This window comes from Alexandromys fortis, unplaced genomic scaffold, assembly GCF_014885135.2.
Source record: "Alexandromys fortis isolate MF-2015 unplaced genomic scaffold, M_Fortis_MF-2015_v1.1 scaffold_218, whole genome shotgun sequence".
NCBI classification, from domain to species: domain Eukaryota; kingdom Metazoa; phylum Chordata; class Mammalia; order Rodentia; family Cricetidae; genus Alexandromys; species Alexandromys fortis.
The window spans coordinates 739,518-808,723 of NW_026068112.1; the positions used below are offsets into that span (position 1 = coordinate 739,518).

General features: G+C 50.8%; 3 protein-coding genes and 1 non-coding gene across 6 annotated transcripts in view; 2 read left to right on the forward strand and 2 right to left on the reverse strand.

Annotated features, from left to right (window-relative positions):
• The first annotated feature begins 5,832 nt into the window (after positions 1-5,832).
• Positions 5,833-5,939, forward strand: LOC126490049 (U6 spliceosomal RNA). The gene has a single exon (XR_007589094.1). It is a non-coding gene; the product is annotated as a U6 spliceosomal RNA (small nuclear RNA).
• A 4,163-nt stretch (positions 5,940-10,102) lies between these two features.
• Positions 10,103-21,458, forward strand: Adamtsl4 (ADAMTS like 4). Of its 2 annotated transcripts, XM_050124579.1 has the most exons (20): positions 10,103-10,214; positions 10,341-10,480; positions 11,576-11,815; positions 12,449-12,546; positions 12,914-12,971; positions 13,248-13,591; positions 13,736-14,366; positions 14,773-14,875; positions 15,555-15,691; positions 16,103-16,307; positions 16,544-16,716; positions 16,851-16,959; positions 17,059-17,241; positions 17,414-17,543; positions 17,810-18,014; positions 18,253-18,429; positions 19,659-19,862; positions 19,960-20,139; positions 20,369-20,513; positions 20,650-21,458. In XM_050124579.1, exons 5-20 carry the CDS (start codon positions 12,930-12,932, stop codon positions 20,784-20,786), a joined length of 3,105 nt encoding a protein of 1,034 aa, XP_049980536.1. In that variant the 5' UTR covers positions 10,103-10,214; positions 10,341-10,480; positions 11,576-11,815; positions 12,449-12,546; positions 12,914-12,929; the 3' UTR covers positions 20,787-21,458. The 2 variants fall into 2 exon arrangements, with proteins under 2 accessions (XP_049980536.1, XP_049980537.1); XM_050124580.1 differs by lacking the exon at positions 11,576-11,815.
• Positions 21,459-31,550: 10,092 nt separating this feature from the next.
• On the reverse strand, positions 31,551-35,780 carry Mcl1 (MCL1 apoptosis regulator, BCL2 family member). Of its 2 annotated transcripts, XM_050124581.1 has the most exons (3): positions 35,061-35,772; positions 34,546-34,793; positions 31,551-33,872 (listed from the first exon to the last, which is right to left on the reverse strand). In XM_050124581.1, the coding sequence occupies exons 1-3, from the start codon at positions 35,683-35,685 to the stop codon at positions 33,756-33,758; spliced, it is 990 nt and encodes a 329-aa protein (XP_049980538.1). In that variant the 5' UTR covers positions 35,686-35,772; the 3' UTR covers positions 31,551-33,755. The 2 variants fall into 2 exon arrangements, with proteins under 2 accessions (XP_049980538.1, XP_049980539.1); XM_050124582.1 differs by lacking the exon at positions 34,546-34,793 and having other exon boundaries at positions 35,061-35,780.
• A 27,202-nt stretch (positions 35,781-62,982) lies between these two features.
• The window catches only part of Ensa (endosulfine alpha), an 8,589-nt gene continuing 2,365 nt past the window's right edge, over positions 62,983-69,206 (reverse strand). The window contains exons 2-4 of the mRNA XM_050124661.1: positions 68,554-68,679; positions 66,305-66,471; positions 62,983-63,691 (exon numbers count right to left, since the gene is read on the reverse strand). Of these exons, the coding sequence (XP_049980618.1) occupies positions 63,676-63,691; positions 66,305-66,471; positions 68,554-68,679 (309 nt within the window). The 3' untranslated portion in view covers positions 62,983-63,675. The remainder of the gene's footprint in view (positions 63,692-66,304; positions 66,472-68,553; positions 68,680-69,206) is intronic.

Genomic DNA, 69,206 nt, shown 5'->3' on the forward strand with positions numbered 1-69,206 from the left:
CTGATCTGGGGATTGGTCACAGCTCAGCTGTGGTCAGTAGTTAACTGCAGTTCCAGACACAAGGAGAAACAACAGCTTTCTCTGTATTCTCAACACGCTTGGAGGCCACGGCCTGATTCCCCACCTCTAGGCAAGTATCCACCTTCCTTCTGTGCTCCCGCCTCTCTCTCAGAGCATCTGCCTGCCTCAGTCCAGGGCCACCTCAGATTCCAGGCTGGGATCCTCAGGGCACAAGAAAGCTGCTAAGTTGAGAAGGAACCACAGAGCTCAGCCCTGGCGCCCCCTTGGTCGAGGTCTTAGCTCGATGCTCCTAATCCTGGCACTTAAGAGGCAGAGGCAGGAGGAGTTTAAGGTCGGGCTGGTCTATAAAGTGACACTTTTCAGAGGGAAGCAAGCAAGCAAGCAAGCAAGAAAGAAAGAAAGAAGAGGGGTGTCAGCCAGGTAACCTACACAATTTCCAGAGTCCCTTGTACGGAGGCTGTCATGGTCACCCACCCTGAAATCATGAATGTACTGTCAGCAGTAAAGCTAACAGGGTCCTACCGGACTCGGCATCCTCAGCCAAGAACCACAGGCCTCGAGACAGATAACTTTAAGAGGCCCATCAGCTGAAAATAGTTCCTTTCTTCCAGCATCATTAACAATAACACCGAGCTATTTCTGCGTGTGACCTCAGCTTTCACACACGACGACCTATGAATAGATTAGCTGGGCTGTTGTTAGTTCAGACTTCACAGAGGGGGCAGAGGGGGAAACTGCAGCTCAGCGCGCTCAAGGCCTCACGCCTCTCAGAAGGCAAAGCCGCCTCTCCTGCGCGTTCCCTGAGTCTCCAGCCCCACTCCCACCTGCAACAGCAGCCAGATAACCACATGGGCGGCTACTTTGTTCCTTAAGACCCTAGGAACAGGCTTCATGATGGCTTATGCCAGGGGGAGGGAGGCCCTAGCTACTCGTTCTCCTCCCTCATGATAGCTACCATTTGGTCAAATGTGTAAAACGGGGGCTGGAGGGAGGGCTCAGCAGTCGAGAGCACTTATTCCCCTTGCAGAGGACCTGGGTTCAGTTTCCAACACCCATGTGGTGGACAACTGCGGTTCCAGGAGATTTTTCTTCTGAACTACCTGGGCACCAGGTACATACCCATGTGGACAAAACACTCATACACACACTAAATACGTACATACATTTTCAAAAATCTGTAAAATGGTTGTCATGACAATACCAAAAACCATCGTCTTAAAAAGCTTTCATTCAATCAGCAGAGAACATTCTAGAAGCCTAATCCAGAAGCTCCAGTTAGTGGCCTTGTTTCCCAAGCAGAGACGTACAGAGATTTATAGACGTCCAAACACACTTGACATAATTGTCATAGTACCGATGACGGCATGACCCTCGTGCCTGTCCAGGTCATGCCTGATCAGTTCGTCCAATCCCATAGGTATGTGCTTCCTGTTCTGAGAACCCGGAACAACAAGCAGGCACAGTCCCCGTGGGGACCCCTGGGCCTGTCTGGGAGACTCGAGTAGATGAGAATATAGCGATCAATGAGGAAGGATTGTGGTTTTGGAGATTCGGACTAAGTTTGGAATTCACAGAGCGGTTAGTTGTCCAGGAGTTCAGAGTGCCCAGCCACACCTTAGTCCTCGTCTTACCCAATGGGTCATGTCCTGTTTCTTCATTGTCTCAATACCCAAGAAGCAGCTCACCCGTGGTGGCGCGTGACAACAGTCAGAAAGTGCTGGAATGTAGCCAGAGTTGTTTAGGCGGTGCCTGCCACGGCTTGCTCGTGGATTCATCCCACAGCACCGCAAGGCATGGTGGGTAGGACCCAGAGCGCACGTGGTAGAGGGTCCCCCTTCCGGGCACCTGGGATGAGAAAGGAGGGGGCAGCTCCCTCAGGAACAGTGTGGGAGTGAGCTGAGCCAAGTTTAAAGGTCAGAAGGGCATCATCAATGAGAGAGGGCAGTGTGGGACAATGTGACAGGACCAGGAAACCATGGTTAAGATCAGCCAGGCGTGTACCAGCTTTGAATGGAAGATTGCCTGTGGAAGAACAGCGGTGAGCAAACCATGGGGCTGAGAGAGAAAAACACAAAGGCCAGTCCTTTGGGAAACAGTTGCCAGGACCACACACCAGACACGGAAAGTTTCAGTTCCTTCCTGGGCTCTGCCTGTGCACACTGGTGTTAGTGTTGGCATTTCCTTTAAGGATAACATCTCACGGGATAACTCATTTTTGTTGTTGTTGTTGTTTGTTTGTTTGTTTTTTCAGTTTAGGGTTTTTCTGTAGCTTTTGGAGCCTGTCCTGGAACTCACTCTGTAGACCAGGCTGGCCTTGAACTCACAGAGATCCACCTGCCTCTGCTTCCCAAGTGCTGGGATTAAAGGTGTGCGCCACCACTGTCTGGTTTAAGGTAACTCAGTTTAACACCGAACCAGACTTAATCTCACTACATAGCCCAGGCAGGTTGGGACTATCAATCCTCCCACCTCAGTGATTCGACTACAGATACTCTGGGCAAAAAAGAAGTTTTGAGTAAATTTATCAGAATTTCTCAAAAAGTTTTCTTGTACACAAGAAATATAGGTAACAGTACTGACAAAAGGCCCCCACCTGTAATCCCAGCGTGGGGGAGGCAGAGGCAAGGGCATCAGGGGTTAAGGGTCATTCTTGTCTGCACAGCAAATCTGAGGCCTAGGACAAACATACACACAAATTACACATACACACAGATTATACATACACACAGATTACACACACACATAAACACATACACACAGATTATACATACACACAGATTACATATACATGCATAAACACATACACACAGATTACACATATACACATAAACACATACACACAGATTACACATACACACAGCACACAGATTACACATACACGTAGATTACATATACACAGATTACACATATACACATAAACACATACACACATAAATACATATACACAGATTACACATACACATATATTACACATACATACACAGAGATTACACATACATACAGATTATAGTACCTGACTAGAAAATCAAGGACGGGGGCTGGAGAGGTGGCTCAGGGCTTACCAGCACCAGCTGCTCTTCCAGAGGACCCAGGTGTGATTCCCAGCATCCACGTGGCAGCTCTCTGTAACCTCAGACCTGGAGGTGAGGAGGGTGAGGAGGTGGGGGTGGGTGGGAGAGGGTGGACAGGTGGAGGGTGGGGAGATGGAGGTGGGGAGGTGGGGGAGATGGGTCTGTTGCCTGTCTCTGCGCTCCTCTAACTTCCACAGGCCCCAGGCATGCACATAGTGCACAGAGAACATACATGCAGTCAAAACACCCACACACATAAAATAAAAACAAGTAAACCTTAAGAAAAAGAAGACCAAGGAGGAGGAAGATTAGGGTGGCAAACTGGTTCCCTTTGTAGTCGGACTTTATTGGTCTTTTCTTCCTTTTCCTTTCTCCTGAGCAGGGTCTTAAGTTTTCCAGGGTGTTCTCAGATGATGAGGTGCCTCAGAGGTGTGGGGAGAGCAGGCCATCACAGTTGGCTTTAGGACTTGGTGTTTGCATATCTAATTAGACTAACAGTCCCCACCGTACCGGGCTACATGGACAGTGGGACATAATGTGGACAGAACCTCACAACCGCCCAGGCAGAGTAAATGCTACAGACGTGTCTGTCACTAAAATCATTGTTTCGGTGCTGGGGGTCAAACCCAGGGCTTTGATGGGCACCCCCTAAACTCCACCACTCCGCTTGACCACTGAGACAACCCGAGGGTATGCTGCTTTTATCACTAAGATTTATTTTATTTTATAGATGAGTGTTTGCCTGTATGTATGCAAGCTCACCGCATGTGTGCCTGGTGTCCATGCCCAAGGCCAGAAGAGGATGTGTGGGAGCTCCTGTGACCGGAGTTGCCCACAGTTGTGACCACCATGTGGGGCTGACCCTGGGTCCTCGGTAAGAGTAGCCAGTGCTCTTAACTGTTGGGCCATCTCTGAAACTCATTACTAAATCAGTGCGCTCTGGATTTTTTTTAATGATCCTTCTTGCCAGGTGGTGGTAGCGCACGCCTTTAATCCCAGTACTCGGGAGGCAGAGGCAGGTGGATCTCTGTGAGTTCGAGACCAGCCTGGTCTACAAGAGCTAGTTCCAGGACAGGCTCCAAAACCACAGAGAAACCCTGTCTCGAAAAACCAAAAAAATAAAATAAAATAAAAAAAATTATCTTTCTCAACCAGGCACTGGTGATGCACGCCTTTAATTCCAGCACTCAGGAGGCAGAGGCAGGCAAATCTCTGAGTTCAAGACCAACCTGATCTGTAGAATGAGTTCCAGGACAGTCAGGACTATGCACAAAGAAATAAAGAAATCCTGTCTCGGGCTGGAGAGATGGCTCAGAGGTTAAGAGCATTGCCTGCTCTTCCAAAGGTCCTGAGTTCAATTCCCAGCAACCACATGGTGGCTCACAACCATCTGAAATGAGATCTGATGCCCTCTTCTGGCTGCAGGCAGACACACAGACAGAATATTGTATACATAATACATAAATAAATATTTAAAAAAAAAGAAATCCTGTCTCGAAAAACAAAAAAAGTCTTTCTTTATTCTTGAAAATTTCATACATATATACAATAAAATAGGATCATATTCTCCTCCCATATCCTCCCTCCAGGTCCTTCCATGTGCCTGCAACATGCTCCCCTCCCACCCAACTAATTTCTTCTTCACATTGATTTTCCTTTTCTTTCTTTTTGTTTTGTTTTTCGAGACAGAATTTCTCTGTGTAACAGCCCCGGCTGTCCTGAAACTCTCCCTGTAAACCAGGCTGGCCTCGAACTCACAGAGATCCGCCTGCCTCTGCCTCCGGAGTGCTGGGATTAAAGACGTGCGCCACCACTGCCCAGCTGATTTATTTTCTTTTTAATTAGGTGTCTAATGTGTGTTTGTGTGCACATGTGGGGCTGTGCACGTGTGAGTACATGTGCCCACAGAATCCCAAACGGGGTGCTGGATTCCTTAAGGGTACAGGAGATTGTGAGCTGCCTGATGTGGGTGTAGGTGATTAAACCCACGCCCTCTGCAAGAACAGTACGTACTTTGGGGGGGGGGTAGAGGGTGAGACAGGATTTCTCTGTGTAGCCCTGACTGTCTTGGAACTCACTCTGTAGAACAGGCTGGTCTCAAACTCAGAGATCTGCCTGCCTCTACCTCCCAAGTGCTGGGACTAAAGGCGTAGGCCACCACACCTGCCTTTTCTTTTATTTATATATAACCCTGCACATTATACCTCTATAAGCGATGGGATCTGGAAAGCACACACACACCATGCCAGAAATTTGGATGGCACACCATACTTCCTGACTGCTGGCCACGACACGCCAGGAGACAGCGCTTCCCTGTACTGCTTGTCCTCCTCCTGCTACACACTTCCTGAGCCCTGCACGGAGAGGCGGCTGGCTGAATAAAGACGACCCACGAAGAGCCGCACACTCACTCAGTCTCCTGTTCTCAGCACGTTGGACAACTGCCCTGTGCAGAAACAAGGTTCTCCAGCGAAGACTGAGATCAACCCAAGTGTGTGTCAACACACAGCTCCAAAGGGCAGTTTGTCAGCGCGGCCACTGAGCACAACAGGGGCAGGCCCCACGCCCGGACCTGTGGCCACCAGGATTCTGTTGTTTACCTACAACTGCACCTGTAGGCAGGGCTGTCCGGTGTGCTGGACTGTAGCATGCAGGGCGTGCAGCACTGGGCCCACTGATGCTTCTGTCCTAGAAGCCTGCACAACACCTTCTGAAATCTAGTCAGCAAAGAGAGGATTTTGCGCTAGCTTCAGCAGCACATATACTGCCGAATATCGGAACAATGCAGAGATTAGCATGGCCCCGTGTATGAATGACACACAAACTCATGAAGCGTTCCATATTTTTGAAGAATCTATCTATCTATAATATATCTATATTATAGATATATATATAATATAGGTATATGTCTATAATATTATATATCGTGAAGCATTCCATGTTTTTTAAAAGATTTATTTATTTATTATGTATACAACATTCTTTCCATGCCTGCCTGCGGGCCAGAAGAGGGCACCAGATCTCATTACAGATGGTTGTGAGACACCATGCGGTTGCTAGGAACTGAACTCAGGACCTCTGGAAGAGCAGTCAGTCAGTGCTCTTAACCTCTGAGCCATCTCTCCAGTCCAGCATTTCATATTTTTGAAGAATATATCTATATCTATCTATCAGAAGACATTCTGTTTTGAGCACAAAGTCTGATCAGTGAGCTTTTGCTGTCTGTTTGGGCCTTATGGTATGAGACAGCCTCGGCTAGGCTGGCTATATTATGTATTCGGATCCTCCTGACTCTGACGCCAAGTGCTGGAATTACAAACGCTCAGTACCACGCCCTGCTCAGTCAGCACTCTTTGTCTTCTATGTGCCCCTTCCCAAGAGGGGCTTTGAGTGAACATCTGCTTCTTGCACAATTTTCTTAGCTCGCTCTCTAAAGGCAGGGCCTCACTGTAACCCAGGCTGGCCTGGGACTCACTCTGTAGCCTAGCCTGGCCTTGGAGCAATCCTCCCAAATATTGGGATAGCAGGCATGAACACTAGGCCCAGGCCTTTTCTGTTTTCTTTTTGGTTTTTTTGAGACAGGGTTTCTTTGTGTAACAGCCCTGGCTGTCCTGGAACTCACTTTGTAAACCTGGCTGACCTTAAACTTACAGAGACCCACCTGTTTCTGCCTCCTGGGATTAAAGACACCAGGGCCTGGTTTAGTCCCAGCCCTTATATAATTTTACACACACACACACACACACACACACACACACACACACACACAAAGACAGAAAGAAACAAAAAAAAAAAGGAAAAAACCCCACTTTTTTATGCTCCAGAGAGGACCCACAAAATAGCTGAGGCGTCAGAAAGTGCCCCAGGCCACCGACCCAGGGAGGTGACAGCTGCGAGCTCTTTGGTGCACAGCCATCTCTTAATGGGAAGGACTATTTGTGTCCTTCAGCTCCCCGCAGTTACAAATGTCAACAGCAATGGGCCTTCCCTCTAGCCGCTCCGCAGGGCTGGAAAGCCTGCCCACCCGTCCTGCAGTTGGTGTCCTCAGAGGTGAGGGGCTTTGGGCAGCCAGGGTCAGCGCTGAAAACCCCGCCCCGAAGAGGCAGACTGCCTTTGATCCCCCGCCCGCCCGCCCCTGCGGTCCCCAGCACCGGCAAAGGGGCTTTCCCCCTCCGAGAAACCAGCTCTATAAATACACCTCTGGGTTAGGACTGTGTGTCCACAGCTGTCCTTAGAGAAGCCACACCTCCAGACAGGGGCGCTGGCTCAGGGTCTTCACCGACCCAGGATCTGAGCCCCCTTAAGGAGGGGCCCCAGGGAGGCCTCTGTCATGTTTAGTGACACCTTTGTGTGCACAGGTTTGTCCTTGTTTTTGGTGGGGTTCTTTATGCTGGTTTCTTTTTTGGTTTTTCTTTTTTGTTTTTGGGTATTGTTTTGTTTCAGTTTTGGTTTTTTGAGACAGGGTTTCTCTGTGTCGCCCTGACTGTCCTGGAACTCACTGTAGACCAGGCTGGCCTCAAACTCACAGAGATCCACCTGCTTTTACATCTAAAGTGCTGGAATTAAAGGCGTGTGCCAGCTAACAAAAACAAGTCTTTAAAAAATAAAGTAAAACAAAGGTGTGTGCCACAATAGGCAGCTATTTTTAAGTTATGTTTATATGCGTGTGGGGGAGGGTATTTGCACATGAGTGCCGTGCCTGCAGAAGGAGTGGTCAGATCCCATGGAGCTGGATTACAGGGCCCAAGACTTGAGAGCTAGAAACAAAACTTCGGCTTTCTCCAAGAGCAATGTGTGTTGTTAACCATGAGCCAGTCTCCAGCTCCCTGACCGATTCAAATGGAATTATTCCTTTCTTTCCTCTTCCCTGCTTTACTCCCCGCTCCTGCTCCCTTCCCCCTTTTAAAGCCAAGCTTTCTTCCATCTTCTTTTGATAAATATTTTTTTTAAGTTTTTCGAGACAGGGTTTCTCTGTAATGATAAATATTTTTTGTGTGTAAGTGTTTTGCCTGTACATATGTATCATGCACAGACCTGGAGCCCAGGGGGGTCAGAAGAGGGCACTGGAGCTCTTGGAACTGGAGAACAGTTGGAAGTCACCATGAGGGTGCTGGGAATGGAACCACGGTCCTTGCAAGCACTCCTGGGCCTCCACCTCTGGGGTGGCCCTGAGTTCACAATCCTCCGGCAGGCCTCAGCCTCTTTAATGCTAGGATCACACGTATTACCACCAACCTCATATTTCCTGTAACCCTACAAGCCATGGACACAGAACATGAAAAACAAAGGGTTTAAGCCGTGCTTGTCCTGAAAGAATGTAGGGATTTCCTGAGAAAACAAAATATGCATGTTAAATTTCAAATAAGGCTAAAATTCTGGCTTATCCCAATACTGTAATCCCAGACTCAGGAGGCTGAAGCCAGAGGCATTCATGGTGAGTTTCCATCAGCCTGCCCTGTGTTCGCAGGGGCCTGTCTCAACAACAAACAATAGTATTCTGCTTTTTCCAGGGCTGGCATGGATGCCGGGCTATCGGCATGTGAAGCTCAGCCCAGGACTGTTTTATGTGCACAGCCATCACCTTTGAGACGGCTCCTGCTCCCACAGAGCCCCATGTTAAGTCCGAAGAGGGCAATGCTCACGGGCAGGGCCTATTCTAACTTGACTCAGCACGTTGAGGGTGGAGACTAACTCCTGTGCCCTCAGCAAAAGCTATCCAAGAAATATTAGGCAGGACATCAAGGGCTTTGTGGTTCTGTGGACTCACAGGACAATGCTGCCAGTGCTTCTACAGTGTTTGACATGTTGGTTGTGAGCCTTCAATGGCTGAGCCATCTCTTTGACCTTATGTGGGTGTTGTTTATTGTTGTTGAGATTGGGATGGTCTCACTCTGTAGCCCGGTCTGCCCTAGAACTTGATGGCTTTCCCAGGCTGGTCTTGCACTTGCAGTGGTCCTCCTGCCTCAGCCACCCAAGTGTTGAGATTAGAAATATACACAACCATGCACTATGTGTTTTCGTCTTTCAAAAAATTTACAAGGTTGGGGCTGGAGAGATGGCTCAGTGGTTAAGAGCATTGCCTGCTCTTCCCAAGGTCCTGAGTTCAATTCCCGGCAACCACATGGTGGCTCACAACCATCTGTAATGAGGTCTGATGCCCTCTTCTGGCCTGCAGACATACACACAGATAGGATATTGTATACATAATAAATAAATATTTAAAAAAATTTACAAGGTTGGACAGGTATGGTGGTGCACGACTTTAATCCAGACACAAGGCAGGTGGATCTGTGTGAGTTGGGGGTCAGCCTGGTCTACACAGCGAGGTCCAGGCCGGCCAGGACTTCATAATAGGACCCTGCCTCGAAAATAAACAGCCAAATAAATATTTACAAAAAGACAAACAATATAAATAGAACAAAAAGCACAGAAAGTAAAAGCCTTTTTCATTCCTTCTTCACTCGGCACCCTTTCTGCGTCATTCTTCCACATGGACAGACATTTCCTGCCTCCCATTCTACAGACGACACTGCGGCATCGAAGCTGAAGTGCTCGTGAAAGACCACAGAGCTGGCAAGCGCTCAAGCTGAAATTCAAATCCAAATTTGTCTGACTCATAATTCAACGTGCATTCCTTCCGCTAAGCTCCGGGGTGTAAAATTTTATGGATGAAGAAACCGAGGCTCACAGACGTCCTCGGCCATCAGAGCCACACGGTTCACTGCCCAGCATGGGAAAAGTGGAAGGGATGGCATGGGCTGCATGGAGGAGAGGGCCTCGGCTTGGGTGGATCTGAGCTTGCGCAGGGCTACTGGGTCCAGTTTGTGAATCCCCCAGCGGTCCGCGACTTGCCCGTGTTCTTCGGGTACAAGGTCCACCAGAAGCTGCTGTGCCAGGGTCGGTGGGGACCCAAGCCCCGGGGTGGGCGCGGCAGCGGTGCCCGCTGCGTGGCTGCACAGCTCGTAGCCGTCGGGTGCGCCCGGGGTGGGTGATTGCGGCCGGCGCGTGGCGGGCGGGGCGCGGGCGGCGCGGGGCGGAGCCTGCCGCGGGCGACGCTGTCCCCAGGCTCCCAGCCGCGGTGGCCGCCGTGGAGGGCAGCTGGAGAGAGCGGGCGCAGAGAAGGTAGAGGCTCCCCGACCCCCGCCCGGGCTCTCCTGGTCACAGAACAGCGGACCCTGGGGCGAATTCCTGGGGAGGGGGTCTGGTCCCATCATCCGGGCGAGGACTTGAGCCAAGATTCCTATTAAGTCACACAGTGAAATTGGAAAACATACGGGACCTCCCTGCAAGCCGGCGCCGCCCGCTTCCTCCCCGAGGGGCTTCGAGAGGATGCGACCCGACGCCTGCACTCCGGGAACGCAGGGCTAGGGTGTCCGGGAGGGATGCGGGTGAGTGCCCTTCGCACAGCTCAGCCTGTTGGGAGAGGCTGAGGAAAAAGAAAGACACCTGTTGGGATGGAATTCTGACGGGACAGCAACTCTTCTCTGCCAGTCCAGTACTTACTGGCGCTTCTTTCCCCCAGCAATGGCTCACTTGCCCAAGGTGAGCCCGAGGGTGAGAAGGGGTTAGCTCCGTGCAGGTCACTTTCCTTGACGTCAATTGCCCAATGTGGGGCGTGACCAGGAGCAGCCCAGGTTGGTCCTTACCAGGGTCCACCTTGACTTCAAGGTACCCGCGTCCAACTTCTGCCTTCCTCACCCTGGGCGTGAAAAAGGGACAACAAGCATACATTTGTGCCGGGAGGGGGGAGTCTGCTTCTGCTCCCCTATGCAGGGGAGGGTGGGGTGGACTTTTCCAGAGAGGGAGCCAGGCCTGGCCCTGGCCCCAGGAGTTCTCGTCACCCCCCACCCCTCACTTCTCCAGAGAGCTGCCAAAGCCAGCTCAGGACAGGATTATGTGTACTGGGTAGACCACGGAGAGGCTGCAGGGACAGACAGACCTGGGGGAGCAGAGAGGAGCAGAGGGAGGTGGAGAGGGGACCAGCATCGGAGAAGAGACAGGTTGTGTGCATCACCCCTTCTCCTTCCTTCCAGCCTCACAGGGCGGGCAGGTAGAGGGTTAGTGGGTGGGTTGAACATCAGTGGCTGGCCCAGCAAGGGGAAGGAGAGGGTTCAGCCACTCTGTTCCCTTCTGCAAATTCCCAAGTCCTGGGGTCCTGGGGAGGGGGAGCAGGACCTAACTTTGCTTTCCCTGTCTTTCGCCTGCCCTGAGCTGGCCTGCCTTGGCCCACAATCCTTGGATTCCCCTGGTGCTGCCGTTCAGATCCAACAGAAACAGTGTTTTTCCTGGAAAGCAGAACTGAGATGGGATGAGGGGCGTGGGTGAGAAGGAAGGGGCTTGGAGGGCAGGGGGTAGGGAGAGACAGGCCTGGAGGACAGGGTACCCAGTGTTCAAGGCTAGACTTCAGGCTGGACTTCCTTGATACCAGGAGAAGCTGCTGACTGGGAAGTCTGAGCAGCTATGACTGCATCTTCCCCTTCTAGGTGCCCAGCCATTTTGGCTGCGAATTGGAAGACAAAATAAAAAGAAGAAAACTAGCTGTCCATGAACTAAGTCGCCCTGAGCCAGTGCCTCGTGGGTGCTGGCACCCACAGGAAGCTTAAGTCACCACCATTCGCCCACTTAGCTTACCCCTTGGACAAGAAAGGGCCTGTGGTAGCCCAGATGCCCTGGCCGTCTATAAGGAGCTTTAGCTAAGAGGGGAAGAAAGAGGCCGGAGGCAGGTAGGAAAGGAATGCCCTTGTGATTTCTTTCCTTCCTTCCTTCCTTCCTTCCTTTCTTTCTTTCTTTCTTTCTTCCTTCCTTCCTTCCTTCCTTCCTTCCTTCCTTCCTTTCTTCGTTTCTTTCTTTCTTTAATTTGGTTTGGTTTTAGGGAAGGAGGTTTTTTGTTTGTTTTGAGATGGGGGGGGGTCTCACATCACCCAGGCTGGCCTTGAACTCCTGATCCTCCTGTTCCCTATCCCAAAGGATGGGATTAAGGCTTTTGCCCCCACACCTGGTGCCAAGGGCCCTCTGGCTGACGGCTCATAGGGGCGCCTGGCATAGCCTGCCTCCTAGGTCCTAGAGCTCTGGAGAAAGAATGTCCCGGTCCAGCTGCCTACGCACTGTCCCTCCTCAGGGCTTCTGGAGGAGCTAAGCCATCTTGGGCCATAGGGAGGGACTCAATTGAACTGGAAGGCTGAGGTCAGCCCCCCACCCTGGCCTCAGCAGATGACAAAGAGTGTTCCTTGTTGCTCCCACCCTTAGGTAGTAAAGGGGTGGACCAATCTTCCCTCTGCCCCGCTGGTGCTGTGCTGAGACAGCCCTTCAGTATCCCGGCTATCTAGAGGGTAACCAGTGTGCTGCTTCCTCCTTAGAACACCCTCTGTGCCCAGATGCCAGAGTAGCTACCCTGTCCCCTGCTCCCCAGCCCAGGGGCAGTCAAGGGAAGAGCAATGGAGACCTGATCGGGCAGGTAAGAGCAAGGGCTGTCAGTGCAGAGACCACTCTGTCTCTAATAGTAAGGGAAGGGGCTGGGTAGTTGCGGCAGACGCCTTAAACTCAGGAGGCAGAGGCAGGTGGAGCTCTGTGAGTTCAAGACCAGCCTGGTCCACAGAGCTAGTTCCAGGACAACCAGGGCAACACAGGAAAACCCTGTCTTGAAAGACCAAAAAAAGAAAAGAAAAAGAGAAGGTAGGGATTGTTAGAAGGGGTCTGGTCAGTGACAAGGGACTTCTGCTTCCTGAGAAGTTTGCAACCAGGATGTGGGGAGCCTGGGTGGGGGTGGGTAATGTCGTAACACTCCTGGCTCCCTCTGACGGCCCCCACCCCTTGACGTGCAGGCTCTGGCTATGTGTGATGCTGCTTCTGCCTCTTCTTCAGCTCTGCCAAGATCAGGAGGTGAGCCCTGGCCAAGGGAGCCGCTGCTACTCTGCCCAGAGTCCCCCTACTATGCCCTGGCCTCCCCTTTACGGAGGCTTCACTTTCTCCCTGGGAGACTTCAGCCCCTCATCCAGGCTTGTCCCAGCCAGTGTCCCTGCCAACTCCCTCCCTTTTGGTTAGAGAACCCAAAGGCTGGAGTCTGCCCCTCCCAACACATGTGACCTTGGACAACTAACAACCCTTGACCCTTGACACTAACTGACCGCAGTTGTGTGTCCTCCCACCCCCATGCAGCTGTTTGGACCTTCTCTTCCAACACCATCAGAGGAGGACCAGGTTCCTGAGGGCCTCTGGGGACATTGGGGCCGGTGGGCCCCCTGCTCCCAGCCCTGTGGGGTGGGGGTGCAGCGCAGAAGCCGAACATGTGAACTGCACCCTGGCCTATCACTTCCTCCCCGACCCCCAAGACATCCAGAAGCCCTCCGGCCCCGGGGTCGGGATCAGGGCTCCAGACCCCAGACTTCCCGGGATCCCCAGTCCCTGTACAGACCACCACCTCGGGGAAGGGGTGGCCCTCTTCAAGGTCCTGCTTCTCAACTGGGGAGAGAGAAGACCCAAGAGACTCAAGGGGCCCAGAGGTGAGGCCCTGAGGGCCCAGCAGCGCAGGGAGAGGTGGAGGAACGAAAAGGGGCAAGGGGGCTTCGCCTCTACAGGCTGATCTTTCAGGATATGAACTGGGGAGACGGGCTAGGAGATGATTCGAGTCTGCACCATCCTCTCAGGTCCCGGGTTCGAGACCCTATCAAGCCAGGGATGTTTGGTTATGGGAGAGTGCCCTTTGCCTTGCCGCTGCACCGGAGCCGCAGGCACCCCCGCAGACCCAGACTGGAGCAACCTAAGAACTCTACAGGGGAAGGGTCCCTTCCATCCCAGCCTCTAAGCACAGAAGCAGCCCCTGTAGACCGCAGCCCTCAAACGCAGCTACCCGAACTGCATGCCCATCCCGGCTCCCCCCAAGCTGAAACTCCAAAGCCTGGAAGTACTCAGATAGAGGTGCCCCCCAGAAGCGGTTCTGCTCCCTCTGACACGGGGATCCCTTCACCCACATCCTTCGTTGGAGACAGTAGGTCTTTCCAGGGATCCCCTGGGCCACGGATGCCATCTTCCCAGGGTTGGAACAGTCCCCAGGGAGCAGAGCCACGCCCTCATCCTTTCCCTTCTGTCCCCCGGAGTCGGAGTCGAGGCCAACAGAGCAGGGGGCCCTGGAGACCTCGAGGGAGTCCTCCCAGGTCCCCAGAAGGCTGGCTGCCTCTGACAAGAGACTCCAGCCCCCGCTGGAGCCTTTTTACTTCCGGTAGCCCTGTTCCAAAATGCCCTGGGGAAAGCGAGCAGCTGAGAGCCTGCAGTCAAGAGGTGAGATCTTCTCTGGGTCCCCTACCCCAGGCTCTCATGTCCCCTGACCCGAGTCCCCAACCCAAGTCCTCAGCTTGTGGGCTTAGACCTCAGGGTGGTGTTTTTTTTTTTGTGTGTGTGTGTGTTTTTTTTTTTTTTTTTTGGTTTTTCGAGACAGGGTTTCTCTGTAGCTTTGGAGCCTGTCCTGGCACTAGCTCTGTAGACCAGGCTGGCCTAGAACTCACAGAGATCCGCCTGCCTCTGCCTCCCAAGTGCTGGGATTAAAGGCATGGGCCACGTTCTAACTTTAGGGCAGGAACCTTGGTGTTCTGGGGAGCTGACCCACCAGTATCCAGTCCCTAGTCCAGCCCTAGCTTGCACCCCAGGTTTCCTCCCCGGTTCTGATGCTGTGTATCTGCCTCCTCAGCTTTGCCCCCCTGAGCAGCCAGACCCCAGAGCCCTGCAGTGTGCCGCCTTTGACTCCCAGGAATTCATGGGCCAGCTGTACCAGTGGGAGCCCTTCACTGAAGGTGCAGTTTCTAGTCCCCTGGCAGGGCTGGCTCTTCTCTGCCTCCTGTGTCTTAATTCTCAGGTCTCAGCAGAGACAGCCCTGACCTGAGAAGGGCCGAGCGTTCAGAAAGTGACGGGCGGATGGCCGGGACATGGTGGGCTGGGATGCCTCTTGGTTGTGATCCGGGAGGGGTGTGAATGTGACCGGGTCACTGGGGCCAGCAGAGACATCTTTGTGCTGTTATAGCGGGCGCTCCCAGGTTACTGTCCACTGGTCAGCTTGTCACCAAGACAAACCCATGGTAGGATGGCTCAGTGGGTAAAGACGCTTCAGCCTGATGGTCGGAGTGTGGTCTCCAGACCCATCACGGAAGGAGGGGACCCACTCCTGCAAGCCGTCCTCTGACTCCCACATGAGCACCCCACTCCAGACACACTCCAAACAGCAACAACAAAACCCCCTTTTTGATGGCCAGGTGCAGAACTTCCCCTGTTTTAGGAGAATGAGGTAGGATAATTAGTAAAATTCATAAGCTTGACACCACATAGCACAACAAAAACAAAAAACAAACAACAAAACCCTAAGCATAGGAAACTGCACCTTCCCTTCCTCCACAGCAACTTCAGGAGGACTAGCGGGACTCTGGGGGTGCTCCCTCCGTTAGGGACCCCCGCTAACTATCATGTCTTACCCCTCAGTTCAGGGTTCCCAGCGCTGTGAACTGAACTGTCGCCCCCGTGGCTTCCGCTTCTATGTCCGTCACACCGAAAAGGTTCAGGATGGGACCCTGTGTCAGCCTGGATCCCTAGATATTTGTGTTGCGGGTCGCTGCCTGGTGAGGGAGGGCAGGGTGTTGGTGAGGGAGGGCAGGGTGTTGGTGAGGGAGGGCAGGGTGTTGGTGAGGGAGGGCAGGGTGTTGGTGAGGGAGGGCAGGATGTTGGTTTCCACACTAGCATGCATGCATGCGCACGTGCACGCGCGCACACACACACACACACACACACTCCTTTAATTTATTATTACAACAGTGGAAACACCAGACTGGGGTGGCCAAAAGGAGGTTCTTGTGGTCCAGCAAGGGGTGTGTTGTAGGCAGGATCCCACCGGACTTGGCTAGGCTTCTCTGCAGTTGGTTGGGGATGGAGGAGCAGGTCAGGGGGTGAGCTGGGGGCCCTGTGTGGAGTAGGGCCGGGTGTGAGGTGTGCCTGGCTTTTGTGTGGCCCCTGCCTCACCTCACTTTTCCCAGAGCCCCGGCTGTGATGGGATCCTTGGCTCTGGCAGGCGTCCAGATGGTTGCGGAGTCTGCGGAGGTGATGGCTCTACCTGCCGGCTCGTTTCGGGAAACCTTACTGACCGAGGGGGCCCCTTGGGCTATCAGAAGATCCTGTGGATCCCTGCGGGAGCCACCCATCTTCAGATTTCTCAGTTCCGACCCAGTTCCAATTACCTCGGTGAGAAACTCAGTCCTAAGTCCCAGTCCACCCTGTTTCTTTGATCTGCCTCCCCTCTTCAACACAGCAAAAGGCCAAACAGGAAGAGGTTGGTGGCCTTCCCCCAAGCCTGGTGGAGTGTGTGAGGGAGGTGGATGACTGAGGTCCCGAGGTCCTAGGGTTCTGGGCAGGTGGCATGCACCAAGGCTCGGGAAGGTATGCCACTGTCACTGAGAGTTCAGGGTTCTGTCTTTCAGCACTTCGAGGGCCTGGGGGCCGCTCCATTATCAACGGAAACTGGGCTGTGGATCCTCCAGGGTCCTATTCGGCCGTCGGGACTGTCTTCCAGTACAACCGTCCTCCTCGGGAGGAAGGCAAGGGGGAGAGTCTGTCAGCCGAAGGCCCCACCACCCAGCCGGTGGACGTCTATGTAAGCCTGAGGCGGGAGGTGCTAGACTGCTGGAGAGGGAGGCCCCTAAGGGTAGAGCCCTGGGAGTCCCTTAGGGAGAAATCTGGTGTAGTCCCCTCTTGTCACCCCAAACATTTGCTATTTTCTCTCCTCAGATGATCTTTCAAGAGGACAACCCAGGTGTTTCTTATCAGTACGTCATCGCCTCCCCTCCTGCCCTGGAGAGCCCCTCCACCAAGCCTCCAGCCCTTCAACTTCAGCCTGGTAAAACTAGGATCCTCAGACCCCACAAAAGGGGTGCGGCTGTGATGGGTGCCCGGGTTGCAGAGAAGCATCTGATTGGGCTCCTGGACTCCCCTGCAGAGATGCTGAGGGGAGAGCCCCTACTTGCTCCAGCTCCCCGCCCAGTTCGGACACCAGGCACCCTCCAGCGTCAGGTGCGGATTCCCCAAGTGCCTGCCCTGACTCACGCCAGGACATCTCTGGGGTCCACCGGATACTGGAAGCAAGTGGGGCATTCCGAATGTTCAGCATCCTGTGGCAAAGGTGAGCCTGCATGCCTGTCTTGCTGGCGCATCAGCCCAAATCCGTATTCTGTGTATCTATATAGATTCCATCTCCTGGACCCGTGGGTCTGTACTGGACCCTGTGTCAGGAACCTCACTGGAACTGGGCTCTGAGTTCCTGCCTCCCCTGGCTGCCCTCTTATTCCCTTCAGGTGTTTGGCGCCCCATTTTCCTCTGCATTTCCCGTGAGTCAGGAGAGGAGTTGGATGAACAGAGCTGTGCCACGGGCGCCAGACCCCCAGCTTCCCCTGAACCCTGCCATGGACCCCCGTGTCCCCCATAGTGAGTATGGTCCACAGGGAAGGTTAGTCCACAACCTTCTTACCTGGACTCTAGCAATTTCCTAGCTCCTGGCTGCACGGAGACGTTAGATTAGAAAGGTTGGCATCCCTTAGTCTGTGGAAACCCTGGCAGCTTCCTTCCCGGCTAGGAATGCAGCCTCCAGCTGTGAAATGTGCACTTCTCCCCTGAGGGTCCCAGCCGGGCATCCCCACACAATCCCCACACATCTCTGCCCATCTTTCTCTCTGCCCCACCCACGTTCACAGCTGGGAGGCTGGGGAATGGACGTCCTGCAGCCGGTCCTGCGGCCCTGGCACCCAGCACCGCCAGCTGCTCTGCAGACAAGAATTTGGAGGCGGTGGCTCCTCTGTGCCTCCAGAGCGTTGTGGGCATCTCCCCCGGCCCAACATCACCCAGCCTTGTCAGCTGCACCTCTGCGGCCACTGGGAGATTAGCTCTCCCTGGAGCCAGGTGAGCGGGTGGCAGGTGCGAAGAGCCCTGGAGAAGACAGGGCAGTGGTTTTCCCACCGTTTTCTCTGTCATCAGAAATTACAAACAAGACCTACATGGAACCCCAGCATTAGGGAGATGCACGGGGATGGGCAGCCTGGAGCCCTGTGCTCGGCTCCCGCGGTCTGTAAAGCCCTGGTTCTGTAGGACGGCCGGAGGATGATGGGTAATGCCGGGTCTCTGCTTTCTCGTCCTTCAGTGCTCAGTACGTTGTGGCCGTGGTCAGAGAAGCCGGCAAGTCCGGTGCGTGGGAAGCAACGGCGACGAAGTGAGCAAGCAAGAGTGTGCTTCCGGGCCTCCCCCACCGCCCAGCAGAGAGGCCTGCGACATGGGACCCTGTACCACAGCCTGGTTTCACAGCGACTGGAGTTCCAAGGTGGGGCCCACAAGCCAGGCTTCCCTGGTGACCATGTCTCAAGCCACCCTGTCACAACCTGTCCAAATCAGCTTGATAAACTTTTATTTCTCTTGGCCTAGGACCTCAGAGCTAAGTGGGGAGCTTGCATTCCCAACTGTCATTTTAGGGCCTGGAGGCCTATGTGAAAGGCCAGCCTGGGCCACGTAGTAAGTTCCAGGCTACATGACCTAGAGCAGAACCTGTCTTAAAAACAATAGCAGGCTGGGCGAGGCAGTGCACACCTTTAACCCCCGTTAAGGCAGGTGGACTTCTGTGAATCTGTGGCCAGCCTGGTCTACATACTGAGTTTTAGGCCAGCCAGGGCTACAAAATGAGACCCTGTCTCAAAAACATCATCACCACCACCACCACCACCACCACCACCACCACCACCACCACCAACAACAACAACAACAACAACAACAACAACAAAACAACCAAATAAACAAAAATGAAAGAAACAAGAAAAAATGGGCTGGAGAGAGGGCTCAGTACTTAAGCCCCCTCCCTGCTCTGCTGGAGGACCTAGGATCAGTTTTAGGCACCCACAGCAAGTGGCTCACAACCGAGGCTAACTCCAGCGCCAATAGATCTGGCGCCCTCTTCTGGCCTCTGTGGGCATATGCGGCATAACAAAATTGGTGAGGTGGCTGGGTAGAGGAAGAGCACTCACTGGGCAAGCTTGACAACTGGGTGAGGTCCCTGGGCCCTACAGTGGAGGGAAAGAGCCAGCCCCTGTGAACTCACCACACACCGGCTGGGTGTTGGCGCAGGCCGGGGAGGCAGAGGCAGGAGGATCTCTGTGAGTTCAAGGACAGCCAGGACTACCACATAAGAGACCCTGATTATTAAGATAATAATAAATAATAATTACATAATATAGTAATAAAGTTTTATTTAAAAATGAGATGGGATGCAGTTAAATTGGTAGTATGCTTGTCTTAGCTTGTGCGAGGCCCCACTTTTGATCCTAGTATCACATGAACCCGGTGTAATGGCACACACCTGTAATCCCAGCACCCAGGAGGTAGAGACAAGAGGATAAGAAATTCAAGGTCATCTCAGCTTCACACCAGGGTCGAGGCCAGTCTGGAAACCTAGCTGTCTGCCTCCTCTTACAGGCTGGTACCCCAGGGCACTCCTGAACCCTCCCCTCCTGTCCAGTCACCAGCAGCCTCCCTTCACACGGCCGCTCTCACTCTCTACAGTGCTCAGCCGAGTGCGGGACAGGAATCCAGAGGCGCTCTGTGGTCTGCCTTAGGAGTGGGGAGACCCTCCAGGGGGACCAGGAAGCAGTAGCAGGAAGCGCTGAGCAGGGCTGCCCTCTCAGAAGCCGCCCTCCTGACATGCGTGCCTGCAGCTTAGGGCCCTGTGAGAGGACATGGCGCTGGTACACAGGGCCCTGGAGTGAGGTCAGCAGAGGGCCGGGAGATGGGGGGCAGGAGGGAAGCCAGTCCTGATGGGTCCCACACCTGGAACTGGAGTGATCTCTCTTCCCCGCTTACACAGTGTTCCTCGGAGTGTGGATCTGGCACGCAACACAGAGACATCATCTGCGTGTCTAAACTGGGAGCCGAGTTCAATGTGACTTCTCCCAGCGACTGTTCCCACATCCCCAGGCCCCCTGCGCTGCAGCCCTGTCAGGGGCAGGCCTGTGAGGACCGATGGTTTTCTACTCTCTGGAGTCCGGTGAGTGCCTGGCTCCCTTGCCCTGCTCCACGTGGGCCTCTAGCAAAGAGGCTCACTGCACTCAGCCCAGGACAACTCAGGTGAGCGCTCATGCTGCCCCACTTCCGGGAGACTGGTGGACCTTGGGCCCCTGGATAATGTTCCTCCGCTATCTTTCGGAGAGGGAGGGGGTAGTCAGAGGAGCAGCCCTGGGAACTTTAATGTTGACTGACGGCTATGGTCTCCCCAGTGCTCTCGCTCCTGCGAGGGAGGCACGCAGACACGGGAAGTCCAGTGCCTGAGTGCCAACCACACTCTGAGCGCCCGATGCTCTCCTCACCTGCGACCTTCCCGAAAGCGGGCCTGTAACAGCCAGCCCTGCCACCAGCGCCCGGGTAAAGAGCTTCCCTGCCCACCCCCAGCAGAGGGGATTTAGCTGGAATGTGGGCAGATGAGAAGACTGGTGGGAGCGGGTAACACACTTCAGAGAGATGATGTCAGTCCTGTCTTGTGCCATTGACCTGTCTTCAGATGACCAATGCAAGGACAACTCTCCACACTGCCCCCTGGTGGTGCAGGCCCGGCTCTGCGTCTACCCCTACTACACAGCTACCTGCTGCCGCTCGTGCGCCCACGTCCTGGAGCGGTCCCAGCTGGAGCCTGCTTGAAACGGGTCCAAGAGATCCTTCTCTTCACGGTTTTCTTACGCTAGCACTGGGCACCCACTGGCGAGCCCACTCTGTATCCTCTGGCTTCTCACCTGGTCTCTGTCACCAGAGATGTCTGCCCTCCGCTGTGAGAGGATAAGGGGACTGTTCACCTGCTGTTGGGTTTGCTCTATTGCGTGACGCCCTGAGATGTGAACCTGGCCTATCTGGGTGTCTGCCTCCGCGTATGTGCCACTTCCCCAAAAGCAGACTGGGGAAGAGTGGGAAGTGGGCGACGCTTGTTTCCCGGATGCTTTCTGGGCTGAGGAGGATCAGGGTGACCTCCCCACAGAAGTCTACTAGTGTGTGGGAGCTACTTAAAGTGTGCCCCCCACAAGTTCCAGTGTGTGTCCCAATCCTGATTCCCAGGTCAGGTCTCATACCTAAGCTACCCTGGTGCCCCCCCCCTTATCTAGCCTCTGTATCGCTACCTCCCCGTCAGCTAGGGGACCCTTGCTACCCTACCTTGCCCAGGAAGGACCAGGCCTCTCCGGAGCAGGGACCAGTTGTGAAGAGGATGAAAAAGAGAGCTGTCAGTATAAGACACCCTAGCCCCCGCCCCCACTCCACACCGAAAGTGATGCCCATCCCAGAACTAATTTATTTTTTATTAAAGTTGATTGCGACAAATGACGCTCTTCGTTATCCTGAGGACCCCGCTGTCTGAGCAGTGGTCCAGAATATGGTGTGGACAGGGGACCGGCACTTAGGATGGGAGGAAGGGTAGGCCCTAAGGGCTATGGAGTACGGATCAGAGCAGCCTGGCTCAGAGTCCTGGGATCCTGCTCTGCCCCACAATTGCAGATGGCCCATTGGCCACTAGGGGTCACTGCCTCTCCCGGTTTAGGAGCCGTGGGCTTTTGAGTAGGCTCTTCCTGTAATCTCTGGAAATCCAGTAGGACTTTCCCGGGCCAAGCAGGCTATGTGAGTGTCTGTGTGTGGGGTCACTGTTCAGGGCCTCTCTCCCTGGCCCTCGCTTGTCTTCCCATGGGTGCACCTTACCCCCTTCCCTTGCTCAGCAGAATCAGAAGAACCCAGCCTGGTTCTCTGGAAGTGCAGGATTGAGGGAGGCGTGGCCAAGGCAGTACCGGACGTCCTGCCAGAGACACATTCCTTAGAGACGTCTCACCAGGCCTCCTCCCTCCGCCCCCTTCCCTGTTCTTTTCAAAGTAAATAACTTGCTAAAGGTGCCGTGAAGAGGACAGCTTTTTCCACACAGCAAACCGGTCCCTGACCCCTGTGGTTCTGAGGTCTGAGTTCTGGCTCCTGGAGGTAGCGCCCTCCCCATCCCTGCCTCTCCAACAAGCTGGGTTTGGCCACTAGCAAAGGCCTGCAGGCCCAGTTTCACCTGTGACGACTGTGTTCTGATCGGGTCCCGGGTCCCTTCTACCGCAGCAAAGCCCTCACGCTCCCTGCCTTGGGACTCAGGCTGTCCTGGCTGTGTGTGGCAGAGCAGAAAGCAGACGGCACAGCCGGAGCAGAGTGGGTGGGAAGGACAAGGAGCCACTGGGAGATCACGCTGAGGCAGAAGGATCACAAGGCCAGCCTGGGCTATACTGTGTGACTATCTCAAAAACACCAGGAAGAAAAACTGACTTCGGTCCAAGGCAGGGCACAAGGCGCGAATGCCCTGCCTCGGCCAGGCGATGGTGGGGCACACCTTTAATCCCAGTACTTGGGAGGCCTAGGCAGAGGCAGGTGGGTCTCTGTGAGTTTAAAAAGGCCAGTCTGTAGACAAAGAGCTAGTTCCAGCACAGCTAGGGGCTACTCAGGGAGACCCTTTCTTGAAACATTCAAATAATAATAATAATGAAGCGAATGTTCTGCCCCTGAAGAGATGTCAGATGTGTCTCTCTGGTGAGCCTGGAAGGGAAGTCAGAGTCGCAGAGCCCAGGGAAGTGGGGTCCAGGAACCAGCCAATAGACACAGGCAAGACACAGGCAGCGCAGGCAGAGTCCCAGGGCAAGGGAGGGGTGGCTTCAGTCCCAGGCCCTCCCTTCAGTTCCTGGAAGCCGGACTGGGGTGGAGGCCACAGCTCAGCTGACTTCCCTCCCTTTTCAGGCCTCTAGGGCTGTTGCTGGGCTGGTTCAGAGTTTAGTCTGGGCTTGAGAGCCAATCACAGGTGGAGAAGGCAGCCACAGCCTTCCAGGGTTCCCCCAACATCATGAACACCTCCTCTTTTTCTGACAGCCCCTGAGCTTTCAGGCTTCAGCCTGAGACTCTGGGGAGAGGAGGTCCTACCTTCTTCTACCTCACTGTAAGCCTAAGGATTGTCCTCTGGTCACTGAGAGCAGTATGGGGTCAGAGCTGACATTTCTGGGAAACCTGACTTACAGCAACCTTTCCCCTGGCACCCTAGAAAGAGCCCTGTGGCCAGCCACTGCTTTGCTGACCTCTGGAACGCTTGGAGGGTCTGAGTAAGGAAGTTAAAAACCCAAAAGGCAATGGGCGTGGTGAAGCCCCTGGTTTTGGTGCAGAAGGGGGAATTTAGGGAAGGACTTAAGAGGAACTGGACTGTGAGCCTTGAGATGGGGGTGGTGGTGGTAGGAGCCAAAGCCGTGCAGAGGCCAACACAAGGCCAGAGTCCTCCCCTCCGAGCGTCTGCTGGGGGAGGAGCTGGTTCTAGAGTACAGACAAACTGTGTGGGCTCAGATCAGCTGTGCTGGGGCATAGCTGGGCGAGAGTGTACTTTGCATACATGAAGCCCTGGGCAAGCATTATTTTTTAAAAGCTCTAGTGGGTAGGGATTCCCCTCCCCCTTCTTGACTTCCTGGGGTAAATACCCTCTCAATTTACGCCGCAGCCTTTCTACTAAATTTAGTGACCAGACTTCCCCGCCCTGCTGGGCCACCCTGTAAGCAGCTGTGCACAGCTGCAAAGGTGGCCCTGATGGGGTTTCAACATTCCCTGCACATCTACTCACGGAGACTCCACTGTCTGGTCAGGAGGGAAGCAGAGCTGCTGCCCAGTGCCTGAGTGTCTGCCACAAGCTACTCTCTTCCATGAAACCAAGTGGACATTAAAGATCCAACGATGTGGATGGAGAACAAGACTCCGGAGCCACATCTGGATTCTCTCCAGCCGGTCCTTTCTTTTTCTTGCCTGTCCCCTCGGTAGCTCTGGCTTGCCTGTGCCCCTGAAGTGCCACCACACCAAACCCAGTGTCTGGCAGACTTCGCCTTCCCTGTCTTACTAGTGAACAGCATTGGGGAGCTTCTCCTGCAGCCAAGAGGCAGCACTCTTCCAACCCACCATCCCTGGGCTGAGTGGGGGTGTCTCAGGACAGAGGTTTGCTTGTTGCAGGAGGTGAAGAGGCAAGAAAAGCACCTTTGCACAGGAAGCAGGCTCAGGAAAGTACCTACGGCTAACAAGAGAGAGAGACACTTTGAGTTAACCTCAGCGTAACTAGCACCAGTCACCAATCTGGGCTTCTCCATTGGGGGGAGGGGACGACACTTCAAAGGCAGGTGTTTCAGGGCTGGGGATGCAAGGTGGGTAGGAGGAGCTGCAGAGAACATCAGGTCTGTCTGCCTGAGATGGTGCTTTGCCCCAACACTGAAGCTGAGGATTATCAAGAGTTCTAGGCCACCCTAGGCTACAGAATGAGACCCTCTCCTTCATTCCACTCCCACAGAAGTAAAACAGACTAGGATATTCATTTCCTGTGTGGGAACCAAAACCTGTTGGTTCAGCTGGGAAGGGCCCACACAGCATGCGCACGCGAGCACACATGCACCCACACACTTTATTTTGTGTGTGAAAGGGGCATTCAAATGCCACTGCTAAAGTTAGGGAAAATTTTTCAGGTTTAGGTCTTTCTACCACGTGAGTCCCGGGATCCGAACTCACATCATCACACTTGGCAGCAAGTGCTTTCACCTGCTGAGCTGAGCCATCGTGCTGGCTCCACGTTAGATTCTTCTGAGCTATGCAGTAAGAGAGTAGCGCAAGGCCTTGCGCTAAGGGAAAAGTGCAGCATGGGACCTATCAAGGGAGGTGCTGAATCCACCTGCACAGCTAGTTTACTTTTGTCTCACATCTCATCTGCCCTGCTCTCCCTAGGGCTGACCACTGGCTGTTCACCTGTTTTTTGTTGTTTATTTACTTATTTAGTTTTTTTTTTTTCAAGACAAGGTTTCTTTGTGTAACAGTCCTAGCTTTCCTGGAATTAGCTCTAGACCAGGCTGGCCTCGAACTCACAGAGATCCGCCTGCCTCTGCCTCCCGAGTGCTGGGATTAAAGGTGTGCGCCACCACCACCACCCAGCAACATTTCTTTTAAATATGATCTTCATCCGGGACTTTTGGTCAAATCCTTATTCCACAAGTTTTCCTTTCACTCGGTATCGATGCATTCTTCTTTTAATTCCGCATACAGGTAACTGCAGAGCCGGAAGGGAGCACTGCATCCCCTGAAGCTGGAACTCGTCACTTGTGAGCAGCTCTGGATTGGGAAACTGAGCTATGGTCCTCTGCAAGAGCAGCGAGCTCTTACTGACACCTCCCCAGCTCTCAAACCCCAATTCTTTTCTTTTTGAAGACACGGTCTCCCTCTGTAGACTAGGCTGGCCACCATTCCTGACTTAATTCTCTTATGCAGGTTCACACCACCGTACCTGATTCACTGCTATCTTCATCATAGCTCACATCACAGAAAGGGAGATTCTATTTCAGACCAGACTTTAACCACCAAAGTGAGATTGCGGGGAGATAAGCAGGCAGTGAGGGCTCTCTGCACTTCAGGGTCACGCAGCTGCTGATGGATCAGAGTTGGTGGGAAAGTTTGTGTTCAGTATGTCCGAGGGCCCCAACTAGATCCCCAGCATGCACGCATGCATGTGCGCGCGCGCGCACACACACACACACACACACCCTCGTTTCAACACATCTCAAAACATTTCCCTGTTTCTGTTTCACTGCCTCATGAGGGAGGGAGTTCTGAGAAATGACAGAACTTCACTTCCCACAGCTGCTGTCTGCAGGTTTTTGGTTTGTTTTTTTTTTTTTTAATTTTTCCTTGGACTAAGGTCTTTTTGTAGCCCAGCCTGGCTTCGAACTCAAGGCAACCCTTTTTGTCTGCCTTTTCTATGCTAGACTAGAACTGCTGGCATAATTTATGGGTTGTTTTTTTTTTTTTTGAGACAGGATTTCTCTGTGTAACAGTCCTGGCTGTCCTTTGTAGACCAGGCTGAACTTGAACTCACAGAGATCCGCCTGCCTCTGTCTCCTGAGTGCTGGAATTAAAGGTGTGAGCCTCCACTGCCCAGTGTCTTTTTTTTTTTTTTTTTTAATGAAGAGATGGCAGGGGGAAGGCAAGAGGACATATCAAGCTTCTACTATTAGTCCGGAATGTTCCACACCAGGAGAATCCCCTGTGCAGCCTTCACCTGCGGGCTGTAGTGCACTTCTCAGATCTGGGTTCTCAGGGTCAAAAGGAAATAAACAAGACTATGATCCTCAGGAAACGTGTGCAACAAACCTAACAGCTGCTTCTCTGTGGCAGCCCAGCTGTCCCCTAATCCCATGTCCAAGGCAGAGACTGCTCCAGGTACACTGAAGGCACACAGCAAAGGCTGTAGGGCAGATCTAGGTAGAGGAGATTCAGAAATAGGCATGGTGGTGGTCCATGCTCATAACTCTAGCATGCAGTGGTGGCTAAGGCAGACACCGCCACGAGTTTGAGACCACCTAGTACACACAGCAAACCATATTCTTCAAAAAGGCTGCAAACCTCTCCAATCCAGGATAATACTAACACTGAAGCTTTTTTGTGACTATTTTCTTGGCTTCTTTCCCAGCACACCTTGTTCCAGGCTAACTGGAATAAACAAACACACATGTGATCACACCGAGTGGGGGTGGGGAAATTCTGAATGGAATGCAGCTCCAGCCAGTCAGGGGACTAGAAGCCCAGATCCCCAACAGGCTGGCAAAGAAGCCAAAACAATGAGCTCATGGGCAAGAAAAATGCAGTCTGTGGGGAAGTCTGGGCAGCCAGAGCCAACTGGTTTTCTGAATCAGGATGGGAAGGGCAGTAATTGAGTCTCCCACGGGAACGAGATTAAGAAGAGCAGGAGACACCATGCATTTAGTAACTTTCAAGGGCTGTTCTCACTAAGGTTTGTTCTGCAGAGTGTGCTCTTGGTCCTGTTAGAAACACACCTGCTCTCCCTGGCTGAGAGTCTGAGGTGGACTCGCTGGTGTTCAGGCTCGAGCATAACCGGCTGTTCCTGAGAACGTTAGATAAGGACGGGGCAGTAACTCCAGCATTGGGAAGACTGAGCCCATGGCACAAGGATGTCTGAAGTAAAACAGCTAGTCCATGTATACTGCACTCCCAGAGGCCACTGGGCAGACCGCGGGGGTCGTATCCTGAAGGGCAGAAGCTGACGTCCACAATCACCAGACTATATAGCACTCTGTATGACTACCCCGAAAGAAAAAGTAAAACTGCAGACTAGCTCTTTGGGGCTGGTGAGGACTCAACCTTAAGAGTTCTGTAAAAAATCCAGGGCCTGCGTCCCAGAGTTTACAACAGAATCTGTAACGGTTTGCAAATGCTTGGAGGTGCAGCTCCAAGAGACCCACACACTCACAACTGCATAACCTCCTGTATACAGGTAACTAAAAGAAACCAAATCAGGCTGGGCCAGAAACCTTAGTCCCAACACTTGGGAGGCAGCTCTCTGGGAGTTCAAGGCTAACATGGTCTACTTACAGCAAGTTCCCAGCCAGCTAAGGCTAAATAGTGAGACCCCATGTCAAAACCGGAGTAGGATGCGGTGACACATGCTCCAAATCCTAGCACCTGGGAGGCAGGGGCAGGGGATCTCATGTTTGAGCCAGCCTGATCTACATAGCAAGTTCTGGGCCAGCCAGAGCTACATAGTGAGGACCTGTCTCAAAAACTAAAATAAGTAAAATAGAATCTTTTGTTTTGTTTTTCGAGACAGGGTTTCTCTGTAACTTTGGAGCCTGTCCTGGAACTAACTCTTGTAGACCAGGCTGGCCTCGAATTCACAAAGATCCGCCTGCTTCTGGCTCCGGAGTGCTGGGGTTAAAGGCGTGCACCCCCTCCCCAAAAAAGAGAATCTCAAGAAGAAAACAAACTAAAAACACTCCTAAACAAATGAAAAAGCAAAACAAAACAAAACTTCACAGTTTTCAAACCGCTATAAAGTTGGCTGTGGTAACCTTAGGGCCAGTGGACTTAGGGGGCTCTGGACACACTCCCCAGATGTCAGGAACTATTATTATTTTGTAGAACTACAAAGCTACCACACGTGGGAGGTAGAGGTGGGAAGATGAATGCAAGTTCAAGGCCAGTCTGGTCTACGTATAGATTCACAAGCCAGTCAGGGCTATAGAAAGACTTCAGTTCTTCCTCGTTATTCGTGCATAGCCTGGAGCAGCAGCACAGGCTATGATTTCAGCACCTGAGACAGGAGGGTCAGAAATTCAAGGGCAGCCTCGATTAATGAGGGAGTCCAAGGCTAGCCCTGTCTCAGATCGTCAGTGAAGAATTACTGACCCGGGGTCAGTCCCTTCTCCCACAACACAGTGGCTCTTGGACTCAAAGCAAAACAAAACAAAACAAAACAAAACAAAACAAAACAAAAAAGCCTGGTGTGGTGGCACAAACCTTTAATCCCAGCACGCCACTCAAGGGGCAGAGGCTGGCGATCCACAGAGCAAGTTACAGGACAGCCAGCCCTGTTACACAGAAACCCGGTCTCGGAACCCCCCCACCCCTGCCCTCAGAGGAAAAAAAACCAAAACCCCCACTCAATTCTCAAGAGTTGTTTGACTCAGCAGGCGCGGGAGGAAGCCCCTCCCCCTTCCAGATGCTCCACATAACTGAGATAAGCAACACCAAGGCTGTAACTGCTGTGAACTGAGACAGAACCAGACTTCAACTCTCCAGAGAAGGCACTGGGGTGGGGGTGGGGGTGCCCCCCCCCCAAGGCAGAACTCGGCTGAACAAGTGAAGCTAGGAGCCAACCCTACAACATTCTTTCTGCAGGAAGTGCCCTGCTTCGGGCATCCGGATGGAGCCCCCCACACCAATGATGCTCTTTCCACTCTAACTCTGTTACCAAAACTTACTTTAGAGAAAGTTCTTCGGCTGCCTTCTGGCCAGTTCATGCCACAACTTTGAGAGGCTAAGACAAGACTATCAACCCAAACTGGATCCCAGCCTGGGCTAGGGTGCCACTAAGTTTCAGGAAGTGGGGGGAGGGGGAGAGTGGGGTGCAGAAGACTGAACTCAGGACCTTACAAGGGTTCAACATCCACCCTAACAAATGAGCAACACCCCAACTTGGAAAGAAAATTCTGGGGCAACAGATGACCTGGTTCTCGGGCCAGCAGGTGCAGCTCAGCAGAAGCTCGCTCAGTACTGGACGCTCTTGTTTAAACTTCAGCACCCCTTACCCGCACAAGAACTGAAAACGAAAGGGCTGGGTGGCTGTCTGCAGGCTTGCCTCGTACTCAGGAGGCCCTGGGTTCCGAGGCTGATGCAGACACACACCTGTCTGGCACCTGAGGGGCAGAGGCAGGAGGCCAGAATTTGGGTCTGCACAGCAAGAAGCAAAAGAGAACTGAACATTAGTTGTGCCACACACCAGGGTGGCTGAGGTGTGTGCCCCTCTATGACTTAGGTCACTCTTTGAGCAAGAGTCCGGGTTGGCTTATACCCCTAAGTGGTGGGCAGAATTAAGATATGCGCCACCACACCCACTTTTTAATGTTTTCCCAAACAAGTTCTCAGACAACCCACACCAGCTTCCAAATCCCAAAGGCTGACCTTGAACACTGGTTCTCAGTGGACCTCTCCAGTCTTGGGCGTCCTTGTGTGGCGGTGCTGCGACCCTGCCTGACCTCAGCCTCCCCTGGTGCCCTACAGGAACTGCTCCATTCGGGGTAAAGGCACAGTGCACAGAAGCGGCTTCGCATCACAGGCACCCATGGGGCTCATCATGGTGGCACAGGACAAGGCACGAGTATCCAAAGTTCAATGCAAGCCTAGGTCTTGTATCAAAAATAACTAAAAACAAAACTTCCAAAGCATCACCAGGAACAGTACTAAGCAAAACTTAACCCAGTCAAACTTTGGGGGCCTGTCTCTTTCCGTAGCATGGCTTGCCTTGGACCCGATGCAATCCTGCTGGTGTACCAAGCAAAATTTAGCATGTTAATCTTACCCTTACCTGGGTGCCACTGTCTCAACATGGAATCAAACTCGGAACCTTGTGTGTACTAGTCGTTAAAGCACATTCCCTTTGTGTCTGTGTGAACAGGGCTCAAGGCCAAGAGGCATCACATCTCCTGAAACTGGTTACTACAGTAACTAGTCAAACACGGACCCTGGGAACTGAACATAGGCCCTCTGCAAGACCAGTTAGGGCTCCCAGTCTCAAAGACACACACCCCCATACACTATTTCATAGCCCGTTGGCCTTGATCTCCAGGCAGTACTTATGCCTCAGTCTAAGTGATGGGTTACAGGAGCCACTAGGCCCAGCACAAAGCAATTTTGCAATAAAAAGTTACTGATAGGCGGTGGTGGCGGGCAGGCCTTTAATCCTACCACTCAGGAGGCAGGGACAGGCGTTATCTGAGTTCTAAGGCAGCCTGGTCTAGAGTAAGTTCCAGGAAAGCCAGGGCTACACAGTGAAACCACGTGTGTGGGGGAAGGAGGGGGGGCAAATCAGTAAAAAGTTACTGTCATCTGGTGACGAAGCCCATGGAAGACGGAACAGATGTTTAAACAGACAAAACTGAGTAGAAGATACGGGATGCTGTTTGCTTGATTAGTGTTTGTGGCTGAAAACCAGTTATGCAAACCTCAAATTTGCACATTTCCATGGTGATTCGGCTCCCTTTAAAGGCATTTGACAACAAAGGCAGGACAGTTCTTCAAACTGGCTTAGTCTCACCTCCTTGGAAGAAGTGGCCTTGACAGCTAAGAACTAAAACCTCAGGTGAATAATCTTGTTCATCTCAAAAGCAGGGTGGAGGTGGTGAAGTTACTGCTTTGTGAACCCTTCCATACTAAAAACAAACAAACACAACGCGCTATCACCCTGGTGAGATGGCCCAGTGGGTAGGGGCACTTGCCACCAGGCCTGAGTTTGAGCTCAGGAGGGAAAATTGTTTACGTGCACACTGATACTTAGTAACTCACAAGGTAAAGACAGCTTTTGATCTGTGCATTAACAAGGACCTCACAGCACTGCACCACCAAATCCTGTGCTTGAGAGAGGCTCAGTGAAGAACCTGCCTACTACACACAAGGTCCTGGGTTTACTCCGAGCTTGGGGAGCAGGGGCAGGTTGGGATACAGCACCCTAACAAGGCACACACCCATCTCAGCTAAAGCAGAGGACCAGAGGTGGAGGCAGAATGAAAAGCTCAGGGTCAGCCTTGAACTTAAGATAAAAGCAGTGTGATGCTGAGAGCGGTGAAGACTGTCCAGGCTGGGCTACTTTGTGGCCATCTTAAAGGAGACCAAAAAGCATTCTCTTCCAACACAGAAAAGTAAGGGCCTAGTTTAAGTAGCGCAACACACAAAACTCCAGATACAGGCTCTCTGCCCCTTTGCTATGAGGCAAATTGACTTTAACTTTTGTTTTTAGTTCACTTACATGCATTGCTGACTTCCTTAAAGAGACTTGCATAATGGGGAAGGAAGGCGATAAGAAAAGACCCATATACCACACCTTACTTTGGAGGAGAAAAAAAAAGGTTTATTTTTTTTTCCTTAAGAGAAGAAACAAGTTAGGGAAACACATTTTTTTACAACCCACATTAACTTGCAGTTGGTCCTAACCCTTTTAGGAACAGGTGTTAAAAATGCTGGTTCTACCGGATTGAAGGTGTTCACCACCCCAGCTAGAATGTACATGGATGCTTGAAGACGGTATGGTTTTCCCTGAGAAGTGTAAGACAAGTTTGCTGAGAGCTATCTTTCCAGCAGCCCCTCCCCCTTCACTCTGGAGGGTGTCTCAACTACGCAGCTAGGCAGCACTTGGACCGTGCCTCTTCTCCCTCCAAATAAACCCCTTTTCTCAACCACTTGGGCTCTCCAAGTCTGCATGGCCCTGGAACCAGAACAGCCCACTAGGAACAGACCGGTACAAACACAAACTTCCACAACTGGATATGGGAGCGCGCCTTCTAGGCACCTTAACCTGTAGGGTCAAACTATGTAAAGTGCTTTTAATTCCAAGAGATAAACATAAATAAGCCATTTATAACCAAGAAGGATAAATACATAGGTACAAACAGCTCCAACAAGATGACCTCGGGCTGGGCTGGACAGGCAGGGCACTTCTTCCCCATTGCATTCTTAGTCATCTGATTCATGCCTATTTTTATCTGCAGTCCTGACTAAAGGTCACTCTGAGACTGAAGCTTCCCAATGACCACAGCTTAAACAACCTCCTCCAGTTTACCAGTCAGCTTTCAGATAACTGAGGCTTAACAAAACCCTCCTTTCTCTAAATTTAAGTGAGCATACTCACTCTGGGACAGTTAAAGCTGTGACTTTTGATACTACCCACATTGCTCCTGTTGGTCAAAGGCCTCAAAGCCTCTAAGGAGACAAAGCTCTGCTGACTGACAGGAGGGAGATGACTTATGTTCCTAGTTGGGGGGTGAGGATGTGTGGACCTCAATTCTATCTGTAGAGGGACCAGAGGGAGCATCACAAGTCAGGATTTAAGAATGGTTAATTCTATATAACAGTGAGACACCTAGAGAAACCAACACAGAAATTCAAAACAAAGCTTAGCAATCATTAGTAGAAAAGAAACACATACTTGTTTTATTGACAACACCAGGCTTAAACTTGTATTAAACAAGTAAGCTTGTGAATAGCACCATGGTTATGACTCTAGCCTGAATTCCCAAACCACTTTACAATTTAGTAAGTCACCGGGGGGGTCAAATGTCTTACATCTACCTGCAATACAAAATCAGACTGGAAAATTAAGCCTGCATAGTTGTGAATCTGATTTGCCTCACTACAGCCAGTGCATGCGCAGCTGGTTCTGTGTATACTCTAGTACTGGTCATGACAAAGTTCTAAAAAGCTGTAAGAAATAGATTTTAACTACAAGTTGCAAATCTTTTCAAAAGGGTATGGAAAAACTAAATCAGAGCCTTCCCTCTTTTATATTCAAAGAAATAGACTTTCTGTAAAAATATATACAATTTTTACAGACAAATACATTTTATATGTTGTTTCTCTTAAAAATTGAGGCTTTTCAGTTTTGTAACTAATTAGTGGAAGCTTAGTCAAGTACTTTTGGCCATTACTAGGCTAATAAACTTAAGAATCATCCAAACCAAGCCAAAGTAGACAGGCCTACACATCCTGAGCACGTGGGCTTTGTCAACAAGCACACCTGGGAGATCGCGGGCGCCCGTGGCGTGCCTCCCTTCACATTCTCGTTCACTCCTGTGGCTTCCAGTCAAAGTTTTTACTTGCAGCTTACATCCATTTGCACAGGTCACCGTCATTATTAGTGCTTCTTTGCGACACTACAGTGGTGGATTCTGATATTTATTGAGCTCTATGACTAGCCTGACGACTGGCCACTCCGTTCAGGACAAGGAAATCAAGTCTGTCCATCTAACCACTTTCGTCCAATCTACAAGTCCTCCATGGCCTCCCAAAGTCTGCTGAGTGAAAACTTTGCTTCTTTCAGAGAGTAACTCTTCAAGAGGGAGCACTTTCCCCATGTATTTATTCTTGTTGGCCACAATCCTGTAGCCACTTGCTTTATTTCTGGCTATGTTGCTAGAGTGGAACTCCTGGATTGTTAAAAGCCGGGGCAGCTTCAAGTCCAACTTCATAAATACACTGGTTTTCACAGAAGCACGCAGTTTGGTGGCTGGAGTTAAGAGACACCTAGCACTCCCAAGGCTATCTGATCAGATAGGCCAGCCCAGCCCCCACTCCAGCCACACCCGCGAAGGCCAGCAGCACATTTCTGATGCCGCCTTCTAGGTCCTGCACGTGGAAGAACTCCACAAACCCATCCTAGAAAACAAAAGAAAAGCACATTTTTCAAGCATGGGTTTCTGCCGTTGTGACACTAAATACAGAGAAAGGATTAATTAAAATATCCCCCGAAACAATGGCGAAACAACTATCCAATATTCCCGGGATGCAAGAGCCGTGTCTGGAGTTTCCGGTGAGTTAGACTAGCTCACAGCTGTACCGCACAAGGTGAACAAGAATTGAGGGCCCAACCAGACAAACGCTACCACTCTTCAGAGCCCCCGGAAGCATCTCTCCCGTGGGGTCAGTGTTTCCTAATGAGGTTGAGCACACTTCACACCAGAGCTCTTTGGGTATAAAACATCTGAGCTGCAGGCTCTACCCGTCTCCACTGGATTAAAATGAGGGCCTACAGGGTATGTACATTTAGTCATCGCAGGGGTCCCTTACTTCAAGGTTTCAAATCCACTGCTCTGAAGATCACCCAACTTAGAAGAACCTACAGAATACAAGACCTTCTGGTACAGTTCAAGACCTCCATACCACTTTTTCTTTGGACCCCCCCCCCCTTACAACGTCCAACGTTAAGCAACCAGATGTACATAGATCTGGAACCGGGAGCTTTGTAAAAACCTTTAGCTGCCTCCACCTTCACTAAGTCCTGCACCCCATTTCCACTCCACGGCCCCTTTAAACCGTAAGGCAAACTTACCCAGCCTCTTTGTTTGACAAGCCAGTCCCGTTTTGATCGGACAAGAACATCTGTGATACTTTCTGCTAATGGTTCGATGCAGTTTTCCTGGTTTATGCTCTTCAAATGTTTGGCCACATAGGCACCGAAAGAAATAAGAGTCACAATCCTGCCCCAGTTTGTTACGCCATCTTTGAAAACATGGACCATCACTCGAGAAAAAGACTTGACATCGTCTTCGTTTTTAATGTCCAGTTTCCGAAGCATGCCTGAGGGAGAAAAGCACGCAACCTCATGGCCTCCTTTGTCTGCTGCAGCCGGCCACGACCCCTGCCCACCCACGGCGAGGGACTCGGCTCTTGGAGCGCTCAGGCGGACCCCACGCCGACATTGACATCCCACCCTTTCCGGCTTTTGAACCCAACTGCCAGATGGGCGGAAACAATGACTCACGGCCAGAACACGCCGGGTGCGGAGCCAGCTCGCCCGGGCTCTTCCCGCACGGCCCGGCCCGCCCCGCCCCGGGCGCCGCTTACCCTGGAAGGCCGTCTCGTGGTTGCGCTGCACCCCGTCGCCCACGCGCCGCAGGGTCTCCAGCGCCCTCCGGCCCGAGGCGCCCGCCTCGCCCAGCGGCTTCCCGTCCTTGGCGCCGGCCGCCTGCTCCCGCAGGTAGCGCGAGATGATCTCCAGCGACTGGCGGTACAGCTCGTCCTCCTCCTCCTCCTCCTCCTCGGCCGACGGCGGCGTGGAGGGCAGAGAGCCGTCGGCGGCCGCCGCACTCCCGCGCTCCCGCAGGGGCAGCACGGCCGGCCGCTTGCCGAGCGCCTCGGGCTCGCAGCCGTCCAGCTCCTCCTCACCGGGCATGATGGCGGCGGCCGGCGCGGCCAGCTCCCCCCGCGGCACGGCCAGGAGGCCGGGCGCCCGCAGCTGCCGCCTCTCGGGCGACGCGGTGACGTCGGGGTCCTCCGCGCCCACGGGCGGCGGCCGAGCGACCACCCGCGCGCCGGGCAGCAGGGCGGCCTCCCCTCCCCCCTCGCGCCGCGCCTTGGCCGCCTCGGCGGTCAGGCGCGCCCCCGCCGGAGAACCGCCGGCCGCGCCGAGGCTGGCGCCGCCGCAGTACAGGTTCAGGCCGATCACCGCGTTTTTCCGCAGGCCAAACATGATCGGACGCCGCAGGAGAGGGGACGAGAGCGGGGAAGGCCACGACTCCAGACTCGAGGCTGGCGGAAGTCAGGAGTGGGCCAGGCTGGAACCGGCCGCCGCCTTAGGGCCTCTCTGACGCAAGCGGGCTCTTACCGTAAAAGGGAAAGGGGCGTGGTTTCCGGAGAGCCGCGCCGGACGTGGACCGCGGCTCTTCCGGCCCGGCTACTTAACGACCCGACTGGCGGCGCGCGCGTTCCTTCCGCCCTGTGCGCCTCTGCTCCGGGTCCGTGCTTGTGCCAGGGTTTGATGTCCAGGCTGTCCCGGACATTAGCTAGTCCTGCCTTAGCATTTCTCGTGCTGGCATGACAGGCTTGCACCATGCGCTTCGTTTTTAAACCATACCACTTTTAAAATTATTATTAATTATTATTATTTGTGGATGTGTGCCTCCATGTGGGTGCTGGGAGTCGAACCCGAGTCCTGAAAGAGCAGCCAGGGCTCTTAACCGCCCAGGCATCTCTCCAGCCCGTCCCTGCACCACACCTAACTCGAAACCATTGATTCGCTTAGAAATAGAGGGAAAAGGAATGGGGAGGATAGAAGATTTGAGTAAATAGGAGCACGCTATGGGAGACCTGCGTCATTTTTCTACTGTTTCAAAAATGAGGACACTTGACGGACCACTATTAAAGAGTTATTTATGTGGAGCCTCTGAAATGGTTCAGACTTGTGTCACTGAAACGCAAACCCGAAGACCTGAATTCGGAAGCAGCGAGCCAGCCTCACAGAGTTCCAACGGCTGCCACAAGAGCCCAACTCCTCACCGCCACACACAAAGAATAAAGTCTAAAAGCGAATCATTTATGGTGGCTGGGCCTGTAGCTCAATTGGTAGAGAGCTTGTCTAGCCCTGAGGAGGTAGAGGCAGGACACTTGGAAGATTAGACTTGGCTACCTAATGAGCTTGCTCTAAACAGTCACTTATGACCGCTAAGGGTGTAACTCAGTTGGTCCCCAGCATCTCATAAGAAGGTGGGGACCACCGGGCGGTAGAGGCGCACACCTTTAATCCCAACTCAGGAGGCAGAGGCAGGCAGAACTCTGAATTCAAGAGTTCAAGAGCTAGTTCCAGCACAGCTAGGACTGTTAGACAGAGAAACCCTGTCCTTTTTTTTTTTTTTTTTTTAAGACACCTGATCTACAAAGCAAGTTCCAAGCCAGCCACAGTTACATAGTGAGACCCAGGCTCTAACAAAACAAAACAGAAATTGTAGGCTAGGAATATGGCTTAATTGCTAGAGCGCTTGCCTAACAGAAAACCCTGGGTTCCAAACCCTGTGCAGTGATGGCACACCTTTCATTTCAGGACTTGGGAGATGGACCAGTAAGTAAAGACACTTGGCGCCAGCCTGAGGACCCGGTTCTTTCCCTAGAGCCCAGGTGGTGAAAGGCAAGAGCCGACTCCTGAGACCTCCACTGAGCGTGTCAGTGTTAAACCACAGCTTAGTAAGAAGCCAGGGAACCATCCGACTGCTTGGAAGCAGGATCTAGAATCCCAGTTTTGTAGGATGTGGCAGGGAGTGTGGAGGGAAGCACTTTGTAATCGTAGTGACTAAGGACCGCTTCTGTAAGAAATGTCTCCTCCTGCGCAACCAGCACAGTGTGAAGTGCGGGGTGAGGGGGCTTCGTCAACTGGAGTGCTGGAGTTAGAGAAACCCTGCGGGCTAGGTGGCTAGAGGAAGGCTTTAGGGAAGAGAGTCTAGCCCAGGTTGGAGGCCATCTTCCTGCTTCAATCGGCTACATTCTGGGAATATGAGCTGCCACACTCTGTCTAAATTTAAAATTTTCATATATTCACATATTTGGTCCCAGAACTTGGGAGGCAGAGACAGGCAGCTCAGCATGAGTTGGAGGCCAGCCTGGCTCGAGTTCCAGGACAGGCTCCAAAGCTACAGAGAAATCTGGTCTCAAAATATATATGTATGTGTGTGTGTGTTTGTGCACATGTGTGCAGGTGCATTTGGAAGTCAGAGGCATTACAGGGATTGTGAGCCACCAGACTTAGGTGCCATCTCAACAGGCCCCTTTTAAAGTTTTTTTGAGGGGGCTGGAGAGATGGCTCAGTGGTTAAGAGCAATGACTGCTCTTCCAGAGTGACCTGGGTTCAATTCCCAGCACCCACATGGCAGCTCACAACTGTCTGAAGATCCAGATGCAGGGGATCTGACAGCTTCACACCAATGCACATAAAATAAAGTTAAATAAACCATAAAAATATGTTAAAAATAACGGTTTTTTTTTGAGATAGGGTCACATGTAGCCTAAGCTGGACTCAAATTTGCTGTATAGCTGAAGATAGCCTTGAACTAACTAATTCTGCTTCTGCCTCCAAGGCGTGTGCGCCACAGCCCTAGTATCGATTTGGACTGTCGTAGGCAGTCGGGAAACCTGATACTACCATAGTTAGTGTACGTGCTAATTCAGTTTCATGGCTATAATGGGTTAGGATGAATCGACAGAAGGGAGTGGACGCAAAGGGATGAAGGAGGACTTGTTCCACGATACAGTAGGCAGATGACACTGCCCTAGATGACGGTGCGCACCTTGAGCCAGCATGCTCAGACAGGGTGCTAAATCTAGCCTAAGACAGGCCTACAGAGAAAGAGGCCTGTCTCTCAGAAACAAAAACAAAACAACAAAACAAAAACAAAGGCTGTGCCAGGAGTGGCGACTCACGCCTGTCATCCCTGCACTTGACAGGCAGAGGCAGGAAGATGGGGGTCAAAGGTCATCTTGTTATGTAATGACTCCAAGGATTGGCTACCTGAGAGCCTATCTCAAACAAGTTCAAAACAAAACAAAATCCAATCCCAGCATTCTGGAGTTGGAGACAGGATCTCTGAGTTTCAGGCCAACCAGGACTATAGTGAGACTCTTTCTCCAAAAACAAACAGAAAAAAAAAACTATGTTAAAATATCTAACTCCAACTTGGCTTAATATTGGCTTATTCTGAAATTCCTTTTTGCACTGAAGTCAAGAATTCGGTTTAACTGGGAACTCCTGAGGCTGCGTGTGAGCTATGCCTCTGCCCCATCATTACTCACAGGGCTGAAAATACTGCCCCATCATTACTCACAAGGCTGAAAATACCGCACTGAACGCTACAGGGAGAACTACTGACGTCCTTTGAGATCAAGTAGACGCCGTGGGCAGTCCGACCTGTTTTTGTGTGGTAGTGCGGTAGAACTGATATCTAAATTGAGGACTGAACAACAGCGTGAAAGCTGAGCCTGGAGCCACAGGCTGCTAATCCCAGCACTCAGAGGCAGAGGCAGGAGGATAACTGTGACTTTGAGGCCAACCTTGATGATATAGAAAAAAAAAATCCCAAAGAAAGAGAAACAACAGGGACCTACAGTGAAGGGTGGAAGTAGAGAAGACACTGGAAGATGGTGCGGGGATCAACAGGCTTGAGGATCTGAGTTTGATCCCAGGGACCATCGGGACAACGATTGAACTGAGTCCTCGGGTTGTTCTCTGACCATATCATAGAGCTCGCACAGAACACTGTGGATTGCAGACATGGGCCACCCTGCCTGCCTTATTTTATTTTATTTTGGATTTTCAAGACAGGGATTCCCTGTGTAACAGTTCTGGTTGTCCTGGAACTTGTTCAGTAGTCCAGGCTAGCCTCGAACTCACAGGGATCCACCTGCCTCTGCCTCTCGAGTGCTGGGATCAAAGGCGCGCACCTCCACCGCCCGGCAGTTCAGGCGATTTTCTGACAATGATGGTGACCACAGAATCCGTCAAGCACACTGAGCAAATAGAATTCTTAAAGAGCTAGGACATTCCAGAGCCTTTCTGAGGAGACCTCTGTCACGCAGAGCAGCAGGCAAACACGCCAGGCATGCTGGTCGAGGTGCGAGCCTCCAGATGAAGGGGCTTCCTCGTGTAAATAATGCCACTGTTTATTCAGGGCCCCACCTAACCCAGGAGTCTTGTTTTCAGTTCCCTAGGTCTCGGTCATATTTGACAAGTCCTAACTCCCTAAAATGCCTGACTTTTGAGCTGTTGTATTTTGGGGGACATATTCACCAAAAGGTGCCTTGGCAGCCTGCTAAGTAAAAGGATAATCTCGATTCCTAGGGAATCGGACACAAAGAAACAGACACCGCAGGAAAGACTGTGTCCCCAGCAGGAGAGAGACTGAGGAGGGGCTGCGAGCAGACATCCCCCAAGACCCTGACTGACTAGGGATGCCTAAGTGATACCATACTGAAGTCCATGAGAGCACAGGAAGCAAGCTCACTGGCTCTGTGAACTTCATCCCAGTGGCCGGGGACTCTCTCCTCAGACAGACATCCGCTCTGGCACAGGTCCCCTAACTTGTGAGAGGGCTGGCCCTGCATTCCCTCTGTAGGGAGGATGAATCTATTTTCTGATTCTCTTAGGCAAGCACTCTACCAGCTGAGGTGCATTCCCACACTCTAATTTGTTACCAACAGCTCTGTGGCTCTTCGGCCTTTATTTTGAATTTCCCAAAATTTGTCTTTTAGAAAGTCTCAGGCATCATTCTGTGTTTCTCCTAGGGATTAGCTTGGAGTTCTTGTTGTTTCTGAAGGGAGCTTGTGTGTGCATGAGGAGAGGAGGCTGACCCCAGAGATCTAAACACACTAGGCAAGAGCTCTACTACTAAGCCTCCACCCTCAACCCTTGAACGTTTTTGTTTTGCTTTCAGCTAGGATCTGGCTATTGTGTAGCACAGGCTGGCCCTGAATCCTTTGCTTTAGTCTTCCAAGGGTTAGCATTATAGGCTTGCAACCCAAGACCCAAGCTTGGTGGCTCTTGTCTAAACTTTCAGCACTCAGAAGGCTGGAGCAAGAGGATCATGGGAAGTGCAGCCTGGGCTACATCGTGAGTTCTACACCAGTCTGGACACAGAGTGAGATGCTGTCTCAGAGAAAAAGCAAAAAGGAAGTTACTTTTTCCCCCTTGAAATGGACAAAGGGGCTCAGGACTTCTGGAACTAGTCCTTGACGATTTGTCTTGAAAATCTTAGTTGCTGCCGGTGTTTCCCACTGGAAGTCACATCTGTATGTCTTGGTTCCACAGCTGAAACAGACGTTTTAATTTTTTAAAAGTTTATTACACAAGTCTGAATGCACGGAGGCTGTGCAGGGGACAATGTGTGGGCGTTGGTCCTCGAGTTCTACCATGTGGGTGGTCACAGGGCTCAACCCCAGGTCATCAGGCTCAGCAGCAACGCTTCTCCATGCTAAGCAGCCTCACTGGCTCCCCGTGAACACTTTACATGTAAAACAATCTCCCTTATCAAGCCTAACTCCTGTCCCTCCCTCTTCCTTCCTCCAGTGTCCATATGCTTTACAGGCCTAATCACAGATGGTCATCAAAATGAAGAAGAGAAACTCTTAACCTGCTTCTGGGGTGGAGTTACCTGTCCGCTGGGATCATGAAATACAAGGGCTGGGCTGCGGTGCTCCAGGGAGAGCGCTCACTTGCATCCAGGAAGCCCTGGGTCTGCCCTGTAGCGTTCCATAATGTATGGAACATATATTAATGTATATGCTATGGGAGCACATGCCCGGAATCCCAGGACTGGAGAGACGGAGACAAGGGGCTCGGAGGCTCCAGGTCATCCAGCTTGGCCTATGTGGGACCCTGTTAAATGGGAGCAAACATCCCTGCCCTTGGCGGTGGTGGTGCACGCCTTTAACCCCAGCACTTAGGAGGCAGATCTCTGTGAGTTCAAGGCCAGCCTGGTCTACAAGAGCTAGTTCCAGGACAGGCTCCAAAGCTACAGAGAAACCCTGTCTCGAAAAACCAAAAAAGGAAAGAAAAAAAATCCCTGCCCACCCCCTCCCAAAGAAAGAAAATACAAAAAAATAAAAATTATGTGTTTGATCCCCCCCCCCCCTCTCTCTCTCTGTTTTTCGACATAGGGTTTCTCTGTAGCTTTGTAGCCTGTCCTGAAACTAGCTCTTGTAGACCAGGCTGGCCTCAAACTCACAAACATCCACCTCACCACCACCTGGTGTGTTTGATTTTCTAAAAGCTTCCATAGAAGCCACACCAACAAACCCTGCAGCAGTACAGTAACAGCCTGCTATGCATGCAGCCGGCCCCTTGAATAGGGTTTGTACAGTGCAAAAGCCACAACCCTGAAGAATGTTGCTCCCTTTGTCCCCTTCCTAGGCAGGAGAGAGTGACATGTTTTCAGACGAGGTCACATAGCCCAAATGAGCCCCAAATTCACTGTAGCCCAGAATGTTCTTTCAGTAGTGTGTTGTGTGCGTGAGGAGGGCACCGCTGACTGTGTGTGCGCAGGCGCGAGGAGGGCACCACTGACTGGGTGGGAGTCCTCACTCTACTCTGTGGGTTCAGGGGTGAACTCACACCCTCAGGCTCCAGCGAGTGACTGCATGCCGAGAGATCTTGGTGCCTGGACCTTGAATTTATGATCCTTTGCCTCTACCTCTGAGGGTTGGGAGTGCAAGGCTAAGTCAACACGCCCAGTTAATTAATGCTTTTGTTTTTCAGTCAAATTAGAAGCAAACTTGATTAATTCCTGGCCAGGATGATGGACATTGGCTAGGTTCATCCGGGATTCCCAGAGAGTGGCTGTGATTTCATTAGTCAGAAACTTACAAAGTCAAGACCACCAGCAGGGAAGGCCGCATACGCTTGTTCTGAGTCAGGGCCTCACTATATGGAGCCCTGAGTTGTTTGAAACACCTTCTGTGGCCTCCAACTCACAGAATCCCCCTTCTCTGCCTCTGCAGTGCTGGCATTAAAAGTGTGCACCACAACTGTTGGCTAATTAATGCTTTTTTTTGTTGACTTTGGTTTTTTTTTTTGTTCTTGTTGGTTTTTCAAGACAGGGTTCAGGGTTTCTCTGTTTAACAGTCCTGGCTGTCCTGGAGCTCACTTTGTAGACCAGGCTGGTCTCAAACTCACAAAGATCCACCTGCCTCTGCCTCCCGAGTGCTGGGATTAAAGGTGTGCGCCACCATCGCCAGGCCTTTGATTTTTTTTTTTTTTGAATAAAACAAAACAAAGCGGGTTCACTATGTAGGCTTGGCCGCTCTGAAGCCTGCTGTGCAGACTGCTTCTGTGGTGCTGGGATAGAAGGTGCCATGGCTAGGCCAAGTTGTTTTGAGAAAAGGTCTCTACATAGCTCTGACTGTCCTAGAACTTGCTCTGCAGACCAGGCTGGCCTGGAACTCTCAGAGATCCACCTGCTTCTGCCTCCTAAGTGCTATGATTAAAGGCTTGTGCCACTACTTCCAGCTTCCAAATGTTGTTTTTTAATTAGCATGCAAAGTAATGGATTTCATTATTTCCATACATGTATTTCATTACATTTGCTGTTATTAATTTCCCTCTCCCAGACCCCCAGGAATTCTGTGTAAACTGTGATTCCAAAGGAAAAGAAGTGGTCAGGTCAGTGCTAGGGAGTTGGGAACCAGCATAGGGGGTCAGGAATGTAAAGTATAAAAATGTGCATAAAAGCTGGGCGGTGGTGGCGCACACCTTTAATCCCAGCACTTGGGAGACAGAGGCAGGTGGAACTCTGTGAGTTTGAGGCCAGCCTGGTCTACAGAGCGAGTTCCAGGACAGGCACCAAAGCTGCAGAGAAACCCTGTCTTAAAAAAAAAAAAAAAAAAAAAAAAAAAAAACCAAAAAAAAAAAAAAAAAAAAAAAAAAAACCCAAAACAAAACAAAAAAACAAAGAAAAACCCAAAAAGAACAACAATAAAATATGTGACTAAAAGCCGGCAGTGGTGGGGTCCAGCGTTAATCCCAGCACTCAGGAGGCAGGGCCAGCCTGGTGACTCCAGGACAGCCAGGGCTACAAGAGAAACTGTCTCAAAACAAAACAAAACAACAACAACAACAAACATCCTCCAAACAAAACAAAAAAGTGAGAAGAGATGGAAAAATAGCAGGTCAAGAGGGGGAAAAGTAAGTCCAAGCAAAACCCAGAAACTGCTCTCCAGCCTGCTGCAATATTCAGTGTGTGTTCAGACGTCTCTATAGCAACCATCTGTTTCCTGTCTCCCTAGGACTGCACAGCTTGAGTTGCTTAAGTGTGACCAAGGGCATAAATAAGTACAGGCTAGGGAAAGTAAGTGGTCCCCTGAGTCAAGAAGGATGCACAGGAAAACGGTGTGTGCGCCCCAGAGGAGCCTGCAGCCCCGCTCCCCGTGCACCTCACTGGAGCCTCTGCCTCGCTCAGCCCTCAGGCTTAGACCTTTAGCAACAGACCTTGCAGGAGTCCTGCGTGGTGGCACACACCTTTGATCCTAGACTTGGGACACAGGGCAGGTGGATCTTTGTGAGTTTGAGGCCAGTCAGGGCTTCACAGTGAGATCCTGTCTCAACTCCAAAAAACAAAACAACAAAAAACTTGCTGGGCATGGTAACACATCATCTCAAAAAGAAAGAAAAAATATATATCTCCACATAATCTAATCTAAGGCAGTTTTCTTGGTCTATCCTTACAGCCTCTCATGGTAAGAAAGGTAGGTACTTTTTTTTTGTTTTGTTTTTGTTTATTTTGATACAGGGTCTCTCTCTAAAGCCCTGGCTGACCTGGAACTCACTCTGTAGACCAGGCTGGCCTCGAACTCACAGAGATCCACCTGCCTCTGCCTCCCGAGTGCTGGGATTAAAGATGTGCACCACCACCTCCACAGCAAGAGGGACTTTTTTTTTTTCTGGTTCTGAGGATCAAAACCAGAACCTCAGGAAGACACTTTTTCATTCTTTGTCTTTTTTGGGGGGGTGGGGGAGGGGGGAAGGGATGGCATTTCATGTAGTCTAAGGAGCCTTGAACTCTCGGTCATCCTTCCTCTGTGTCATAAGTGCTGGGATCACTGGCCAGCTCCCGCCTTAGGCAAGCCCTGTGTGCTGACCTATGACCTGTGTACCCGGTCCAGAAGGGTCACAGCCCTGACCGTGATCTATAGCCCTCACAGGTAAGGCTACGTTTTGCAAATGTTTTGTGTTATTTTTACCAATTATGTAAACTTTTATCCAGTTGGGGGATCCCCTGCGTGAGCAAGAGGAAGGGCAGAAGCTGTGGCTTCCCATTTTCACCCCAGCTGCCACTTTCGAGGCCACCCACTGAGGGGAGGAAGAGGGGAGACTTCCATCTTCTTTTTTTTTTCTCTGTAAGGGTGTTTGTCTGGATGTGTGTCTGGAAGTGTGTGTTTTAGCAGCCAGAAAAGGGCATCGTGTCCCGTGGGACTACAGTGTCAGGCACGAGCTACCATGTGGGCCCTGGGGATCAACCCCTGACCCTCTAGCAGAGGGGTCAGTACAGCCTTGGGAAAGTCCCAAGTGATGGTGAGGCGGCCCCTGAGGGCGTGGGAAGAGAGGCAGGCGCAGAGGTACTCCCTCACTAGGGACATTTGGCAATGTTTGATGGCTTTTCTGGTTTTCCCCTTTCTTGAGGCAGGTTCTCGTCCTGTAGCCCTGGCTGGGTTGGGAAGATGGTAGTCCAGGCTAACCTTGAACTCAGCCATCTTCCTGCCTCTGCCTCTAGAGTGCTGAGGTTGCAGGTGTGAGCAGTCACACTCGGCTGGTCGTGTTGGTAAATATCTCGAAGGGCACAGGGCAGCCCTGGGAATCAAAGTTATGGTGCTCAAAAGACTGACAAATCCCACCTGGCTCAGTAAGAGATGCTCCCTGTGTGGTTTCTTTTCTTTCTCTCTCTTTTTTTCTTTTTCCCTGTCCTTTTTTTTTTCTTGAGATAGGGCCTCATAATATAACTCAGGCTGAACTTGTGATCCTCCTGCCTCAGCATTTTGAGTAGTATGTAGTTTGCTTCTCTTTAAAAAATTATTCTTATATATAATTATATGTACATAATAAATAATTTTATATAAAAATAAGTTTTTTTATTATATACACAGTGTTCCACCTACATGTATGCCTGTACACTAGAAGAGAGTACCAGATTTCATTATGGATGGTTGTGAGCCACCATCCATGAGATGGCTGCTGGGCATTGAACGAGGACCTCTGGAAAAACAGACAGTACTCTTAACCACTGAGCCATCTCCCCAGCCCTGTAGTTTATTTCTTTTTTCTTTTTTGGTTTTTCGAGACAAACTTTCTCTGTAGTCTGTCCTGGAACTAGCTCTTGTAGACCTGGTTGGTCTTGAACTCACAGAGATCCGCCTGCCTCTGCCTCCGAAGTGCTGGGATTAACGGCATGCGCCACCGCTTGGCTTCTGTGGTTTATTTCTAATAAAAGTAGACTACGCTGAAGCCTGGGGTAGAGCATGTGATCAAGTAAGAAATTCCTGAGTCAGTTCCCACCACAGGCCTACCTTTGCCTTGGATACGGTCACCCAGAGCTGGGGTCCAGTGGTGGATATGTGATTCTAGCACCCGGAGCTGGAGTCCAGTGGTGGGCATCTGTGATCTAGTACCCAGAGCTGGGGTTCAGCCGTGGGCATCTGTGATATAGCACCCGGAGCTGGACGTGAGTCTAGTACCAGGAGCTGGGGTTCAGCGGTGGGCATCTGTGATCTAGCACCCGGAGCTGGAGTCCAGTGGTGGGCATCTGTGATCTAGTACCCAGAGCTGGGGTTCAGCCGTGGGCATCTGTGATATAGCACCCGGAGCTGGACGTGAGTCTAGCACCAGGAGCTGGGGTTCAGCGGTGGGCATCTGTGATCTAGCACCCGGAGCTGGAGTCCAGTGGTGGGCATCTGTGATCTAGCACCTGGAGCTGGACGTGAGTCTAGCACCCAGAGCTGGGGTCCAGTGGTGGGCATCTGTGATTCCAGCACCCAGAGGCTGAAGCAGGAAGACCACACTGCAAGGCCAGGGCAAGATTCTGTCTCAAAACACAGACCTGAACCAGTCATTCAGGGGCTGGAGAGAGAACTCAATGGTCAAGAGTACTTCCTGTTCTATCCAGAGGACTTGAGCGTGGTGTGGCGTCTCAGGATCATGGGACCCAATGCTCGCTCCTGGCCCCCAAGGGCACCTGCACTCACGAGCACATATGTCAACACAGACCATACGTATATACTATACATAAAATTGTAAACATATTTTAAACAGTCATCTGTTCCAGGAGAGAGGGTCTGGTTAGGAGAAGTTACGTGTCAGAGGCCACGACAATGGAGAGATTTCTCAACCTTGTTTACATCATCTGTAGTGACGACTCTGACCTCTGATCCCCTACCAGTTCCCAAATTCTCAAAGACCTGTACTTTTAGATAGTCCCTTGTCTTGCTTTTCTGCTTTATTGGGCAGGCCTAGAACTGACAATGCCGCTAAACTTCAGAGCTCAGCTGCCCAACCTTCTGAGTGCTGAGATTGTAGTCGAGTGCCAGCACCCCCAGAAGATGATGCAGGCGGCTGACTCTAGGCTTTCTGTATGCCAGGAAGGCGGCACCTGACCACCGGAGCCACATCCTCAGCACTCTCAGGCTGTGGCACTGAGCCTGGGGACTCGTGTGTCACTGTCAGAAGCTCAGCATCTCCTGCCTCATCCTCCTTGCCCCTCCCCTGTTCTCTTTTCAGACCTCACTGTGTAGCCTAGGCGGACCACAAACCGGGCTCCAGTCATCCCCCTGCCTCCAGATTCTAAGTAGCTGCTGTTACAGGCATGTTCTACCACACCCATGAGGGTTTTTCTTGTAAGTTTGGGTCAATAGAAGAGGAAGTGACTCAGAAATTCAATAGGGGAAGCGGGACAATGACTCAGATCTCCCTAATCATAAAAAGCGTTTTGACATGACCCTTAATGTCAAAGCGACACTCACGACAACTGGGTATTGTCAGGACTTTCCTTTACACAGCTGAGGTAGTGTCCACATGGGGTGGCCTGAGTCACCGTTTGTGGTCTCTGCCAAAAACCCCTCCTTCATAGGTCTTTAAATCCTCTCTCCAGGGTTTCACTCGGCCTAGACTGACTTCAGACTTCCTGTAGCCAAGGACGGCTCTGACTTGTTGAGCTTCCTGCTTACGTACCTCCCAGGTGCCGGGATTGCGGTGTGCAGCACCATGCCCCATTGTGATGTTGTCTGAGTTTGGGCTCTAGTTAAAAGCTAAGCAGGGGTCAGAATAACTCAGGGTAAGGTCGTCTCCCTCCAGCTTGATGAACGGAGCACAGCCTCTGGGACTGACCACAGCGGAGGGAGTGAATTAATTCCCCAAGGCTGTCCTCTGTCCTCCACTCCCACACAACTGCACGCGTATGTACAGCTGCGCACACACACAGACACACAAATGTACCGCATATGTAATACGGTTTTGTTGCAGGGGCTGGATTCGTGGCTCGGCACAGCTCTTGCAGAGGGCCCAGTTCCAGGTGGCAGCACCTACACCTCTGAGCAGCCTGGCACCGGCCCTCTTCTGGCTTCCAGAGCATCTGTGTGCATGTGAATGTGCTCCCTCCCACTAACAATTGCATAAAGCTGAAAAATATTTTTAAAAGTAAATGTAATTTTGAAAATAATAATGCATGTTGTCTAGAGTGCATGGAACTGACACTCCCCGTCTTCAGGAGGCTGAGGTGGGACAGGAAGCTCCCGGCCAGCCTGGGTAATATTGAAATTTTGTTTCAAATACACAAAAGGATGCTGATGCTGAGTGTGTGGTCCAAGGAGGAGTCCAGGACTGAGCTGAGAAAAGTTGATCTATTATGTAACTTCTATTTGTCTCAGTCTTCCCCAGCTAAATTTTCTAATAGATTCAATAAGGTTTAGATTTTAATGACTTAATAAATTTAATAATAATCTAACAGAGGCTGCAGCTCTAGTCAGCCTGGCATGCACAAACCCTGTGTCTGTGTGCCAGCACCGTACACACTCGGTACAGTGCACACACCTGTAACCCTAGCCCTTGAGAAGCAGAGGAAGGTGGATCAGAAGTGTAAGGTTATCCTTAGCTACCTACTGAGTGCTAGGCCAGACAAGAATACATGAGACCCTGCTTCAAAAAAAAAAAAAAAAGCCCTTTTTTCTTCTTTTAAAATGATTAGTACAGGCCAGGCGGTGGTGGCGCACGCCTTTAATCCCAGCACTCGGGAGGCAGAGGCAGGCGGATCTCTGTGAGTTCGAGGCCAGCCTGTTCTACAAGAGCTAGTTCCAGGACAGGCTCCAAAGCCACAGAGAAACCCTGTCTCGAAAAAAAACAAAATAAAAATAAGTAAAATAAAATGATTAGCATAGATTCGTTGCACAAAGCAATGATTTCATTATGGGATTTTTCATTCATGCATGTATTATACATGTACTTTACATACATCCCCCTTCCCTCTCTCCTGCTGACCCCCCCCTTCCTAAACAGGCCCTTTCTACTATCACATCAAATGTGTGTGTGGCTTAGATTTTGATTATGGGAGAAATGTAATCCCTGTCTTTCCTGACATGATTTCATTCTCGTTTATGGCTGAATCAACTCCACTCTATGCACATACAGGCCATTCTCCAGGCCCTCGTCTGGGCTGTTTCCACCCTGGCTGCCGTGATCAGTGCAGCAGCACAGGGCTGGGCCAGTGTCTGCGGATACGGCGTGGGCTCCTTGGAGTCCATGCTCAGGAGCAGGCAGCTAGCCCACACAAACACCCGTTCCTGTGGATGGTTTGTCATGGGTCCACTCATGCTCCCAGGGGAGCCCAGCATCCAGTGTGGCTTGGAAGGTGGGTGCTGCGGCACCATGTCTGAGAGCTAGAGTCTTCGCCAGAGCTCACTTTCCTCACTGGAGGTTTGCACAGGTCAGTGAGCAACATGGGCCATATGGACAGCTCCTGCTTGCCAGGTCAGAAGCAGTCACTCACGGGCCTTTGGGTGTTTTAAAGACATATTCTTATCAGCATTAGCATGTTCTGGCTTTAGGGGGCAAGTCAACAGCCTTACCCAGCTGGGCCCTTTGCACTGCAGTACAGACAAGTGTGCCCCGATGGGCACAGTGGTGGCACGGATGTTAGGGGGTAACCTATCACTTTCTGATTGGATTTAAGGCCCCCTTCATAAGAGGAATCTCATGTCTGGTACTGTAAGCATGATCAAGACCCCACGGTTTGGGAGTTCATCCCCCTCCCGGGGTGAACATACAGCTATTATCCTGCTAAATGGACATAGCATCAAAGTCCCCTTTAGAGTCAAGCCTTTGTACCCATGGGTTAAGGGCAGCTCTCGCATCTCCTCATGGTGCACGGTGGTTCCTACACAAACTCAGCGCAGTTATCAATCACAAATGGAACATCTGTATCACACCCCTTCCCGAGGCTCAGAGAAGGCTGAATGAGTCACAGGTCAGGGAGGACCAGAGCAAAGTCATGTCTTATGGATGGGCCCACTGCCTGGTAACTGCTTAGCAGCACGTGGTTGCCTTCCTGTGGTCAAAGCCAGTTAGTAATCCAGCAGGGAGTGGGGAGGGGTTTACAGGCCCCACCCCTAGGTGAAGAGCTATGTGGGCAGTCGATGGAAGGCTTCTGGGGCAAGGAGTGACAGTTTTCTTGAAGGGGCTCCTGGTAGGTTGACCATGCTCTCGTGGGTGGCCCCACACCGGGGCATAGCTGGACAGCAATGAAGAAGAGGTGAGGGTTTATTAGAAAACAAGAGAGGAGCTGGAGAGATGGCTCGGTGACCCGGAGTTCTAGCTGCTCTTCCTGAAGACCTGGCTTTCATTCCTGGTACCCATGTGTAACTCCAGTTTTAGATCTGACAACCTCTTCGGGCCTCTGTGGGTACCAGACACACAAATAGTGCACAGAGGTGCAGACAAAACACCCACGCCCTGCTGGGCGGTGGTGGCGCACGCCTTAATCCCAGCCCTTGGGAGGCAGAGGCAGGCGGATCTCTGTGAGTTTGATGCCAGCCTATAAAACAATCTCTTGTTCTTGTGGAACAACCTCTACAAGAGCTAGTTCTAGGACAGCTAGGGCTGTCCCACAGAGAAACCCTGTCTAGAAAAACCCAAACCAAACAAGCAAAACACCCAAGTCCATACACTACAATAATATAAAGTAAAATGAGGAGGACACAAAGTAAGGGGAGTTAGGGGAAGGACTAGGGTGAATACACTGAAATATATTGTATGAAATTCTCAAAGAATTAATTTTTTTAAAAAAGAGAGTATGAGCTGGGCAGTGGTGGCGCACACCTTTAGTCTCCGCACTGGGGAGGCAGAGGCAGGTAAATCTACATAGGTCAGCTAGTCTACATATGCCAGCCTGGTCTACAGAGCAAGTTCCAGGCCAGCCAGGAGTCTGCCTCCATAAAAAAAAAAAATGAGATGGGGGGGCAGAGACAGACAGACAGACACACACACACACACAGATAGAAAAACAAGAGAGAACCACGATGAGGGGGTAGTATGGGGATGAGTGGAGGGCAGAGGACACTTCCAGAGGACCTGGGTTCAGTTCCCAGCACCCACATGGCAGCTCACAACTGTCTGCAATTCCATTTCCAGGGGACCCAACACCCTCACGCGCACACACACACACACATGCAGGCAAAACACCAATGCACATAAAATAAAAAGAAATAAATCATTTTGAAAAACCAACCAAGTAAACAAACCAAAAAAGAATTTAGGTTTGGAGCTGGAGAGAGAGTGCAGCTGTCAAGAGCCCTGTTCTTGTAGCAGGCCCAGGTTTGGGTTCCAGCACTCACAAGGCACCAGGCACACGTGTGGTGCAGGAACACAGCTGTGGGCAAAATATTTACACACATAAAACAGGTAAATCTGAAGTAAATGAAAATAATTTGAGTTTGTTGAATATTGAGTAAAAGTTCTCTTCCATTTGTTTTGGTCTGGTTAATATGTCTTTTTGTAGTTTTTTTTTCCTCCCAAACATCTAGTCTACTTCTCCCTTTCCAGCCTCTCCTCAGAGGCGGGACTTAACGCCACCACTCAGCACGCCGAGGTAAGCACCAAGGGGCTCTGTGGCTAGTACAAAAATGACTTTTATGAGTGCGCCCTCCCCCCATTCTACTGCCTCAACCGCGTAGTAGCTGGGATTAGTCACACACACCACAGCACCCAACTGTGAGTTTATTAATGCAGGTACCGGTAGAGCCAATGCTTCACTTAGCAAGGGCTGGAATTTTCATGTGGGCGGGGCCGAGGTCCTCAGTGGCTTCAGCAGGAGGAAGTTGCAACTCTACTCTGGCAGGTTTCTCAGCTCCGCGGGTGTCCAGGTCTTTCCCCGAGCCCAGTCTGCCCAGGCTTCTCCTCTGCTTCTCTTCCTGCTTGAAACAGTCTTACAGATTTGGGAAAATTTATGCTGATTCATGGCGCAATTTGTTCCCATCCCCGTAGACTCTGGCTTTGGCAATCAGTTTTCTAGTCACTTGGATTTCCACTGTGGTTTTTTTCTTTGTAGATGGGTTTCATGTAATCCAAGCTGACTGGAGCCTGCCATAGGGCTAAAGATGTAGCTGAATTGCCGACCCTTCTGCCTCATGCACCTGCGTGCTGGATTACAGAAGCCTGCTACCCACGGCTCTGCCAACATACTTTTCTTTGTTGGCGGCGCCCTGGAACCTGAACTCAGGCCCTCCTGGGCAGAGGCTCTGTTGATGGGACAGCTCTCTGCACTTGGGCATTTGCTCCCGGCCGTCCCGCTTCAGAGTCGATCCCATCAGGCTAAGCTCCTCTTCCTTGTCTGTCCTGTTCCTACACTAGGACCGACTGAAATGGATTAATAAAAAAATGCTGGATTAAAGGTGTGTGTCACCACCGCCCGGATAATTCTTTTTCAAAGTGCCTCTACTAATTAGGCATTAAAAAAAGAGATTTATTTATTTACTTATTCCGTGTGCACTGGTGTTTGCCCACATATATGTCTGTGTGAGACTGTCAGCTCCCCTAGAACTGGAGCTACAGTTGTGAGCTGCCACGTGGGTGCTGAAAATTGAACCTGGGTTCTCCAGAACAGTGGTCAATGCTTTAGACTGTTGAGCTGGCTCTCCAGCCCCGATCAGGCATTCTAATGGTTCCTTGGGGAACTACAACCAACAAGTGCTGGGACTGGAAGCCTGGGTCTCAGCAGTGGTGTGTGTGTGTGTGGGGGGGGGTGTCATTCAAGGTCAAATACCTATTTAAGGAGGTCCGGGCCAGCCTCAGCTTCAGGACACCCCTTCTCAAAACAAAGAAAACCCATCTTCCAAAGACGCCAAACAAACCTCAGATATATGAGTTCTCAGCCTCACACGAGAAGTCCCTGAGTAACTGGACCATCCCGCGCACCTCATGGACCCAGTCCACGCAACTCCTAAGTCTCAAATTCCAACACCATCTGGTGACACTGTCAAGAGCTTCCAGTCTACTCCCTGCCATCATTTCTGATCATTCATCCTTCAGTCATTGAGCTCTGGATCATGACCTCCAAGGCTTATCTCCCTAGAAGAGGTGGAATCTTCAGACCGCCTGTCATCAGGACCTTTACCCCTTCGCTCTCTGGCCAGTCCACTTCTGTGTCACGATCCAGGTCCTGTGCAACCACGCCTTCGTCACGCCCCTGCCCAGACAGCTGTGCCCCGGCACTCTCTCACACACTCCTGGTTTCCAGGCTGTTCACTGGCCTGAGGACAGTCTCCATGTGTAGCCTCGGCCGGTGCTGGCACAGGGCCTGCACACGCCCCTGCTTTCCTCTGTCCTTTTCACCCACTGTCTTATGCTTGGCTTCTCCTGTTCCCGTCTCCGGCTGCTCTTCTAAACTTCCGCCAACTTCCAGTGCAATTCAACTGTGACATTTGACTTCACAGAGCTGGGAGGTTGGTAGCTTCGCGGTAAAGTACTTGCCCGGATAAGTGAGGCCCTGCGCTCAATCAACAGCCTTCTTCATAAAAAAGTGGCACCTGGCCGGGCGGTGGTGGCACACGCCTTTAATCCCAGCACTCGGGAGGCAGAGGCAGGCGGATCTCTGAGCTCTGATCTACAAGAGCTAGTTCCAGGACAGCTAGGGCTGTTACACAGGAAAACCCTGTCTTTAAAAAAAAACAACAAAAAAAAAGTGGTGGCCAGAGAAGGGCAGCCATCAAGTGCCTACTCCAGTCATACACTGCTGTCAGTCCAGACAGGACAAGAACCACACCCTCTCCTTAAAACTAACTCTTACTCAGCTGGCTTCCCACTCAGACTAAACTGAGCAGTCCGGGAGAGCTGGTGCACAGTGGGAGCTCAGAAGCTGCCTGCTGAGAGAGGACCTGACATAACCAGCTGCATTCACCCAGGCGCTCACATCCACACTCTTCCAGCACTGGGTTTAGAGTTACTATCACTGAGGGATGACGTCAACGTCCACTTATCCTTCAAATGCGTCTACCCTCACTCCACCCCCCTCTCCTAGATATACTAGGCAGGCTTCAAACTTACTAAGTGGTCAGATCGGCTTTAGGTTTGAGATCTCCCTGCTCCAGCCTCCTGGACTGAGTATCTACTTGATCTGTAACTTCTGGCCTTCCTAACAGAATAATAATAGTCAGTTTTAATAGACGGGTGAGCTAATGTCATGCACGGAGAACTGGATGAGAGGGGACAATTTGGTAGCTAAGGAAAGAATGGTTTAGGCAGCTGGACGTGCTTTTAAACCCAGGTTCTTTGCAAGAGCAGCAAATGTTCTCAACTATTTCATCTTTTAAATGTGATCGTAAATAATCTTTTTTTTAAAGATTTATTTATTTATTAGTATGCCCACACACCAGAGGAGGGTGCCAGATCTCATTACAGATGGTTGTGAACCACCATGTGGTTGCTGGGAATTGAACTCAGGACCTCTGGAAGAGTAGACAGTGCTCTTAACCACTGAGCCATCTCTCCAGCCCATCTTAAATAATCTTATCTATACCTTAGGCAGAGTCACCAGACTAAGACTGCCGTGACCCCAGTTCACTCTGGAGCTCATGCTACGGAAATCAACCAGCCTCTTATCTCAGTGCCCCTGGCTCGTCTTCATTGCCTTTTTTGAGACAGGGTCTCAGGCAGCCCAAGGTGTCCTTAACCTCATCTTTATTACTTTCAAAATCATTTAAGGGCTGGAGAGATGGTTCTGTGGTTAAGAGAGTTTTCCGGAGGATCTGAGTTCAGTGCACAACATGAACTTCAGGTGAATCACACACCTGGATCTCCAGTCCTAGCGATCCAACGCCATTTCTGTCTCCTCGGGCCCTGCAGGACATAATGGGATGCATACACAAACACACATGTTTTTTTTAAAAAAAGCATTTAAAAGCCAGTTATAGTGGCACACAGCTTTAATCCCAGCGTTTGGGAGGCAGGCAGGTGGATCTCTGAGTTCAAGGCCAGCCAGGGCTGTTACAGAGAAAGCTTTTCTTGAAAACCCAAAAATAAACAAATAAATAAAAACATAATCAGTGCGCGCGCGCGCGCGCGCGCGCACACACACACACACACACACACACACACACACACACACACACACACACGAGGAATCAGACCCAGGGGGGCTGGGGCATATTAGGCAAGTGCTCACTATTGAGCTACATCCTAACCCTTTTGCTATGTTGTAAAACGTACCCACGGCTGCTCTACGTACCCACGGCTGCACTACGTACCCACGGCTGCACTACGTACCCACGGCTGCTCTACGCACTATGGTATGGTACAGTCCGCAAGCTGGGAACCCGTCTGGAGACTTAGGAGCTTTCAGTAGCAGGACCACCAGAACCCACTCTCCTGCCCCTGCCCTCAGGGTCTCGTGCTCTGAGCAGCAGCAGGCAGAGCAGAGGAAAACAAGTTGTTTACAGGAAATTCAGGGTCTGGTGGTCCTCAGTCCCCGGCACTCTGTAGGCCAGGCTTCCCTTTAACTGTGTATCATTTTATCTCACCTTTGAAAGTTCTGGGGGTCCACATGTGGACCACCATGCCTAGGTGCTACAATTTTTTTTTTTTTTTTTTTTTTGAGACAGGATCTTATGTTTCCCAGGCCTGTTTTTTTTTTTTTTTTTTTGGTTTTTCGAGACAGGGTTTCTCTGTAGCTTTGGAGCCTATCCTGGAACTCTCTTTGTAGACCAGTCTGGCCTAGAACTCACAGAGATCCACCTGCCTCTGCCTCCCGAGTGCTGGGATTAAAGGCGTGTGCCACCACTGCCCGGCTTCCCAGGCCTGTTTTGAATGTATCCTTAAACTTCTGATCCTCTGAGTTGGCCTCCCAAATACTGGAATTATAGTCTTGTGCCACCACACAAGGCTTTCGATGGTCATGGAGACTGAACCCAAGGCTTTGTGTATTTTAGACATGCACTCTACCAAGTAAACTGTATCTTTAACAGCTTCACTCTGTACCCCAGGCTGGCCTCTTTAAAACAATGTTTAAGTTTATTTAAATGATTTTATTACATGTTATGTATGTACGTGTCCTCGGGAGGGCAGAAGTCACATCCCTGGGTCTAGAAGTTGTGAGCTGCCTGACATGGCGCTGGGAACCTCTGCAGTTCTTGGCAGGTCCCCTGCAAGAGCAGCCAGTGCCACTACACTGAGCCTCTGCAGTCCTGCAACTGGGATCCTTCTGTTCCAACCTCCATGCCCAGAGACAGTCTCTGCAGCCCAGGCTAGCCTGGAAGTTCACGGTGTCTAGTGAAGGCTAGCCTCACATTTGCAACCCCCCCCCAGGGCGCTGGGATGAGTGTGTGCCACATCTGGCCCAAGACCTTTAGATACAGTCTCATTGCTTCGAGGATGAAGTTCAAAGTCCGTTTATGATCTGTCTCTTGCTTCCTCCTTCCTGTCTCTGGCCCTGCCTTGTGTATAAATTATTTTTAGTTTGCAGAAGGTAATAGCTCTGAATCATTTTATGTCTGTCCTTTCTCCTTGATGACATCCTGCTCTGCTGTCTGCATATGCGGAAGCTCCCCTCCTACTCTGCCTTCACATCTCATCTTAGAAACGCATGTGTAAAGGACGGGCTTCGTGTAGTCGAAGCCTTTCTTGAACTTGAACCCCCTGTGTAGCCAAGGGGAACGGGAACTTCTGAGATGAGACTCGGGGTCTTGACAGGCAAGCACTCCTGAGTGGCATCCCCACCTACAACAGACCTTATGGGAAAGGATTTTCCTGATCCACAAGAGGAGGTAACACCTGTAATCTCAGGACCAGGAAGCAGAGCCAGGAAGAGGATGAGGAGATCAGGGCCAGCCAGGACCAGTCAGGGTCAACCAGGGCCAGCCAGTGAGTTCTTAGTGAGCACGCACTATGTAGACTGTGACATTTTCAGTGCCCCTCCATCCTGCGGTCCTCCCTGACAGATCGCAGCTCACCTAACACGAGCTCTCTGACACTTACAGAGACCGCTCCAAGGGTACACTGGATCACAACCTCCATGAAATACCTTCTCAGCACATCTGTGCATCCTTCAAGTGGCTCAAAAGCTCTCTTCCAAGAAACTGCTGGTCTAGTGTGACATCTCCGCTCTCATTCAGCATTCCGAGTCCACTTGGCTCATGACAAGCAGTCACCATAGGCAGGCTGCATCTTCATTGCCTCGGCTCTTCCAAAATCGGATACTAAGTTCCTAGCCTGTCCATGTAACCTCAAACCCAGCCTGAAGCTCTTAAAGACCTGCTCTCCGCATGGCTTCCCAGAGTGAGAGGGCGCCTGCCCCTGCACATGTTCAGAGCAAGCTGCTTCCTTCCAGGGCTAGCACGGAGGCTCTGCATTCTTCTGTTTGTGTACAGGTCATGCGCATGTGGGGGCCAGAGCAGGACGCTGGGGTCGTGGTCTTCTATTGTTCTCCGCCTTACTGAGCAGACACAGACGGGGTCTCCCACTGAAACAGTGGGCTGCATTTCTGCTCAGCTGGCTAGCCCCAGTTTCTGAGGACTGCCAATCTCGGCCCCCCAAAGCTGAGGCACAGCCATGCCTGGGGATTTGAACTCAGGTTCTCATGATTGCAGAACCTAGGACTTTGTGTATGCAAGACTAGTGCTTTACCACTGAGCTATCCCCCAGCTCAGATCTGTCTACGACATTCCCATAGATAGTGCAGCCAGTCCTTGAGACCCTGAGCCCCACTCAAGAGTCCTTGAAGCGTCTTCCGCTGTTGTATTTACTCATCCACTGTGTATGGGGTACCCGCATCACTCTACACAACTGAAACTTGCCTAGAGTAATGTGAAACAAAAAACCAACAAAAACAAAAACCTGGGCCAGTGAGATGGTAAAGGCACTTGTCAGTTTTACTCCTTAAATTAAATCCCTGATATCCACATGGAAGAGGGGAGAACCAACCCCTAACGGTTGTTCGCTGACTCCATATACATGGAGTGGTACCCATTCCTGTACACACACACCACACACACAAATAAACTATAAAACGAAACCAAAAAACCAGGCTTGAATTCCAGCACCCACTTGGTGGCTCATAACTGGCATCACTCCATTTTCAGGGACTCCAGAAGAGGTTCTGACCTCCCTGGGCACCAGGCTTAAGGGTGGTGCATACACACATATGCAGGTAAAACGCCCATAGGCACATGGTGCATAAAGTGTTTGCTGCTCAAGCATGAGGATGGTGGGTGTGGTGATCTGTGCCTGAGTGACAGGATGACACCAGAAGCTGATGCCCGCCCCCCACGTACATGCACACCTACACATATATTCACCATCGCCCCCAAATCAAAATACCAAAACTAAGATTTAAAACCAAGCAGCCACACTGCCATTAACCCTGTTCTTTAGCCGGGCACGATGGCACATGCCTGTTGATTCCAGCACTTGGGAGGCACAGGTTCTAGAAAGTTCAAGGCCAGCTGAGCAGAAAGGGTGCCAACTCCCACACACTGACCTCTGACCTCTGCTAGCGCACTGTGCACTTCCTTCCTCCCCCACCACCACTAAATACATAAAATGTAATAAAAAACCTAGCTAGTTGATAAGCTGAAGTTGACCTCTGCCCTCCACACGCACACACACACACACCCAGTGCATGCACACACACGAGGGCACCTCAGCCAAATGAACAAAAAATACATTCCTGTTCCACACAGCTTGGCACGGACCCATCTAAAACAGATCGGAGCAGATCTCTGCCTGGAATCCCCTTGGTGGCTCTGACACACTATCCTCTGGGAGCTGACTCCTTTGACACCCTGTGTGGCCCCAGGACAGTCTGCAGTCACATGACTGTCCAGGCTGTTTCTCCCTTGCATGCTGTACCTACCTCTACCAAATGTCTTCATCCTCTCGGTCTGCTGAAGCTGCCGGAACTTTCTCATGAAGTCTCTGCTCCCATTGCTAACCCAACACACTCTCTTTCTACACTCATACCCATATGCCTGGAGCTCACACGCGCTGAGTTTACCCTTTTCACTTTTTAAAAATTTATTTGATTTTTGAGACAGAGTTTCTCTGTAGCTTTGGAGCCTGTCCTAGAATTCGCTTGTAGACCTGGCTGGCTTTGAACTCACAGAGATCCACCTCCCCCTGCCTCTGGAGTGCTGGGCTTAAAGGTGTGCACCATCACCGCCAGGCCTTAAAGATTTAGTACATACAGTTCTGTCTTCATGCACACCCGAAGAGGGCACCAGATCTTATTATAGATGGCTGTGAGCCATGACATAGTTTCCAGAACCTCTGGAAGAGCAGTCAGTGCTCAACCTCTGAGCCACCTCTCTAGTGCTCCCCCCTCACTTTGATACATAAGTAGACCCAGCTGTCTTTGAACTTGCTATGTTGACCAGGCTGACCTCAAACTTGTGATCCTCCTGCCTCTGTGACCTGTGTGCTAGAATACAGGCATTTGCTACCACACATGGCTTGTTCTGAGATAGTCTTATTACACTGTAGCCTGCCTGCACTTTTACTCCTCCTGCCTCAGCCTCCCAAGCGCTAGGATTACAAGTGTGCACCACCATGCAGGTATCCCTACTCCTTATTTTGTGTATAGTGCTTTGCCTGTACATATGTATGTGCACTGGATGTGTGCCTGATCCTATGAATTTAGAAAATTGTATATGCTCCCCTGGAACTGGAATTAAGAGACTGGCACATGAGACACTCCAAACCAAGGCAAAACAAAATTTACATTATAGAACTAAGGATTAAATGAATCGATCCTAATTATCTACTTAGCATGGTGCTGGAAAACATTGCTCAAACTATCTGGAATATTATTGTGGAACAGACTGTTTTTTTAACCATGTGAAGATGTTTGTGTTGCTATTTCACCTTGCCTGCCTAAGGCACCTGACTGGTCTGATAAGAAGTTGGACAGCCAATAGCTAGGCAGAGAAGGAATAGGCAAGGCTGGAGGGCAGAGAGAAAAGGGGAGGGACAGTCAGCTGGGGACCAGCCAGCCAGACACGGAGGAGGCAGGAGGCAGGATGAACAGTATATAGAGGAGGCAAACAAGCCTCAGGGCAGCACACAGATGAACAGAAATGGGTTAATTTATGCTAAAAAAACCCCACTAGAAACAAGCCTAAGTAAGCTAAGGCCAAGCATTCATAACTAAGTCTCTGTGTCATGATTTGGGGACTGGTGGTCCAAGAAAGCCTGCGAGGGGAAATGCTGGTTTGTTTTCTATTCCCTGTGCAGATGGACCACCACTGACCACGTCATGTATTCCCTGCAGTTTCCTCACCAGTGTCATAGCGGTGGCATGGATCATCAACCTTGTATTTTAGCATAGTGCCTGGCATATTCTGGGCATTCAGAGACCTTCCCTTCCCTTTCTGGTTTATTCCCAGGCAGCTGTAGGAGCTGCTTGAGCAGGCACACCTTGCTATGTCATCCTGCCTGGCCTGGAACTAGCTATTGTAGCCCACCTCTTACCTCTGCCTTTGAGAACTGGGTTACGGGCATGTGACCTCCTTGAACTTTTTCTACCTCTACCTCCTCAGTGCTGAAATTATGCATACACCAATATTTTTTTTTTTTTTTTTGTTTGGAGACAGTCTCACTACGTAGCCCAAGCTAGCCTTGAATTTGTGGCAATCCTCTTGCCTCAGTCTCTTGAGTACTAGGGTTACAGCTGTGTGCCACCGTTTCTGGCCTATCACTGTCTTCTGTGTGTAGGTACAATAGTCAAAGTTCAGTCCTGGTGGACCAGTGACTTGATTCCTGCCACTCTGTACACACAAAGGCTCAGGTGACAGGTCTGTTGTCACAATCACCCAGCTGTTGCCAGAGCAGTGCAAGAACCGTCACCCAGTTCTTCTGAGAGGAAGACTTCAGAGACACGGGCTGAAATAGTCAGTACAGCCACATGTAGCTGTGGCAGTGTGCCTCCAACCTCAGCACACAGGAGGAGGAGGCAGGCGTCAAGTTCTGGGCCAGTCTGGGTTACACAAGAAAAGTATTTGAGAAGAATGTTGGTTACAGAATTTGTTTACCTTGGTTGCTTGGGTCTTTGTATAAAGAACAAATGGTAATAGTTAAATTATTTGTGACTGAGTCTCACTGGCTGTTTGGTTGTATTGGAACTATGTGGACCAGGTTAACCTTGAACTCAGAGGTCAGAGGTCTACCTGCCTCTGCCTCCCAACTACTTTAGAGTCCTGTATTCATTCATTCATAGACAGGTCTCATTATGTAGCCCTTGGCTGGCCTCAAACTCATAAGAGAACCATCTGCCTCTGCTCCCCACGTGCTGAGATTAAAGGCATGCGCCACCATTCCAAACTCCAGCCCTATTTTAAAACAACTGTATTGTCTGTACTTTGAGGAGTCAGTGCTCTGCCCCCACCTTTCTGTGGGGTCTAGGCATTGACCAGGTTGTCAGGCTTGTGTGCCTGACAAACAGCCTTGAACTCGTAAGAGATCCACCTATCTCTGTCTCTGGAGTGCTGGGATTAGGTGTGCACCGCTATAGCCTGGCTCCGAAAAGCAGAATTTAAAACTCATATGTAAGAATCCCAAAACATTGCTTGGTACCCAGGGATTTTTAAGGCTACATCTTAAAACTAAGGTCCAGGGCCTCCCGACCAGCAGGGAGGTTACACTATCACAGGTTAGGCACTAACGAAAGCTCTTCCTTGGCCTGCTGCTTTCCAAGCAGCTTATTTCCATACCTCAACTTCCTCCTGTATGGAAATGAACTCGACTGCCTGGACACTCTGACACAGCTTTCCCACCCCAGATATATGCACTGGTGGACAGAAACCTAACGTGTTTGGGAAACGGCATGGAACCAAGGCATCTCAGACTCTGTGCGGCAGTGCCACAGCTCACGTTAGGAATACAAAGCTTTTGGTTGATTCCGGTCAAAGCACCCAACTTTTCACGTTATTCTTTCCGCTATATAACACATTTTTTTTTGTATGTGTTTTTGTTGTGTGTACACATGTCATCGTGTATGTGACAGTGCCCTCTACTGGGTGCTGAGAATAAGTTCTCTTCCCTGCTGTGCCTTTCAGAAATCAAACTCAGGTTTGGTTGCAAAACCCCTCAACCAATTATTTTGTTTTGAGACAAAGTCCTACCACATAACACTGACCTGTAACTCACTATAAAGAGCAGGCTGGCCTTGAACTTGTGGTCCTTTGCCTCTTACTTGTACAAGTAAGCACTACCATGCCCAGGTGTTGTTTTATGTTTATGCAGCTGATGAAGACCCTGCCTCCATCTCCCAAAGGCTGGGATGTTAGGATTGTGGCGGTATTCCAGCTCAGCACACTTTTTAGTGCTCTTTCATTCAGCTGGCTCACTGTTGAGCAGGACACACTTGTAGGATGTATTAAGCCAGAGTACTGGCCAAACCAGGAGAGAGCGAGCCAGAACATCTCCAACAGCTACATGTTCACCTGGCAAGCTTGACTAAGAAAAACAATGTCATAGATACTGAGAGCAAGGTTTCTTCTCTAGTGCAGTCCACCCCCACCCCAGAACACTGGTGATTCACTCAGCTGTCTCTTACACTTCTCTCAAAAGGCTTTCAGTGGCGTGATTTCAAGAAGGCAGGGTAGGATATCATGTGGGGATAAGTCACTCGCTTTCTGCCGGCCAGAAACAGAAAGGCAAGCTTCTTTTGCTTATTACCAAGAACTCACATTTCTCCCACACAGACATGGAACTCAGGAATAGAAACTGAAGGGAACAGGAAGAACAGGGCCCCGTTTTTGCTGAGTCTGGACTAAGCTTTGGGTGTTGGTACCCCATTTCATTAGAACTCTGAAGCCCTCGCTTTATAGGGTGGTGGCTAGCCTTACCTGTGCACACCAATTCTGCTCTCTCCCTAGTGAGTCAGGAGGTCAGACTGTCTACCCCGAGAGCCCTGTGCTTCTTGCAAACTCAGGGACCACACCGATCTCCCCCTCAATCACATTTTCACCCTCCCAAACCCCAATAAAACACACCAACTGCTTCAGAGTATTTCTGGGTTTGGTTTTTTCCATGGGTGTTTTTTGTTGTTCTCGTTTTATTTCAAATACTGAAAAAATTCCCCAGGGCTCTGTGGGGCTCCCCACTCACTGCCCTTCTCCCATAGCAAACCTGCCTCAAGGACAACACTTTTTTTAAAGGAACAAGTAACACTGACTCCTCGGTTGCTCTTCAGAACCAGAGAAATTACAGTACACAATTCCTTTTCTCTGACTCCAGGTCACTAGCCACATTAAACAATGCATCTCTCTTCAGAGCTGACCTCGAGAAGCCCTTACCATTAGTCTGCTGACAACCCCTTCACTTAGAACCATCCCAAACCTGTGCTTAAGAAGAACGGTAGGAAATTGTCTTTTTCATCAGCTACAAACCCTAGCTCATTTCCCCCCACAGCTTCCACTCCACCCCCTTAACCCCACCCTTGGGATTTCAACGAAATTTTTCCCAACTGTTATTTGGAAAAAAATGTAAAACAAAAAAAAGTCCAAGGTCTTGGTGCTCAGCCCAAGGGGCTCCATGCGCTGGACACCAGTGGGCAGGGATCTCTGCCTCTCTAGCCTGCACCTGGGCCACCTCCTGACCCCTGGCTGCAAAAGCAGGAAGGGGCAGGAGCCAGCACAGGACCCCAAGTGGGCAGCGTCTCACGATCTGGTGGAGCCCCAGGCAGCATCATTCAACTTGGCCACTGTGGATGAACAGAAAAAGAAACAAAAAACAAACAAAAAAAACACTGTCAAGTAAAAGGGGAAAACCTCTTGAATTCCATCCCAGTCTCAACCCCATGACTTCTCCCTGACATGTGCCTGCATATTAATCATAAGGAAGTTGAAAAAAATTAAGTCTTTTCCTATTTACAAACAGGATGTTTCTGCCTTTTTGATATACTCATGGAAAACAGAAAAACAATTCTTGAGACATAAGGGGAGACACAGATGTCTGCCTCAGGAGTCCTGCAGGCACAGCCACTGGCAGCAGGGGAGCAGGAAGCACAGCGGTGAGGTGGTGACTGACGATACAAGGGTCAGAACACACTTGCTTGGAGGGGACCAAACAGCCTGGGTTTAATCGAATGCAGTGACCCTTCCTTGCTAAGAAACAAGCCTGAGAAGAGAAGCTTATTTGCTTCCTTAGCACTGAAGAGAGAGACTGATAGTTTGCTTTTGATTTTAATGTCTTTTCCCCATCTCTGTCCCCACCTCTGTTCAGGAGTGTGTGTGTGTGCATGCGTGTACCCACTAGCTGCTGTACGTATCACTGGAGGCTGAAACCAGGGTCTCCTGCACGACAGGAGAGCACCGTACATCTAAACCATATTCTCTAGCCCTCTCTTTTCTTTTTATTTTGAGACAGGGTTATCTTTAACTCAAGGCCAGCTTTGAACTCACTCTGTAGCCCAGGCTAGCTTTGAAGTAGCAAATCATGCCTCAGCTTTCTGAAGAGCTGGGTTTACAAGCTAGCGTGATTTCCCTATTCCTCCTGTCCCTTCCTTAAAAACAGACTTGCCATGAACAGCAGCCTTGAAGACACAAAACTGACCAATAGAGAAGGCAGCTCAGACAAGAGGAAAAGGTACAAAATTCGAGAAGATCGGAGATGAAGAAAACGTACAAAATTATATATATATTTATATATATAATAACATGACATATCTATGTACAACATGGCTGGGACATTGAAGAAACTATACAGTGATGCTCAGCATTGTCCCCTTCCCACATGGACTTTAGATTAAGGATGACAGCATGAGAAAATGGAGCAAAAAACACAAAAATTATATACAATTACAATGAGAGTCAAGGAGTTTGGGGGCCAGGGAGACCAGGGGTCCTGCTCTCTCCACTCCTTCCTCACCAACCTACTCCTACCCAATCTGAACGACAGTCAGAGACCCGAGCAGTCAAACAGGAGAGCATGTTTAGACCCTTTCCCGACACACACAGCGACAAACTCGTCAGACCTTCTACGGGCACACCGGAATCTGTGAAGGAGACAGACTGCATCCTCCTGCTCTTTTGAGCAGTTCTCACTCAGGTCCTCTCTGCTGTTAGCGAGCAGGTGGCACTCAGTAAGATCCAGGCCAAACTAGTGATGACACAGCAAGGCAGGCTGCTGTCGCCCTCCCCATTCTCCGCCTCCACCAGTGAATCATCTGCTAAGGCCCAGATGCTCCAGCTGGCAGGAGCACTAACTCCTCGGGGCCAGCTCCGTTCATCCCTTCTTCCTCCATGCCTAACATACAGCTAGCATCGGATTCCACCTGAAGCACGAGTGTTTCCTCAGGCCCATCCAGTCTGCTGCCAGAGCGGTTTGCAGCAGCTAGGGTCAACTGTAGACCAGGAAAATGGGAGAGTCAAAACACTTCCAGGGCTGGCTTCTTCAGACTTACTCTCTCTCCCCTCCTCCCTCAAGAAGGCTTTGTCTGAAGGTGTGGCCCTTAAATCTCAAACTTTCTCTCTTCCCATATAGCACCCCTCCTGTTCCCCTGGACTTCTAGCTTTACAGAACTGAGGCTTAGCAAGGGCCTGCCTCGGTTGGTTTTAGGATGGACGGCAGTTAGGGCAGGTGTAGGATTTCAGTCAGAATTAGCCTACACGGTTCCTGCTCTGCAGAGATGAGGAACAGACTCAGAGGCCACATGACCCAGCCAAGCTCATACGCCAGTGCTGCTGGGCACGAGCAGCACTGGAGCCGGGTGTTCCGACCCTACACTCTTCCCACTCTCCCAGCATACGCTCCAAAGCTACATGCTCAAAGAGAAAAGATCAAGCTTTCCACTCCGTGAGAAGCAGGGCAATTGTTGGAGGGACACAACAGAGAGGTTAGGTGGGCACTGTGGTTTTAGGCAAGCAAATCCCTTCTCCTCTTTGAAGGTTCCCTAAACACCCACAATGGGAACACAAAGCACAGAGGCCTAAGGGACGACACACTTAGAAGCACAGAGAGCGTCTCCTTTCCCAACATGTCAGTGCAGCCTTGGGACACTGAACCTGCCACACTGCTCCCAGACTCAGCCTCTCCAAAAGGAGAACTCCCATCTTCCACGCTTCTCAGCACAGGAACAGCTGCAGTGCTATCCGGTCCTAGTCTTTCCTACTTCTGGGTCTCTACTGGGCTATAGTAAGGGTGTAGAAGTTTCAATTTACCCAAAGAAATGAACTCAGAATCCCTCTTCAACCTAAGCCTCCAGCAGAATGTCTTCCCTGGATGGCAAGCTGAGCTCTGACTAGGTGCCCATTCCCTGCCTATAATATATAGAAGTCCAGTGGGTGAGGAAGGGGAAGAGAGGGGCCCAGGTTACCCCGCAAGCTTGCTGGTGACGAGCGAGGACTTTCTCTGGGGCAGGTCCTGTGGGGTGGGGATGTGGTCACCGGTCACCAGGTTCTTGTCTGGCCCTGCGCTCGGCAGCTGTTTGTTCTTCATCTTCGCTTTGGCCATGTTGTAGTCTCCTGAGTCAAAGTACTTTTGCTAAGAGACAGGAGGGAGGTCCAGATAAATGTAAGCTCTGGGGCTCTTCAAAGGCAGACTCGACTCCAGCATCAGCACAGGCTCTCATGCACCCCAGCTGTCTACGCTCCTCATGTGCAGTCCATACCGCTCACATGCTCTGACATCTCCTAGCATGTCTTGACCTCGTCCTAGAAGAAACTTGCACCTTTGCAGTTTAAGGGACGGTTCTGTCTCTGAACCTGGGTGACGGCTCATACACAATTTGGACCTTACCTGGCATAGGATGGTTCAATCAGAACCACTTGCTTCATTTATAACAGCTTTTTTTTTTTTTTTTTTTGGTTTTTCAAGACAGGGTTTCTCTGTAACTTTGGAGCCTGTCCTGGAACTAGCTCTTGTAGACCAGGCTGGTCTCGAACTCAGAGATCTGCCTATCCGCCTCCCTACTGCTGGGATTAAGGCGTGCGCCACCACAGCTGGGCCCATTCATAACAGCTTAATGAGGACCTTACTAGGTGACAAAGCAATACCTTGGGGTTGAAAACAAATGAGTAAGATTCAAAGAAGGGTTGATCTGGGGCTCCCAGCACCAGAGACCACTGAAGCCAGCTCTCTGCGTTAGAAATGACTCTCGGACCAGGAATAGGAACTGGCTTGTCAGGAGGCAGTGTGCCTTCCGGACTCCCACCACTCCTACACGTGTTCCCTGGTGAGACAGCCTGCCCACGCCGGCTTGCCTGAGGCGAGCTAAACTGCAAATCAGCACCACGCCATCAGCTGTGACTAAGACTGAGGCCCTGGAGTCTCTGTAGGAAGCCACTTCCCTCCCGACCCCATCCACCCACTCCAGCTTAATCCTTGTGTCTGCAGACACCCGACTGAGAGGGAGACGGGAAGGCCATTCTGGTTGTTTCTTTTTTAAACTTTTGAGGTCTTATAGGTTGAACCCAAGCTGCACAAGCACTTTCCTGTGGGGCTACATCTCTTATCATTCTGAACGTGAAAAAGAACTGTCTGTTTTGTTTATAATTTTATTTACTTTTTTTTTTTTCCTTGAAGACAGGGTCTCACTATGTTGCTTCAATGTCCTACAACTTACTCTGTAGGCCAGGCTGGCCTCAGTCTCACAGAGATCTCTCGACCTCTGCTCCCCCAGTGCTGGGATTAAAGGCATGTACTTTTTTTTTTTTTAAAGTTTTATTTATTTTATGTATATGAGTGTCTATCTGCATATACAACTTTATGCCACAAGAGGGTATCAGATCCCACTACAGATGGTTTTGGGTCACACTGTGGTTGCTGGGAATTAAACCCAGGTCCTCTGAAAGAACAGCCAGTGCTCTTAACCACTCAGCCATCTCTGCAGCCCAAGCGTGTGCTTTTTTTTTTTAAATCATTTATGTATGCATGTGTGTCCACAGAAGCGAGAGAGGGGTCAGATTCTCCTGGAGCTGAAGTCATAGGCAATGGTCTGCTGCCTGGTGTGGGTGCTGGAAACAGCTCTGGCCCTTTGGAAGAGCAGCAGCCCCCTTGCTCTCCAGCTGCTGGCCCAGCCTCTTTTTCTCTTTTCTTTTCTTTTTAAAGGCAGGGTCTCATTTTAGTCTAGGTTGTCCTAAAACTTACTATGTAGACTCAGCTGCTCTTGAATTTGTGGTAATCTTCCAGCTAAACTAAGTTTCTCGAGGGAGTACAGTTAATGTCTGGTGCTGGTGTCAATAGTCTAAAGAAACCTACTGCTCGAGGTGAAGGTTTTTGGATCTCCTGAAATGAATCGTTGTAAAATCTGCCTGAAGACTTAAAAGGGGCACAGCCCTTATTCCACCACCACTCCCCTAGGCAGATGCATGAGCAGAGCACACGATGCCCTTCCAGTCCCTGCCACCCTTCCTGCAGTGCCCACCCACCACCCACCCAAATGCCCAGCATTAAGCCTTCATTTCCTATGACCAGAAGGGAACTGACATCACTGTAGGGATTCACAATAACCCGCTTTCCTCTTTCTAACTCCTATCTACACTGCCCAATAACCAACCACAGAAAAACATGCAGCAGAACCTCTACAGACTTCATGCAAGGATCGCGGTCAAGGCCGCCCCATACCCCTTTCTGGAGTCTCTTCATGAGGAAGTCGGAGCCCCCAGGCTTTTGTCCTAGGCTTGGGTATTTGGCCTTTAGCTTGGCCTCCTCAGCTCTCTCGGGGAGAACACCTTCTTTCTCCTGTGTGTCCTGAAGAAAACAAGCCAAATGAGATTAAGGACTGAAAAACAATGACTTCTAGTATCTGACAACCTTTGTATTTTCTGCCTTTTCCTACAGCTCTATCAGCTTGTAAACACGCCATCTCCACTCTGCTCTTTTTAGAATGTGTATGTTTTAAAGAGTTCTTTCTGGTTTTTCGAAACAGGGTTTCTCTGTGTAGCGCTAGTTGTCCTGGAACTCACACTATAGACCACTACAGACCACTATAACAGAGATCCACCTGCCTCTGCCTCCCAAGTGCTGGGATTAAAGGTATGTGCCACCACCGGCAGATTTATGTGTATGTGTTTTGTACATATGTATGTATGTGTACTATATGTATTCCTGGGTGCCCTCAGGGTTCAGAAGAGAGCATCAAATCTCCTAGAACTGGAGCTACAGATGGTTGTGAGCCGCCACCATGTGGATGCTGGGAACCACACCCAGGTCTTCTGCAGAGCAACAGGTACAACCAGGCAGTAGGGCACACACCTTCAGTCCCAGCACTTGGGAAG

Excerpts from the sequence above, each read along its gene's own strand:
- Adamtsl4 (XM_050124579.1), top strand. The coding sequence starts at position 12,930 with ATGCTGCTTCTGCCTCTTCTTCAGCTCTGCCAAGATCAGGAG. Across the intron at positions 14,876-15,554 it reads GTGGGAGCCCTTCACTGAAG|TTCAGGGTTCCCAGCGCTGT; the intron begins GTGCAGTTTCTA and ends CTTACCCCTCAG. Across the intron at positions 16,308-16,543 it reads ACCCAGTTCCAATTACCTCG|CACTTCGAGGGCCTGGGGGC; the intron begins GTGAGAAACTCA and ends TCTGTCTTTCAG.
- Mcl1 (XM_050124581.1), bottom strand. The coding sequence starts at position 35,685 with ATGTTTGGCCTGCGGAAAAACGCGGTGATCGGCCTGAACCTGTACTGC. Across the intron at positions 34,794-35,060 it reads CCACGAGACGGCCTTCCAGG|GCATGCTTCGGAAACTGGAC; the intron begins GTAAGCGGCGCC and ends TTTCTCCCTCAG. Across the intron at positions 33,873-34,545 it reads TTGTCAAACAAAGAGGCTGG|GATGGGTTTGTGGAGTTCTT; the intron begins GTAAGTTTGCCT and ends TTTGTTTTCTAG.